Source organism: Glycine max, chromosome 1 (genome assembly GCF_000004515.6).
Source record: "Glycine max cultivar Williams 82 chromosome 1, Glycine_max_v4.0, whole genome shotgun sequence".
NCBI classification, from domain to species: domain Eukaryota; kingdom Viridiplantae; phylum Streptophyta; class Magnoliopsida; order Fabales; family Fabaceae; genus Glycine; species Glycine max.
Genome location: NC_016088.4, coordinates 47,107,500 through 47,167,178, shown reverse-complemented (window position 1 = coordinate 47,167,178; position 59,679 = coordinate 47,107,500). Strand labels below are relative to the sequence as shown.

General features: G+C 28.5%; 1 protein-coding gene across 2 annotated transcripts; it reads left to right on the top strand.

Moving 5' to 3' along the window:
* Nucleotides 1-21,839: 21,839 nt before the first annotated feature.
* LOC100801785 (scarecrow-like protein 6) lies at nt 21,840-25,066 on the top strand. Of its 2 annotated transcripts, XM_041012094.1 has the most exons (2): nt 21,840-22,807; nt 22,853-25,066. In XM_041012094.1, exons 1-2 carry the CDS (start codon nt 22,557-22,559, stop codon nt 24,768-24,770), a joined length of 2,169 nt encoding a protein of 722 aa, XP_040868028.1. In that variant the 5' UTR covers nt 21,840-22,556; the 3' UTR covers nt 24,771-25,066. The 2 variants fall into 2 exon arrangements, with proteins under 2 accessions (XP_040868028.1, XP_003516440.1); XM_003516392.5 differs by having other exon boundaries at nt 21,842-25,066.
* Nucleotides 25,067-59,679: the final 34,613 nt, after the last annotated feature.

The window sequence follows — 59,679 nt, the reverse complement described above, 5'->3', positions numbered from 1 at the left end:
GTCATTATTATACTTTATACATAGGAGATATATAATGGCTATTTTAATAAATTTAAATCAAATAACTACTTCTTACACACAATATTAGAAACTCTCTCGTTTCTTACATCACTATATTAATGAAAGGTGTTATCCAAATAATATATTGCTCTACCTTCTTTTTCTCTCTACATAATCCAACAAATTAAAATGGAATATCCATTTATTCAGGACCTCAACACATATTGCAATACTTCGATTTTCCAAGTTCGAGTAGTTCCCATGTAAAATTTTATACTGCATAAATGATGAACATCTAATCTTATTGAAAAAAGATAATACTAGATGAAAAGGAAAAGATTTCTTTTCAATCTTTATACATCATTCACATAATTATATCATTAATCATGTTAATTTTTCTAATATATTTTACTCTGTAAATATTAAAATAACACACCAACAAAATTCATGTCATTTACAATTTATTTTTTCCCATTAATACACTAAAAATAATTTTCCAAACAAATAATTAATTCATTTTTCTTATAATATTTAATGCTAATATATACTTTTATCCTCATGTAGTTACACTTATGATCACATCATTCATAATATGCTAGCAATGTCTATTTCTTAAACTTTGACAAGTTTTCTATGTATAATTCACAAATATTTTAATTTATAAAATAAAAATTTGAAAAATAATAGTTTACATATGATTTGTATAAATAATATTGTTTGGGCAAATATATGTTAATTTTGTATTATAATTTCAAAAAATATCTTACATTTTTGTTTTTATAATTTAATATAATATTTCCTTTTTAAAAAAAAATATTTCCAACATCTTTAAATTATATCACATACAAATATTAATTTACAAATTAATAATTTGTAAAATTGATATAACTTCAAAAACATATATTTTTTAGCATAATTCAAGAAAAAAATTACAATTATTTATTTTTATAATTTAATAGTTTAATGTTAAATATTCTTAACATATTTAAATTGTATCATACAATTATTTATATACCTGCGGAATACGAGAGCCAATATCTATGTAGCAAATAAAAAGAGAGAAAACTTCAAAATAAAATTAATAAAGCAATATTCATATTATTAAATGGTTTCTTAATCTCTTATAGGCTTGACAATAATTATTATTAGATGCCTAATTAACAAGCCACATTTGTATACAAGGTAAAATTCTGATAACCACAATCATAAATTTATTGGATAAAAATTTAAAAAAAAATTATTTATCAATTCCTCCGATCGAAAGAAAGCTTTCCTGGTAAACTCCAAAATGTGAAAACAATTATTTTGTCCTTTAATGCCGAGCTCGTGAATCATTTGGGTACTTAAATTAAACCAGACTAATTCGTCATCTTCTATTCTTGAAGAATATATAGTTTTTCTTGCCCACTCCAATAGGACAATAAAGGCGAGATGGGGCCCAACAATAAAAAGTGCATTCCATGATTCCTTTACACACAGAATTCACCAAAAATTGATATGTGAAAAATAAGTGTCTCAACATAATATGATATTAAAGCAATAGATCCATTTAACACTACAAGCACCATCTAGAGAATTAATCAAGAGAGTCATCTAGTGAATTAATGACTGTTTTAATATCATCCATGTCTGAGGGCATTGGTGTTGTAAAGAACACTCATTGCTTAAGTCAAATGACACCAAACATTTTCCGGTTGCACTTTCACCCTGCTAACGACACAATACATCCATATATACTTGGGAACCTTCCATTTCATGATAACATTTAGGTATGTCAACATCAAGTTTCTTCCAAGAGTTACTTCTTAGACTATATATCTCCCACACCAGGTCAAGAGATGTATCTTCCCACGACACACTAAGATCATCAAGATCATGATCATTTAGTGCAAAAAATGTTACATGTTGAATCACCTTATAATCATCTCCAACATAATCATAACCAAATCCTTGAAGTTTGACCACAGGGTCTCAATAAGATGGTATAGACTCAACATGTCTGGGAGGAATAACATTGAATTCCTCGGTGATTAGGTTCCACAATACAATTGTTGTCCCTCGCATGAGAAAAAGAGTTCCATTAATACTGTTAGAACTCATAATTGGGACATAACTAGGATTCTCTTGAAATGGGGTGGCCAATCTAACATGACTCTCTTCTCAAATCTCTCACCAGAAAGCAAATACAATGAGGAATCAAATTCACCCATCGTAGAAAATGGTGCAAGGTGTTGTAGGATGGCAGATGTATCATCGTAATGTGAATAATTATTAGATAAAAAATTGTTGCGGTGCATGATCATGAAATGAGAATTTTCAAACAAAAGGCTCCATGATTTGCGTACACATCCAGATCTCTTCAAAGATTTTAGAGGCAATTTTGACCGAACAAAGAAGGCAAGATCATCAAGAATATTTTTGTTACTTATCTTTGCCTTTTTATTTGTTACGGCCATTGCCATAGATTTCTCCTCCATTGAAGGACTTTTGACAATAAAACTGAAACAACGAGATTGAGAAAACTGGTGAAGTCAAATCTACTCAACTGTAGATGCAAGTATGGAAAATAGTCTCGCCTATAGAATTTATATAATTTTTTATTATAAATTATATCTTGATTTAACTGAAAAGTAATTGTCAAATTTTTGGTTCAAAACAAGTTAAGATTATGTATAAAGACTTTTTTTTGTAATATCTTTATATTTTTATTTAAAGGCTTCTTCAATCTTGTCAACTTGCATTTAGATTCTACATATCCTCATGTATCATGTAACTTTTAGTATTTTGTTAATCACTAATTTATTTTTTATTTTGTTAACTTTTACTAACTTGTCTTTGAATTTTTATACTCATTAATTTGACTACAAATTATGTTTAGTCAATATAGTGTTTATTGTTATGGGCGGTCAATTTTTATTGTAATATATCAGTGATGATATTTCTTAAATATAACATATTCAATAAATGTAAAATATTTTTTAACATATTGAAATTTTTTATCACTTTTTAAAATAATTAGTTGATAAAATGTATTTTAAAAAATTTATGTATATGCTAATGCAATATTAACAAACTGATAAATATATAATATTTTTTTCATTTTTATCATTAATAATTTGACTACATATTATATTAAATAAATATATCATTTAATATTATTGGGTAGGCAATTTTACTTATACTATGTTAATTTATATATTTATTAAATATAATATTTTTTTGAATTTAATTAGTGTAATATGTGTTTTGTAAACCTAATACTTTTTGGACAGTCAATTTTACTTATAATATATTAATTTAGGTATTTATCAAATATAATATATATTTCCTGAATTTAATAAATGTAATACATGTTTTGTAAACCTATGATTTTTGGGCCAGTCAAATTTATCTATAATAGTATTAATTTAGATATTTATTAAATATAATATATTTAATGAATTTAATAAGTGTATTATATATTTTGCAAACCTATGACTTTTTCGACAGTCAATTTTACTTATTATAATTAATTTAGATATTTATAATATTATATTTATTGACTTTAATAAATGTAATATATGTTTAGTAAACCTATGACTTTTCATATGAATTTATACGTGTGTGTGTTTGTTTCTAAAATTGTTGTGCAGTTCATTATCCAGAATGTGGGTATGGAGCATCCTTATAGGGCGTTAGTATGCTCAATACGTGTGTTTATTGGAAAGGGATTGGGAGGTGCAAGTTCATCATGTTTATCGTGAGATGAACTCTGTTGCAAAAATATACTTTAACGAGAACGTGTCTCTCAATTAGGCATTCTTCATATTCTATATTTTCTCTCATTTGAATGTGTATTTTACACACTTTTCCCACAAGTAGGAAAATAAATTTTCCTTAGTTGTCTTACTTGCATATTTCTTGTAATCCACTCTCTTTTATCTCTATTTTTAAATTGAATGACACTATTTTTCTAAAATAATTTTTTAATAGCTAAAAGTAACTTTATATCACAATTTAAATTATTTATTGTAAATTTAAAATAAAATTTATAATACTCAAATTTATTTACTTAGTGTGAATTTTAATTATAACTAGTATGGTTTTTGGGTTGTAATATCTCCATTTTAAATTTTATTGCGAAAAAATTGATAAAAATATGTTTACAAATTTAATGATATTAGTCAAAAATAGCTTATAAACAAATTAAAAAGCTTATATATTATTAAAATGTCTTACCAACTCACATTCAATAAACAAAAGTTTATACAAAGTCCCACATCACACGCCAAGAAAGCATGCATCCATTCATACAAAAGCAACAAGTAACGATCAACAAGTCAAACTATAAATAATGGGTACATATCTAAATTAAGGAGGGACACCCCTTACTTTGAAAAGACTATATGGAGAAAAAACGTGAGAGAAAATTTTCTTATCTTTGATTTTCAGCATACTGTAAGCACTCATTCTCTCCAATGGAGCAGCTCTCTTGGGTGCTTGAGATATGTCTCATAAAAAAACTTACATCATTATATTTTATTAATAATTTATTGCTATTAAGTTATAATTATTTTTTTTATGAATTAGTTAATTAATTTTTGAAAAATTAAGAATTTTTTAACTATTATTATGTAAAATATTTTTATAATAAAAAATAAAATAAAATTATATTTTATTTAAAATGATTAAAATAGTTAATCTCACGCAAATAGCACAATATAGATACAATAATTAAAATAATAAAATTTAGATAATTAAAATATTATCATCCAACAAATACCAACATAATTAAATTGAGAAATAATAATATAATAATAAAAAGTTCATTTTAAATTTAATAGGCTAAAGCACCGGTGCTTCACCAAGCAACGTGTGCTTCTTCACCTCCTATTTGTACAATGTTGCATCGCCACTTGCTAGGTAAGCATGGTTCCTTCACAAGATGGGTTGCTTCCACAACAACTTCACTTAAGAGTGTGTTCCTAACATTTTTCATCATATAATAAAAAGATATGAGATATGGTGCACCAAATTTGTGGGGAGAATTTGAAAATGGAGATGTAGAGACTTTAGAAATAAGTGAGTATGAAATACACATGCCTTCATGGCTCATTTGTTCATAACTTAATGACCAATGGATGAAAATGATGTATTATTGGCACTACCACTATCAGAAGTGCTATTTAAACTACCCACGCAAGTGAATTTTCATTCTATTCCAAAATTACTCTTCTCATAGAAACACGATTTTGTTAAACAAGTCTATAATAAAATCATATTTCAGTTGCATACATGAGCTAAAAAAATAAAATAACAGAAATACTATTTTGTTGTACATTGTACAACAACAAAATTATATTTTCATTATTGACTCAACATCCCTAATACCATAACAATAACACAAATTCACCACCCCAATAACACAAACCTAATCATCAAACCCACCATCCTGAACCCATTGACAACAAAACAAATTCAACAACAACAATAAAACCTGCAACAAAATCCAAAAAAGAGAAACAAGGGGTGCGCAGTGTTGCGCAGATCTTGACAGTCCGAGGTGGGGTCCGTGGATCTCGCGGCTACAATATCTAACCTTTATGTCGATGTTGGTGGATGCTCGGATCTAAACGAGGGAAGGTGATGATGTCGGGGTTGGTGGATGCTTGGATCTGGATGGAAGAGGATGGCATGACAGGGATAAACAATGAAAGTGGAGTCACGTGCAATGTTGGAGGACATGGTGGGTTTGCACAATGATGTTGGAGGATGGGTGTAAGGAAGGTGAAAGGGAAAAAGGAGGAGTGGGGGATAAACATGGGTATAGATGTCTTTTTTATCCCATCTGGTAGTGCCAACAGTCATATTATTTGTGATGACACTTTGTAGATGGACCAAAGTTTAAGGACCTCTATAAATCAATCAATTGGGCTTCAAAAGAAAAAATGGCCCAAGCTAATATAAGATCAATCAATTGGGCTTCAACCATCATAAAAGTGAGGTTATTTACTACAAAGTTTGTCCTTTTTTTTTCAAATACTAATGAGAATGAGGATCTAATATTAGATCCCATACATACTATCCAAATATCGTATTACTAGTCAACCCTAATAAATTAGTGCAAAGTTTGTCCAATCAAAAGGAAAGGATTTTTTCAAATTTAAGAAATATTGCTAAACTTAGCAAGCAAATTGTTTGTAAATCTTGTTGAAGAGACCACAAAGCACATGGATCAATTGACATGAAGTTATTTCCCGTCCAACTTAACTAGAAATTTTGAGTTTGAGTCCTAAATAAGCAGTTGCATTAAATACTGTCATCCATAGTGATCCTACCCAGCTCTTACCTCTAGTGAAGGATTTTTGTGGTCTAAAACAAAAAATAAAATGTGTGGAAGAGAATGCTTGGCCTATTATAAAACTGATTTTTCCTATATATAATTATTATTTACACCTCCCATCTTTACTAACATGCTTCTTTTTTTTCTTTTTCAAAAAGTTATATTTTTTTTAAAAATTACTTTCAAAATATTAAATTTTTAACATTCTTGAAAGTACTTTCAAAAATAAATTTTCAAAATTAAAAAACCCTAAACCCTAAAGAAAAAAATGAGACACCAATTGCCTTTAAGTTGCTCTGAGTTTGCTATGTGTTAATATACTCACTTTCTTGATTAATTTAAAACAAATCTTAGCAAGAAAATAAAGGCAATTTGGTGTCCCATTTTTTTTCCTTAAAATTGGCTTCTGAAAAGTATTTTTCACAATGTTAAAATTTTTAACACTTTAGGAAAGTACTTTTTGGAATATTAAAATTTTTACACTTTTGGGAAGTACTTTTCAGAATGTGTTAAAATTTTAACATCATGAAAATATTTTTTTCGAAAAAATATATTTTTGAGAAAAAAAAATATAAAAGAGGCATATTAATTAAACTGGGAGGTGTAAATAACAAATTGTCTTTTCCTTTAAAATGAAAACTGACTTGTGGCCCAAGCTCACAAAGCCGCAAAGAGTAAAGAACCTTTGATCCGTTATAAAAATGGGGCCATTAGTGCAAAGGTTTGTTGTCCCGTAACTACGAAAAGCACTTTGCTGCTAAACTTAACAAACAAAACAAATTGTGAAAAACAAACATAATATTATCATAATTATTATCTTTTTAGTCCCTAATTTTTTTAAAAAAATTAATTTTAATTTTTAATTTTTTTAATTGATTAACTGACACTTCTTAATTTTTTCCATTTTTACTTTTAGTCTCTTGACTTTTTATTTTGCCTTTACTATAGTCTGGTGATAGGGACAAAGTTAAGATGAAAACAATTAAGAGATTAAAATCAGTCACAAAAATTCAGAAATTAAAATTAGAAATACTAGAAGGTTTAGAAACTAAAAAGATAGTAAATTACCTTGTAAGTTACATTCCCTAGTAATGTATTCTAATATCAATATTAGAAATCTCATTGATTAGCGTAAACTACTTAATATGATATTTAGGGTGAATTTATTTAAATTTAAAAAAGTAATTGTTAAAAAAAATATTTATTTCAACAAATAAATTTAAACAAATATTAAGTCATGAGATTCGTCAAATGACTAATTTTTAATGTTAAACTCCCTTCTTGTATTTAAATTTTATAATTGATACTTTTATTGAGAGTCGAACTAAAAAAAAGACTAACTATATGCTAGATTAAGGTTTAAAGTGATCACATTAAATATAATAAAATATTTGAATCGGTACTTAACCAATAATGTTCTCCCACCTAATATACAGGACTTTTGGATTAAGTTATTTTCTTATGCTAAAGTCCTAACAATCATCACTATTAAAATATTAGAAAAATGTTACATTTGCTAGAAGGGTAATTTATGTGTAATGGTTTGAGTGTACATCATTTATGTCTTGCATAAACTATTTACCGAGACAAATTTTATTGTATCCAACCAAATGTGTGAATTAATTAATGTAAGATTGTTTTAATTTAATTATTAATTTTGAGTTTAAGATTGTGTCTTATGAATATATTTGCCGTCAAAAACTAAAATCTATTGTACCTACATATTTAAAAGGGTACCGATACCTTCCTTGAATAGATTAATAAATTATAAATACATGCATATTTAATGTTCACATTATGTTTAATAGATGTTATCCATTTAAGGTCTTGTTACTTTTTAGTTGCTAAATGTCCCAAGGTTATTTTTGTTGCCCATTCTATTTACACTTTTCATGATTAATATGGAATTTTAAAAAATATTGAAATATACCTTGATTTTGCCATCATAAAATTTGAAAGGTGTCGATACCCTAAAAAAATTGAAGGTACCGAAGCAGTCATCTTTTACTTTAGTGAAAACTGGTGAAAAAATAAGTCGAAAATTTGAAAGATGACTTTAATTTATATATAACCTAAATTTAGTTTATGGCCTGGTAAAAAATTAATTTATTTTATTTTCCTTTCTTATTTTCTTATCTTATGTGTTTTTGTAGAAATTTATTCATACAAGACATAAGTTTAATTCAATAAAATTTGATCAAGATATGCCAAATTCTTTACTATGTTGGAGAGTCATTTAATCTATACACTCCAAGTTGTTCTCTATTTAATCTCTAAATAAAGGCTCCTTATCACTTTCTCACACCATGCATGTCATGAACTTCATAATATTCTACGATTTGAGTCTCCTGCATCTTATGGGATTACATCACAACCAAATTAATAAACCACATGTAGAGGCTTTAGGTAAGTACACTTTCCATATATCATCGCTATTGATTTAAACATTGACCTAAGTCTTAAGCATTGCGTCTTTGTAAAAACTCATATTTTCACGCTCGTGTTTAAACCAATAGACTCTGCCCCTTTGTTTGGTTCAACAGATATTGAGAAGGAAGCCAGAGAGGAAAACATAGTTTGATGTTGTTTGGTTAAATAGAGAAATAAAAAAGAGTAAAAATATTTGTGTGAAATCCACTAAAAAGTATCTCCTTTAAGTGAAAAGAAAAGAGAGGGATGAGAGATAATAAAAAAAAATGAGGGTCACCAAAAATTATAATGTTAACTTTGTTATTTCTTTTCTAGCCCACAAAATCTAGATATGTTAAGAATAAATATATCTTTATAAGAAAAACTCGTTTTTTCCTCCTTTAATTAACATTTCTGTCCAATACAAAAAAACATTGACCGGTAAAGAAAAACGTTTCTATTCAATCAAACCAGTGAAAAAAACTCAATTTTGTATTGCTAAATTTTGTCACAACTTTACTATATAATACTATATAAAATCTACAAATTAGAAAATGTTTATTATTTTTCCCCAATAAAGTATGGCCCATTAGATGTGATTTTTGTGAGTTTGGAAAATTTTAAAAATAACAAATTAATTTTTAGTTTATAAAATTTAGTTTTACTTTTTTTGTTGGTTTCATAATAAACTCCTTTTAAAAGTTTTTTATCCTATTAAAATTGGTTTATAAGTATTTTGTGTGATAATTACTATGATAATGACAATAATAATAATAATAATAATTACAGTGTTAGTAACAATGATAATGACAATAATAATGATATTGATTGTGATAGTAGTAATGATAATAACCATAATAACATCGATAATAATAATGATAGCAAATCAGATGTGATGATAAAAGTGAAATTAATCATGATCAAATGTATGAAATATGTGTTTTTTTAAATTAAAAACAAAGTCTAAAGAGATTTTTTTCTTTATTTTAAAAATGAATTAAAAATCATTTTAATTTAAATTTTATCAAACATATTTTTGTTGTAAATATTACATTTTAAAACCAAAAATAAAAAAACTCACAACTATATCTCAAGTGTACCCTTAATTTTTAACTTTTGAAATAGATCTCCAGTACAAAAAAAAAAAAGCTTTAGAGATACATCTTTTCACGAAGTAATTGGAAATTATTTTTAATTTTTAATGATGACAAGTTAACTTGACAGGAAAATCTAGTGAGTAATGCCCCAGGTTATGACTTATGGCGAGGTCATCACGTTGTTATAGAAATCCTTGATAAGCCCAACTTGTTTCCAAAGATATAGACAATAAACACCAACTTTCAGGATGCATGCATCCTCTCTTATCTCTTAATCTAAATTTATTTTACTTAATTTATCAACCCATTAGTCGTCTATCATCTTCTATTATACAAAGATTTCAGTACACCTTTCATCTACGCGTTGCACTTGACACCTTCGTCATTCTAATCTACACTTTCCTATAAAAAAGAAATTGCAATAAAAAAGTGTGGAAACACCAAAGGAAGCCAAATAAAAAATTGCAAGACATGTAATAATGTCAAAGACACAATTATATCAGACAAACCTTCATTAAATAAAATTCAAATATTAAAATCTCAATTGTTTTCTATAAACTTAAAAGAATGTGTGTTGACAGTCATATACTAAATGAGGACTATTTTATTATTACCATTGTATATATACGCTTGCGTCACAGACTAATAATATTGTCCTTCTGACAAACATAAATTAATATGATTTATAATTGCCTGAGAATATCCATCCATAATTTTATTTATAAAAATTTAATTATATAAATTAAAAATTGAATATAATTTTAGTAAATCTTACTTAAAATATAATTTATTAATAAAAAAACTGTTATGTTTAGAATGACTTCTCTTTCTATATATATATATATATTTTTACAAAAATTGAATTATTCGTATAGATATTTGCATTATAGTATAATATATTATATTAATATTTGATTTATTAATAATATATTGATATTTTATATCAATATAATTGCTTGTTAGTAAAATATATCATTATTGTTAGTTTAACTAATAATATTTATATTGACAACTTAGTTTCTCCTAAAGGAAAGTTATATCTTTTCAATGTCAAATTGTTAATATATGTTACACTATTAGTACATGACAATTTTTTAGTTAAATTTGTTGGTGCCATTTTCCTTCATTAATTCACCTTGCCCTAATAATATCTATGAAGCGGTTGCTACCAAATCATCCCGTGATCTAAAAGTGGCGGTCTCTGCGTCACGGAGACACCGATTAGTCCATTTTCTAGTCGAAACCTTCTTTCACCATCACATGTGGTCCAACAAATGCAACTGATTTTTTTTTTCCTTTTTATTTTCATCGTAACATGCTTGCTTTCTCCATTTTCAGAAGCAAAGAAAAAAAAAACCCAAAAGAATAAGGGAAATGGAAAATCCTGATGTCGAACCGAAAAAATAAAATAATAAAGTTATGATCACGTTATAGGGGAAGGTACTAATTATCTTGAAAGGCTATATATAATCTATGTATAAATATATTAAAAAGTGTTGTTGAGGTCGGCTATGGATATTAGAGATGATGGATTTTATTATGCATATCGATGACTTGCACGTTGCCCTCTAATCAAAGGGATGTCAACTTAAAGATTTCTAATATATAAAATATAAATTCATGCAATAAAATGACGTTTACGGGTTTAATTAAAATATTGCCATTATATTGAATGTGTAGAAGTGGGCCTTTTTTTTTTATGAAATTTGCTTGAGGTGTGAGGTGTCTTGAGAAGAGAGAAAAGAACATAACAGAAACACATATGCACCCTTTAGCCAACAAACAAAGAAAAAGAAAAAAAAAAAAAGAAAATGAGGAGAGAGAGAAGGAAAAATATTTCAAAGCAATGAATTAAAAATTCAAGCAGGGAAAGAGTGGGAAGCAAAGGGTTTTAGGCAACTTTACACTTCATCTGGGAGAAGTTAGAAGGAGGAGTTGTTATTGTTATGTAATGTTATCAGGCTTCACATGGGGGAACGTAGATTATATAAATTAAAATTACTATAAGGCTTGACTCTGACATGTCCAAATCATAGTTTCCATAAAGAATTCACAAGAAACCTAAGCATGTCTCCCTTCTTTCAGGCCACATTGAAATGTGAGCAATTTCAATTTTGTCTAAGACAACCGAAGTACTCAATTTTTTTTTTCTTTTAATTTAAGCTCCTATCATGCCATAGAGTTTTCCATTATTGTTGCTCCACCCTTCAAAGTTCAAACATCTTCATGTTCATGTTCAATTATTCATGGGGGAAGTACATTGGATGGAAAGTGATGGACATTGACTGTGCAATTGGGGTTTGGCCCTTTGCACTTATAGACAAAATCCCTTTGAGCTCCCAATGGAGTGTGGTGAAAATTATGCCCCATGCATGATGAGAGAGTAACTTACTTGGACAAGAGAACACGTCAAATAAGGCTGTGAGGTAAGGGTGTTGAAGCATGATAGTGGAAAAAAAAGTGTGTAAAAACAACTGAACAAAGCAAAAGTTCAGAAAGTATGCCTCACTTGTAAAGGAATTGGTTTTCTATCTCCCGCAATATTATTTTCAGATATTAACTAACTACTACATGATGGTGTTTCTTTCAAGTAATATAAAACAAAACCATTATATAGAAACCTTGACAATTAAGTCAGTCACTCTCCTTTGTGGAAAACCATTGTTTAATTAGGGTCCTCCATTCATTGTTTCCATAATCTATTATTGGTTACCTAATTATTATTCTACTTTTTTTTGGTGAAAAATTATTATTCTACTTAAATAAAAGTAAAAACAAACTTATTTGTGAAAAATGCTGCATCAGTGAATTACATATTTTTTTTATTTGTCTTTTGCTACGGTGCTTGAGATTTTTTTATATGATTAACATGAATGTTGTACCAATTCTTCTTAAACATATCATGTTCACAACATTAATTATGCATTAGTTCAAGATTTTTTTTCATCAAGTCGTACTAAACTTAATAAGATATAATAAATTTAGATTTTAATTTCTATGTGAGTGTACACCAATAAAAAATCATAGTAGGAATGATTTTTAAAATTATTATTATAAAAATCAAACAAATTTATTATACATATTAATTTGTAATTAAATAACAATGTAATTTTTTTTTTACATTGTCATAGATAGACTATTTTTTTCATAAGTATGTATCATTTAATTAACTATATTATTGTAACTATTTAAAGTTATAAAACTCAAAGAGAAAAATCAATAAATAACTTCTTTATACCCTCTTTCTCTGTATATATATATAATATGTACATATACATTTTAAAAAAAAAATTATAAAACCAGCTTACGTTATCTTATTGTAACTAATGTTGCATAAAATGTCTCTTATGGCAAATATTTAAGTAGTTTGCCAGGACTCAGGGAGGGAGCAACGTCCAACTGATTCATTTGCATGTGATTTACGGATAGCAACATCTCTCAGCTGGTTAGAGCTAATCACCTTCCACATGTCATCACTTTACAAAGGGAATGCTTTTGATTTAGTGGACGATACCAGTATCACACAAATTTGGTTAAATGTAAATTAGTAACAATTTTTAAAAACTATTTTTGCATTGCACGAAATATATATTTAATGTACGCCGTGAACAACACAAATAATATAACATATTTTTAACAATATATTTTGAGCACACATATGCATAGGTGAAAAATCATGAAATGCACATCAATAAATATATAGTTGATCGGGATCAAATTGAATTTGAATTTCTTAAGATTTCAGATTTAAAATTTATTGATGAAAAAAATATGATTGAAATGAGAGATACCATCAAACTCACAAGTTTGATTATAAGGGGAATCAAGTTTGATTATAAGGGGAATCAATTTCATGTGACAATAAAAACATTCAAAATTTTAATTACATTAAGTTGTTTCTCCAAAACATTAATTAAAAATATATTTAAACAGAAGATAAATTAGACATTCTTTTTAAAAATTCAAGATTACAAATGTCGATCAGTTTCGTATGTAATAAAGATCTTTCATTAATTTATAATAAACATTTGTATTTATGCACCTTAATCATATTTTTAGGAATTTTTTTATTAATTATGTTCTAACAAATGGATTTTGTTACTCACTGTTATAGCCAATATTTTTAAATCAATATAAAAGAAAGACTATTAAAATTTTGTAAATGTAATTATTTATAGTTTTTAAAATAACAATAATGGAAGATACTAGTAAAAAGAAAAATAAATGATATTCATATAGTTTATCTAAAATGAGAAAGAATATAATTATCTTAGTAAAAAGACTATAAAAGAGAATTAAAATATTTATCTAAAAATAAATAAGTGTCATTATTTTCACAATAAAAAATATAGAGAATAAAATATTTTTTTAAAATAATACTTGGATATTTTTATATAATTATAGAAATAATCATCCTAATATTGGGGAACTAATTTCTCTCATAAAAAAAAGGGAAAAAAATCTGGTGGTGTTGGCCACCCAAGCTTTAAAGTAATTCCATCTTTGAACACTACTAAAAATGCCAGTCAAATTTTAGAAAGAAAATTAATTATAAAAAAAATCATGAATAGTACATATCAGTGTTACAGCGACCAAAAAAAATCATCAAATGTGCTCCTTATATATCAATACCAAAAGTAGGTATTTACTGTTTTTTTCTGGCGGTTACAATAAACAGTAAAAAATATTATAATTTTTTTGTATGCATTTAAATTGTTACAATTTGATACATTATATAACGGTGTTAGATTTTAAAAAATTGCTACAATATTTTAAACACTCTTATGCTTTATTACTTTTTATACGTGTTCATCCTCCAATTTGTAAACCGATGTTAGTTTGAGTTTCTACCTTCAACCAATATATTATAAAAAATACTTTTATTTCCCTAATGCTGACCTTTGTGGTTGTTTTCTTACCTTTTGGCAACAACTTCATCATATTGATTTTTTCAAAACTCATTCAATTCTAAAATTTCAACTTATCCAACCATTATAGAATATAAAATTTATTTTGTTGAAAGAGGTAAAACCTACTCCTACAATCTCTATCTAGGAATCATACTTTGACTTTCGATTGAGAATTTCTGGGTGAAAATAAAAAAAAAAAAAGCTAATAAAATTTTAGTTTCTTCCAAAAAGTTAACAATCTATTTAGATGTAATATTTTGTATTAATTTATACGTATCTATGAGTAAAATAATATTTAGTATGTAATAAAATCATGTGTCTATTTTTTAATGAAATATATTTATAATACTTGTATATAAAGTGTTCCTATAATATTTTTTTTCCTTGGCTCATAATATATCAAGACTTAGCCCAATTTTTCATCCAGAACCTATAATAAGGTATGGACCTTTCTTCTATCTATGTGTTCTGCCTTCAAAATCCTAGCCACAATCTTTGATTTTCATCAATTGAAGATGAGATTTTGAATCTTCAAGCAAAAACTCACTCTCGTCTCAATATCACCCACAATCCTAAGCTCTTTCATTCTATATTCATGGAAAGAAGCGCCCAATGATTTCCTATTCCTATCACTTAATCATCACTCAACTTCAGGTTCTATTATCTCTTTTCATTTTTTTTTCTCAATTCAAGTTCTTATTTTTCTCAAAGTTATTTGAACTCATCCATTATTTTTTTTTAATTTATTGAATTTGAATTAGTTTTGAGGTTTGACGCATTTCCAATTATAACGTTCAATTTCACCAGGGATTCATGTTTTTTTTAATTAAGAAAATCATGGAAATGAAATATAGAATAGGCTTAACCAGTTGTTGCAACCATTTTTAATGTTACAGAGTAACTCGGTTAAGTTTCATGTGTTGTGAGCCTTGTTTGATCAATACATTGATCTTTTGAATACTGAAGTTAACGACGAATAGTTTTTAGAATTTGAATAATTCTAGTTATTTTAATTATAGTTTTTCTATTTTTTAACAACTTTTTTTATCTGGTGAATATATTTTGAGCATTGAGGATCCAGCTATGCTTTAGCTGCACATAGTTATGATTTTTTTCTATATTTTTAATGACTTTTATTCGTGAATATGTGTTTGGGCAGTGAGGATCAAACTATGCTTTAGTTGCACAAATAAGACCCGTTAGAGACCTGAATTAAGCTTTTGGACTTTCGAGAAGCTTTTACTTTTTCCTACAAGGGAGATATTGATTTTATATTCTTATGAAACTGAAACATTTGATTACATGTGTGAAAGCATATGCTTTGTTGCTTGTAAGAGTGTTGCATTCCAGTTGTGATGAAGGTGGTTCACGATAGGTAATCAATTGGTTTACAATGTTAATAACTTTTTTTGTTTTAAAACTTTCCTTTTATTTGGGTGTTTGATGCTAATTTAAATGGGAAAAGTAATGTCAGTAATCAACTATCTTTTTCCATCTTTGGCTAGTTTAAAACTCATTGGAATTATGGTGTTGTTAATTAGGTAAAGTGCCAGGAAATAAAAACTTAATGAATGTTACTCCTATAAATTTGTTTGTGACTAGAGAAGTCGATTTAAGTTTTGGAGGCAAAGTAAGACTTTCAAGGGATGTTATATGAATTGCCATTTTATTATGTGTGGAAACCTAAAAAATTTTGTTTGCAAATATCTCAATATTGTAGATCCTTTGTGTGCTAACAACAACTTGGTGTGAAACATCAATAAAGATAATTTATTTTTAAATATAGGTTACATATCTTAATTTTTTTTCCTGTTACTATTATTTCTTTTTTATTTTTCTATTGCTTTGAGATGACATGATTATACTCTCTACTTGGGATGGATTAGGATTGGTTAAGTGTTCTATTACACTCATTTTTGCCACTTTGTGTGGGTTTCATGCTTCATGTAAGTAATTAACTACTCATAATTGTATTTTACTAATTGGTGTGTCTTATTTTATATTAAGGTTATAATACCACGAATGACAAGTGTGACCTTCATGATATCACACTATAATATTACGGCTATAATATCAAGGATGCCAAGTGTCACAACTCATGCATTTGGTTTTTGTAGCCTTAATAGTCTTAATAGAAAACATGACATGTAAATCAATAAGAGACAATTATGACTAGTTAATTACTTTTACCCAAAGGGAGAATATTAAAACCCACAAAAGGGTGGCAACTATGAGAATAATAGAATCATAACCAATCCTAATCCATCCCAAGCAGAGTGTAATACCATGTTAGTTAAATGTAACAAGAAAAATAAATAAGTAATAATAATAACAGGAAAAATAATTAGAATAACTAATTATGTATGTAAAAGTAAAATTACCCTGAGTATAATGCTTCGCCCAAAGTTATCGTTAGCACGAAAAGGATCTACAATTTTGAGGTATTTTGCAAACAAAAGGTTTATTTGAGTTATTGACTATTGGGCATAACACCATAGTAGGAATCACAAGCATTAAGAAATTGTTCATTAAGTAATTGCTATGATGTCATGCTTAGCATCCAAGAACTTAGAGAAACCTTTTGTTTACAAATACCTTAATATTGTGATCCTTTGCATGCTAACAACAACTTGAGGCAAAATATCAATAAGGATAATTTAATTTTTAAATATAGGTTACATATTTAATTCTTTTCCTCTGTTACTATTATTTCTTTTTTATTTTTCTATTGTTTTGAGTTGACATGGTTATACGCTCTACTTGGGATGAATTAAGATTGATTAAGGGTTTTATTATGCTCATCTTTGTCACTTTTGTATCGGCTTCATGTTTAATGCAAGCAATTAACTACTCATAATTATCTTTTATTGATTGGTGTGCCTTATTTTCTTTATCGCATTAATATCACATATGCCAAATGTGACCTCCATGATATTAAAATATAATATTCATGCAATAATATCAAGGATGTCAAGTGTCACAACCCATACATTTGGTTGTTGTAGCCTTAATAGTCTTAATAGAAAACACAACATGCCAATCAATACAAGACCGTTATGACCAGTTAATTACTTACACCAAAGATGAAGAATAAAGCCCATAAAAGGATGACAACAGTAAGAATAATAGAACCATAATCAATCCTAATCCATCCCAAGCAGAGTGTAATACCATGTCATCTAAATGTAATAGAAAAATAAAGAAGTAATAATAGTAACAAAGGAAAAATAATTAAGATAACTAATTATATTTAATAGTTAAATTACCCTTACGGATGCTTCGTCCCAAGTTGTTGTTAGCACGCAAAAGATCTACAATATTGAGGTATTTGCAAACAAAAGATTTCTTTGAGTTATATGTTGTTAAGTATAACATTGTAGTAAGACTCACAAGCATTAAGAATTTGTTTATTAAGCATATGCTATGGTGTCATGCTTAGAAACCAAGAACTTAGTGAAAAAATTTGTTTACAAATACCTCGATATTGTAGATCCCCTTCCCCTTCTAAAACCTGGGTTGGAATATTTAGGGGTTTTGATTATTATAGAAAGCAAGTCTGGAGCCCTTGCACTAGCATGCTAAGCACGAGAGAGTGCGCTTAGCCTGAGGGTTCTGTGTGATTAGCACCACATGATCGTGCTAACCACGAGACTCTTAAAATAATATAATAAGTTTAGCTCATTTTCATTCATATAACTAATTTCATTATATTATAAGTGATTGCTTGGAGATAATATATGATTGTTGTGGAGTCTTCTTTGATATATTTAGTAAAAAAAATCATCTAATAACTTTGATATATTTAATATTAATTAAAACAGTTTGTTGTAGTTGTTTTGAGATAAACATTTGATGAATTTCACCCAATATAGTACAAGTAACCAATACTTTTATAGTTTTCTCTCTTGTTTAGAGTTAACTCCAAATAGTAAAGAAGTCATCTTGTAATGTTTAGTTGAGAAAAGTATTTTCTAGCACTTTCTTAAAATAGTTTTTATGATTAATTAAATTTTTTAAGAAATTATAAATTATTTTAGATTTCACTTCTTATTTAATGAATCTCCCTTATCATCAAAATAAGCATATTAAAAAATATATTATTAGCACTTCCTGCTTTTTTTTATTAGGATCCCACAATACTTATAGTTATATCTTACAATTGTATTAATTATTAGGTATAGCCATAAAATAAGATGATGACTAACCTTCTAGGCATGCATATTGGTGATTGAATAATTTCAAAATTAGTGGAATTCAATTGTACTATTTCTCATCATTTTCACTCTTCTTTATATCTCTTTCTTCATCTCTTTTCTATATCTCTTCAATCAAATATATCTATTTTTGTTTTATTTCTCATATTTCTATCTTTTATTTTTATTTTTATCTATTCTATTTTTCTCTTCTATACCAAACACAACAGCCTAATATTGGAGCACTGACTGACTTGTGTTGAAATGAATTTTATATACATCCATCCTTTCACTTATTAAAACTTGAAGGCAATAAGGAAATTGAAACTTAACTGCAAAGAAGAAAAATCAAAATTCCTGATCCCTAAAACTTAATATCAGTTGTTAAGCTAATCCCTCGCACAAATACATATTCCACAATACTCAATAACGTACAATGTTTGACTCTTTAAAATTGTTTTTAGTAAGCCAATATCAATTGTGCAAACTCTGCAATTGCCCTAGTTATAAAGATTTAAAAAACACTTAATGAAACTTGAAGATTATAGTTAAGTCTCGAGTTAAACAATTAAGGATTGGATGAAAGTCAAAACAAATGGCCAAATCAGTGTCACAGTGTGTATCTCATCTTACAATACATATATATTTTTTTGCTTTTACTCAATACATATTCAATTTACTTTGCAGATTGCAGTATTAAAAATAATGTCTTTCTGGTTGTGTCCCATTATATTTATCGGAGACGAGCCCGTTATTGTCAATTTGTAATAATCATGATTTATATTTGTTTTACCTTTAAATCATATTATTTAGAAATGTTTATTATAAATTATACATTATAAATTTTAGTTGTGTAAAATAAATATTTATTCTATGTAATACAATACTAAAATACGAGTTGTAATATATATAACTTAAATGAGTGACCAAAGTTATATATATTATTAATAAATAAACACTATAAATATAAATTATTTCCTTTGATCCTTTATATAAGATGCCATTAACTAATTCATAAGAATTAAAGAAAATAATTTTATCAATAACATTAAATTTGTACGATTTTTTTCAAAATTTTCCTTAACATTAATGATTCACACCACTAATATTTAATGTCCTAATGGAGTAATACACAATAAATACAATTTACTATATATATATATATATTGGATATTAATAAATATATCCTGATATACATTAATCTAAATAAATTTTTATTTAATACTATAATAAATTCTTATTAATAAATATAAATTAAGAAATATAAAATTCTTGATAATATATATAAGTATAGATTTATTAAAATTAATATAATAGTATTAAATATTAAAAAATTAAAACCTAAATATTATTAAACACTAATAATTAATAAATGTATAATAGTAATGCTATTAATACACACATGTACTAATAAATAAATACTAGTAATATTAAAATTAATAACTTAATATTAATAAATATTAGAAAACAAAATTTGCAGAAAATTTAGTCAAAAATAAAATAAGTTTAAACGACGTCTACATAACCGCAGTGAATGTAATATAAAAAAATAAGCTAAATTATAATTTTATTTTTTAAATTTACCATTTCATCATCTATTTTTAAATCAAAACATTTAGTTTTTATATTTTTTAAAATAGATAGTTTTAGTTCTTCTAATCATCCAAAGTTAAATAATAACTTTAATGACTGACGTGATGATTATAAAGAATATTAATATGATATTTATGTGACAAAAATTAAATAAAATAAAAAATAAAAAAATCTTAACAAATGTTGAACCCTTTACATTTTATTAAAAGATAAAGATAATAAGACTTCTAAAATACTTACTTTATCTGGTTAACCTCATAAACATAATTTTATATATATCATTAGTTAATAGTTATTAATGGTAAAAATTTATAAATTTAAAAAATAATTAATATATAGATATTTTTAATTTTGTTTTATATCATTTTATATATTTTATTTTGAATAGTTTACATATTTTTTTTATATTTTAAAATTTATAATTTTATTTTGAAATACAAATTATTTTTACTATAATTATATAAATTAATATAATTTCACCAATTAATATGTAAATTATACAAATTAAGTAAATTTATTTTAATATGAAAATTATTTTATTCTAATTATATAAACTAATATTTATTTTTTTAGGAAAATTACATGTTAATATTTTTATTTTGACAGTAAAATTTATTTATTAAATAATTTTTTTAATACCAATTATATAATTGAAAAACTACATAAATTAATATGCAAGTTATTTATATAAATTATTTTATGTAATTTATAATAATTATTTAAATTTATTTTTATATATAAATAATACAAAATTTTATTTTAATTATAAAAAGTAATAAAAATTTATTTTTTAGATTATTTAAATATTATTAATTTATTTTATAATAAAAATAAATACATGTAAAATTAAATATTAAATATATTTAAATATTAAATATTTTATTTTAATTTATAAATTTTGATCATTTAAAAAAATAAAAAATTCTTCATTAATAATATATATAAAATAGTGTTTATAAAATTAACTGAAGTAAGAGTTCAACTCCTATTTCTGTATTATAATCATTTTCATGTTTAGTGTAAATTACACCGGAAGATGATAAATCATTTACATTACTATAGAAATTAATATATTATTGCTATTTAATTGACTTGAATGGAAAAATAAAATTAATTAAGTAAAGTGTGTAAGTATGATACTTTTTTTATTCCTTATATTTAATTTCTATAAATAAAAAATTTGAATTAGTCATTCTTGGTGAGAAAAATTTTCGTACAATGTCACGAGCTTTTATTGCATTAAATTAGAAATATTAGTTAACATAGGAAACTGAAGTTCACGCGCGAGATGTTGGAGTGGTTGGAATCAAGGGTGGCGACAGCAACCCTACCAACCAGAGGGGAAAACTACGTATGCAGACAAGCTGAGCAAAAATAAATTAAAAATAGTAATAAAAATATCAAAAATAAAAAATAATGAAAAGTAGAAACAGTGAGAGAGAGAGAGAGAGAGAGCGCACTTTACCACTTTTATACGCTGCACGCATCTACCTTACAAAACACAAGCAACAAAGAGTGTTCCACACAGAAAACACAAAGAAGAATCACATTCATTCATTCATTCCATGGCTTTTTTCTTCTTCCCTCATCACACCTTCTTCAACTGTTTCAATCTCAACACGCCACAGAATTAACCTCAGAGAGAGGAGGAGAAGAATAGAAAAACAAGCTTTTATTTTTAGAGGGTGCCCAAGTTGTTCTTTTGTTTTGTTTTTTTCCTGCTGCAGCACTCTGTGTTTGTTCAGTGTTCCTCAGAGATTTGTATTGTCCCCAAAACAAAAAAAATTCAGCCTTTTCAGCCCTTCCAGCCCGAAATTTATTGTTTTTTGTGCTTGTTCTTCATTTGGGGTGGTTTAAATTTGCTTAATCTGTAAAAAAAAATCTCTGGATTTGTGGGAAAAAAAATCGTGCTTTCAAATCAGTTATTGTGGGGGAACAAAGGTGGTACCTTTTGAAAAACTGGAGTCTTTTGGGTGGTTGGTTTTGTGGTCACCAATACTATTGTTCTTCCCCCCCTTGGCAACTTTCTTAGATGAAGGCCATGCCCTTGCCTTTTGAGGAATTTCAAGGGAAGGGAGTGTTGGATTTCTCTTCTGCCTCAGATTTATTTTCAGTGCTTTTGCATCATCCACAACCAAAGTGGACCACAGACAAAGCGGACTATTGCTATGTGGGCAGCAGCACTGAGCCCACCTCAGTTCTTGACTCCAGAAGAAGCCCTAGCCCTCCCACTTCCTCCTCCACAATGTCCTCTTCTCTTGGCAGCAGCAGCAACAACAGCACCAGCAAGGGTGGTGGTGGTAGTGGCACTTCAGCCAACACCACCACCAACCCAACACCACCCTCAGGCAACAACAACAACAACCCTCCTCAGGAATCCAGCCCTGAGAAATGTGGCATCAGGATGGAGGACTGGGAGGGTCAAGATCAATCCATTCTGAGGCTCATCATGGGGGATGTTGAAGACCCTTCTGCTGGATTGAGCAAGCTCCTTCAAAGCACTGCCTGTGGCTCTCAAAGTGTTGATTTCAATGCTGGCTTTGGTGTTGTTGATCAACAAGGGTTGAATATGAATATGAATATGGTGAGTAGTGGTAATATTGACCAAAATTACCCTGCTGGTTTCCCTTTCATTGCTGAGAATATTGATGGCCAGAATGCCAAGGCTGGTTCTGGGACTGGCCAGGTTTCAGAATCTGTTGTTTTCTCTGGCAACAATCCCCTCATGGTGTCAACATCTGTGTCCCCTGGTGTGTTCACTTCTCAGCAGCAGCAGGAGTTTGGAGTGGTGGATGAGAAGCCTCAGGTTATTAATCCACAGTTTATGTTGAACCAGAACCAAGTTCAGTTCTCAGAGAATCCTTCTTTCTTTGTGCCATTGATGTACCCCCAGGTGCAGGTGCAGGAGCAACAGGTTTTCTCTCCTCCGCATCAATCGAAACGCCCTCTCTTTGACACGATTGGTCACAATTTTCAGGCTCCAAGGTTGCCCCTTTTGGATTCAGGGCAAGAGGTGTTTGGTAGGAGGCAGCAAACACAGCTGCCATTGTTTCCTCACCATATGCAACAACAACAACAACAACAACAATCAATGGGTTTGCCATCTGCTAAACAGCAGAAGGTGAGTTCCACCGGAGACGATGCAAGCCACCAGTTTCAACAGGCTATATTTGATCAGTTGTACAAAACTGCTGAGCTCATAGAAGCTGGTAATCCGGTTCATGCGCAAGGGATATTGGCGCGGCTCAATCACCAGCTCTCCCCTATAGGTAAGCCTTTTCAGAGGGCTGCTTTCTACATGAAGGAGGCTTTGATGTCACTGCTTCATTCAAATGCTCACAGTTTCATGGCTTTTTCGCCAATTAGTTTCATATTCAAAATCGGAGCTTATAAGTCCTTTTCTGAGATATCACCTGTACTTCAGTTTGCCAATTTTACTTGCAACCAAGCCCTCATTGAAGCTGTGGAAAGGTTTGACCGAATTCATGTTATTGATTTTGATATTGGGTTTGGAGTACAGTGGTCATCTTTTATGCAAGAGCTTGCCTTGAGGAGTAGTGGGGCACCTTCACTCAAGGTCACTGCCATTGTGTCACCCTCCACTTGTGATGAGGTTGAGCTCAATTTCACTAGAGAGAATTTGATCCAATACGCCAAGGACATCAACGTGTCATTCGAGTTAAATGTTTTTAGTATTGAATCATTGAACTCTGCTTCATGTCCACTGCTTGGTCAATTCTTTGATAACGAGGCAATTGCTGTGAATATGCCGGTTTCAAGCTTCACAAACTATCCATCGTTGTTCCCTTCTGTTCTTCATTTTGTGAAGCAGCTCAGGCCAAAGGTCGTGGTCACTTTGGACAGAATTTGTGATCGAATTGATGTACCACTTCCCACCAATGTAGTTCATGTTCTCCAATGTTATTCGGCCTTGCTCGAATCTCTGGATGCGGTGAATGTGAATCTTGATGCCCTCCAAAAGATTGAGAGGCATTTCATCCAACCAGCCATCAAGAAAATTATACTTGGCCACCACCATTCTCAAGAAAAATTACCCCCATGGAGGAACCTCTTCATACAATCTGGATTCTCTCCATTCACATTTAGCAACTTCACAGAAGCTCAAGCTGAGTGTCTAGTTCAGAGGGCACCTGTGAGGGGATTTCATGTGGAGAGAAAGCCTTCATCACTTGTTCTATGCTGGCAAAGGAAAGAACTCATCTCAGTTTCTACTTGGAGATGCTGAGGAGCAGCAGCAGAAGCTAATTACCTTATATTTTTAAAGGTGCATGGTAACTTACATTGCAGTTTATGTAATTGTTTGTGTAATTTTTAGGCTTATTGATGAGATCCACACCCAAATGTTTTCTTAACTACATGGGTTGGAATCTATCATTCTATAGTTCTATTACTAGTACGTCACTTTGAACATGGGTAGTAATTATGCCTTTCCCCATTCCCATCATCTAAGATGAGTAACTGTTTCTTTGTTATCTTCTAGACAAAGCAAACTGCTTAGTAAGAAAGGAACAATTTAGCCAAGAATGCAGCCTCTATTTTCTTCTTCTTGGTTTATTATATTCTTTCTTAATTAATGTATGATGACCTGAATTTGGGATACGTGATTTTAATATGCAGCATGAAAATCTTGTGCCAATTCAATTATCCAAATATTAGTTTTTGCGTGGTTTGAGTGAAAAGCTGGAAAGATTATAATTGGTTCATTTGTAGTCTTTAAGGAAAGACACCCAAAACAAACTCATGTATAGTACTTTTGTTTGTAATTTAAGAATATAATTCGTTGTTTGAGTGTTGATTTATAATAAGAATTTACCAATGTGTTTGAAAATTAAAATGTTGGCAGACAAAAGACATACAACACTTTTTGAATCTGGCCATGTTTTGATACAAGTCCTCGTGCAGTGGATTCATACTTTCATACGCGAAAAACGTTTTCTTAAACTACCCTCAAAATACAACCTATAAGGAACCCATTTATTGCAGTTGCGTTGACTCCTTATTTTTTTGTTATAAATTAGAACATGAAATGAATGATCAGAAAATGTTGAATTTTCCCTTGTCCACCACACAGGAAAATTTGGTGATGTCAACGTAGCAATGATGTTTCATTAGAGCGACCTAACTCTGCACGTTACGCCATACAATTGGGCGTTACTTGTAGGTCTGTTTTTCAAGGCATAATAATGACATAGCAGTTAATAAAAGTCTAATACAAGCAAATTGGATATATAAGAGTCAGCTCTTAAATTTGAGTAATTTTTACTAACATGGTGGTGGGAAATGAAGCTGAGTTTGGTATATTTAAGTGTGTATTTGGATTACTGGAACAATTGGAAACAGAGGTTGGAGAAGCAACAACACCCATACTTCTGGGATAAAGTGATTTTGGACTTCATGTTGCTCGGAGAAACAAATAAGTGCCAAGTGAAGTTTCAATTTTGAGTCTTATGTATGAAAATAGTCCGTAGGTGGTTAGTTAGGTTTTCAACTTAAATGATATATAATTTTTAATTTTGAATAAAAATTTACTAACATAGTCTAAATGAATTTGATTTGATATTTTTAAGTAAGGTCTCAATTTCATGTCTTATGTATGAAAAATCAAAACAGTTGAGAGGAAAAATCTTTTATAGGTGGTCAATTAATCATTAACAAAATTATTGGTGTACTTTATGTAAATATGATGTGATCCAAATTTTGAATATATATATATAGGTATTTAACAATTTGATGAAGAGATGGCAATGCAATGGTAGATTATTCTATCGCGTTCCTTCAATATAATGTTTGTTCAAGTATATTTTGACCGCAAGCTAAAGAAATAACACAGCCTTGGATAAATTTTCCCTTGAAAAAATTTCCTTCCTTAAAATCATTGTTTGGACAGCTGTTGGACTTTGCTAACTAAACCACTCGACATATTTTAAACAACTTAATTTATATAAGTTTGTTTATTTTTTAAATAGTTAAAGGAAGAGAAAAGTTGGTCGATGGATGATTGAGCTTCTGACGTAAACATCATAATGAATTTTTGAAGATTTCAGCGAATTATAATTATTGCCAACGCTTAATTTATCATGAGATAAATGATATTATTATGTATGCCGGTAAAGGTTTTAAGGAGACACTTGTCTTCTTTGTTTTTGCCATGAGACTGATATTTTTAGTTATTTTTTATTTGTGATAATGAAAGACATGCAGTCTATAATAATTCATGCATTTGTTCAATTAAAAGTTAGATTATCTTGCTTGTTTTTAGTTATTAATGATTAATGAATAATATCTCATTATTTATCATATTTAATTAAATAAAAATAAAAAATGATTGTAAAATATTTTTATATTTGAATTAAATTAATATGAAGAGAAATATTAGCAATAGTTAAGAAGTATTAGGACCCATACAAAGAGGATATTAAAGAAATCTTTAATTTAATAAATATAAATTCAAGTGTAAGGATTTAAATCATTAATAAATTTATTTTGATTAACTAGCTAGTACGAAAAGTTATACACTTGATTTCAATTATTCTGTGGTTTAGAAGGAAAAAAATATTTGTGCTTTTATATTAAAATTAAATATCCTTCTGATCAAATATTATTATTGGAAAAAAAAATTATATCTCGACTTTATTTGATAGTAAAAAAAATAGAGCATAAAAAATAAAAATAGAACATTAGAAATTTGACAACTACAGGGTAACTAGATCTTCTAGGAGTTTTCTTTTTTAAGGAGTTAAGATGAAATTAAACCTTATTAACGAATGTGTTAAAAACTACTACATACATGCCAAAGAGTATTTAATTCACGTTATAAAAAAAAGAGCATTTAATATACTTTATTAAATACTTTTAATCATTCAAAACGATTAGTATTAAATTTTTATATTTTAATATACAAAATGATTTTTAATTAAACACTTTAAATTTTTATTTTATTAATAGGTGACTTCAAAGAAGCATATTTAAAGTATTAAGTGTTAAAGCAATCTAACATAATTAGTTGAGTTGAATAATGTATATAAGTTGTGGTAAATATTTTGATATCTTAGTTCCTATTTTAAATAAAAGAATAGCATTGTCTAATAAACACACACCATCAATGTTGTAAGGGACGAACCTATATGTATATGAGGAAAGTTTTCTTCATCTTAAATTTTATATTCTGTATTTCTAATTTTATATGTTTGAATTCCTGACTTATTTTTCATGTGAGGAAATAAATAAATGAACTTTCTTATTTTAATAAAATTATAAGTGTTTATCTTAAAATTTTATATGTATATCTCTTATTTTTATGTGTTTGAACTCTTTATCTCTCTTTTTTTTTTAACTCTTTATGTTATTAGATTAATTTTTAAAAATAAATAATTAGATTCGCCCCTTAATGTTGTAATCACTGTTTACCATGTTAACTATCACGATTGGTAGAATGCCACACCATTTGTTCAGCAACTTGAGGAGCTAGAAGATGCCTTGCCTCCGCTGCTTTCCAAAGCCGAGTATTCTGACCTATCTATGCAAGGAACCACGTCCTGAATGAAGACCTGAATAATACCTAAATAAACATTGCTAGCTTTAGTAGATGACACAACCGATAAACATTGCACTATTCATTGGATCCATTTTTGGGACAACCATATCTAGCAATTGCTTTGCTGAGAATTTCTCCTTTACTAGGCTTTGCTCATATTAATTTTGAAAGTCATGACTGAATATGATATAAATGCGTACATTTGTAAGTAGCTGCAGTGTTGCAGAAATTACCTGCCACAAAATAGGAGATTCACAATATAAAACATTTTATACATTTATCTAATCATAAATTATTATTTATATAATTATTATAAAAATTAATAAATTTATCACACATAATATTTATTTTATAATTAAATAATTATATAAAATTATTTTATATTGTCAATATATAATCTTTTTTCTCTTATAAAATTTAATTTCCCACTTAATATTCACATATATGTTATTTTATTTTTTTAATATGTGACAAAATATATTAAACTTATAATACATTGTATGTAAGATTTATTTTTTTTCCATGCTTGCAAATATGTTTTTATTTTAGTCTATGTAGTTTTTTTTTTTAAAAAAAATTCAATCCTGTATTATTTTTTCATTTGTAGTCCTTGTAAAAAAATTTCCATTTTTGTCTTTATAATTTTTTTTTCATTTTTTCCCTCATGACTATAATGATATGATACTTTTTGTTGTTAGGACATTGACGATATGATACTATGGTGGCGTCTTTTTTTTAACATGGTGTGTCTTATCATCAACATGAAGTTAACAATTTAAGATTTTTTAAACTTTGATAGCAAAGACTAAAAGTAAAAAGTTTAGAACTTATAGGAACAATTTTGAAAATAAAAATAGAGAGACGAAAAATAAAATAAAAATATTAATTATATATACAAAAAACTAAAACCTAAATTTGATCTCAAAGCCATTTGGTAGCTAGAAGAATGAAATTGAACTCCTTTCATATCTTTGTTGCTTCGTTGGCATATCCATAGTATAGTACATGTAAAATAAGAGAAACAAAGGAAGGTCGAGTGAAAATTGAATTAGAATATACAACGGGATATTCATTTATATAGATAGATAACACTTCATTAAAAAAATACGGATAACAATAATTCCACATAATTATAGGAGATTATCCCTATATAAGATCCTATAAAATCAATTTACAATAAATGACATTTATTTCTTATTCTCAACACTCTCCCTCAATCTATAGCTTACTAAGCTGAGTGCATGTTACAAATGAAGTAAACCCAAGAGAAATGAAAGGTGGCATGGCCGTGTGGTTGTGGCCAATGAAGACCCATAATGATGATGGGGACCAATGTGACACTTGTTGGAGATGCGTAACGCCCCGTGTGCATGAACTTCACGTGTCAAAAAAAGGCCATGTGTGGGGTCATGTGTGGCAGTGCTTTGAGTTGGTTGTGCACGTGGATTGCATGGCGATCTTCAACAATGAGTGACAATAGTCAAAGATGAGCTCCAACGAAAAGGCATAAGGAAGTCTATCACACAAGGGCAAAACAGTCGTGTGATACTATTCATCGTGAAGAAGGGTTGCACATAAAAGGAAATTAAAAGGGAACCATCAAAGCAACACAAAATGATCCCAAACTTTATGGATAACATCAAAGTGGAGGGGCAACATCACCGGTGGAAGCACAACCGGAACAGTGGCCAAATGCGCCAAAATAATGGAGTACAAAAATGGTGTTTGTTATTTTCGAAGGGAAACAATTTTCGTTATTCCCTCAAGCAAGCTTTGGTACCATTTAAAATAGAAACAAGGGGAGGCTAAGTGAAAATCCTATTAGAATACATGGGATGCTCATTTATATATAGACGGATAACAATAATTACACATAATCAGAGAAAATTAAATTTCTTCTAAATGAGATCATACCAAATCAACTTATAATAAATGACATTTATTTCTGATTCTCAACCATGCATATTCAACCATTTCTAAAATATACTCCATCCATTCCTAATTATAAGGACATTTAAACTAATTTACATCTCTTAAGTAATTAATTTAGTTAATGATATTAAATATATTAATTAATTATACCATCATTCCAAAATTAACTTTTTCTTATTTCTTTATTCACTTAATTATTTCTCATTAACATTTGAAGAGAGAATAATTAAGTAAAGATATATAAGAAAAAAAATAATTAATATATCTAAAAATTAAGAAAAACTCTTATAAAAATACACAAACAAATCTTTAAAAAATATCTTATAATTGGATACACAAAGAATACCTAAAAATTGACCCATCTCATCCTTCCTTAGTATAGTCCTCAGCCCCTCACCTTCTTATCAAATTTAGACCATGTAAAACATTGGCCAAAGAAGTCAAAATTCATTAAAGTAAGGTTTCGTAAATGATTTGTGGAGGAATTGAAGACGACTCTGCCGCATCGTTATTCTGCTTGTGATAATGCCTCGTTGAAATCTCACCAAATCGACCAATCATCAATTATGGTTGCTCGTAAAACATGGCCCTAGTCATGAAAAGAATAAGAAATTGACTCATCATAAGGAAGTATGAACTATGAACTATATATCGTCAATCAAGGAATGATGACGTTGGGTGCCTTTAACAATTACTGACATTGCAGGTTGAAATTTACTAAACATATAACCTTTGTAAAATAAGAGGATCAACGTGTAAAAAGTAATGTGGGTTTAAATATAAATATACAAATCAAAAGTCATTAGTATAAGTGATTCAGTATAGTACTTATATTATTTAATTAAGGAGTGGGGTTTAATCTTTTGAGCATAGAGTTATGACTAATAGGTTCAAAGCAACACTTTAAAAATGGAAAACTTGGTAGAAAAAAGAGTGGTTGGATGTAAAAAGTAGAAATCCCAAATACTTTATTGTTAAAAAAAAAACTATAAATGTAAATAATAATACTTTTTAGAAGACGTTTTTTGTTTTTATTTTATATTTTTTTACCTTTAATAATAAAAAATATCATTATATTTTTACTTTATTTTTATTTTCAAAAGTTTATATACTAAATAGTAAAAGCAACATTTTATTATTTTTATACTTTCTTGTCTATTTTTTTTATAAAAAAATTTAAAATTATAAAATGTCACCCAAAAAATTAGAAATAAAGTAAAACAATGATATTTTTAATTAAAAAAGAAATAAAACTAAAAACTAAAAACTAAAATAATTTTCTCAAACTAAACATTCTAGTTTATGTTGGAATACTTCAATCTTTAATTTTTATTCTTTAGGTGGAAGGTAAAAATTCACAAGTTTATAATTTAGGACAATTCACCAAAAGTCCTAAGTTCTACAACATGTTTGATTATTAAGGATTAGATAAAATACATGGATTTGTAATTGGTTTCTGAGCTGAGCGTTCTTTAACATTTAAAGATCTTTGCGGCTATTCATCATAATCACGAACAATGACATTATGGTTCTTCTTCAACGGGAGCATCTTTATTCCTCAATGGGACCTTCATAACTCTTCAAGTGGGGAGAAGAGAAATTATATGTGACGACTCGGTATATTGGGAACCATAGTCTTCTTATAGTGTGTCAACCTAATAGTGTTTACATTTCCCTAATGGGCCAACACAAACATATGCTCATTTAAGTCCATATCATCTTATTTAATAGTCTAACAAGCTCACTTTGTAACAACCCGCTTCGTCGCTATGATATCACTAACTCTAAAATGTGACATTTCAATTTTAAGTGAAAGCTCCATTAATTTGATTATGAAAACAAGAATAAATTTTTCGCGATATACATTCACCAAACAACACACAAATACGTGAATATATATACACACACACACGCACACACACATCATTCACATGTCAGAACATAATTCAGTTTTTACATGTATCTAAACCTAGGATTTACATGCCCAATCAAAAAGAGTCAAGGAACCAACTAAGGAAGAGTTGATAACAAAATACAACTCTATCCCAAAATAAATTCTAACGTTATGACGTCGACTTAGGGACTCCAACAAAAGACTTCCCTCCAAGACACCTATTGTTGTCCATCTACTTCCACAAACGAACGAAAGTTCGAGATCATCACAGACACCAACCACAAGGTACAAAAATTGCAAGGGTGAGTTTATTATAAAAGATCAATAAACACCAGATGACAATGATTAGCAAAAAAACAACAATCACGATCATTCTTAATAATCTATCAGTTCAACATATACTTAACAAACTAGTCATCAACATTTCCACAATTCAAATCAATTATGCTCAGAATGATGCATGCACCTGACTCAACTCTAAAATACAATGTGGCGTCATTCATAAGAAAATAGCCTAAGCATGCCCACATGACACTCTCACTTAGGAAAATTAGGTAGCAAGTGTTGATGTCACCTTATCGTGCACAGGCAAACCCCCCCTTTGGTGATCGACATGAGTCTCAAACAAGTTCCAAACCGAGTGATATGCCCCCAAGTACCAACATTTTTCCTCATGAAAAACCACAGGTACTTACTGACAAAGTTCATACTATTCCCACGCAATTATGAAGTATGAAATATGGACACCATCAATGCACTGACTGTTGATAGTTAAAAATTCTAAGCAATTTCCATCCTCTCCAGGGACACTTGAAATTTTTAAACCAATCTCCTTCCCTCTCTAGGGATATCCAATAGGTTATTGCATCCTCCATGTACATACACAACATACATCCATCATGATGACATTATCAACATCAACATCATCTTATCTCAATGTCATCATCAACATCAATGTCATCTCATCTCAATGTCATCATCAACATCAACAATCATCTCATCTCAATATCATCAACATCACAAGCAATCGTATTCCACACACACACTCACACACACACACACAAATTCATGCCCGGGATTCACATTCTCCAGGTCTTCAAACAACACAAATCTCATACAATAACAATCTATAATACCACGAGATTGATATTTTAGGAAAAATTCTAAATTAAAGAGAAGAACTATAGTATACAAAACAAACTCTTATGCTCATTTAAAATTTAATAAAGAAGTAAATAGAAGAACAAATATAAAATTTTGGACACGGTGCCCTCTATAATTAAGAATTTTCCCAAAAATTCCAATCATTACAACAACAACATCATTCTCAATTTCATTCATCAATATCAAATATATTGCATCCCATTAGTTTAAAACGCCGTTTTTCTTGAAAACCAGCACGCAACAAGGACATACATGCATCCCCATAATTGGGTTCTCTGACCCCAACTATGGTATCAAGAGCTATAAACTAACAATAAACTCCCCCTCACCTATCTATATTCTCTTGTTAGTTCCTCGCGACGTTGTTTTGAGATCTCTTAGGTTCATGTCCGTTCATCTAAACGCAAAGCTCTATATACCAAATCATAGGCAATTTAGTATAGATTTCAAAGACAAGATTAACATTAACTTTCAGGGTCAAATACCCATTCAATTTAAAAAAGGGATAAATGGGTGTTTTGAGGTCCACATCAAAGAGACTTCATTTTGAAATTCCGAACACACCAATATGATCGGGGTTCGACAAAGGTCACAAAAACAAAATCTATTTTATATATAAAAAAACTTTTACAGCGTCTCATTTTCAAGGGTTTTTCAAAGGAAGTGCAAAAACATCCAATAATTGTACCCAACTCACAAGAGATGCAAAGATAGGTTCAACTAACTAGGAGAAGGCTTAGAAATCACAGTTACCTCAAAGAAACTATGAAGGGAGGCTCGAGAGCTTAGTTCTCTACCGAATCGTCGAGTTGGTTTTAGAGGATTTCACTCTTATTAAAGTGTTCCTCTCCGTGTAGTGGTTCGATGTCAAGCAACAATGGCTCATGGCGGTTACCGGTGGTCGTGGGTAGTGGAGGAGGAGGTTTGGGGTGTTGGGTTTGGGGGAGAATAGGGGAGAAAAACACATGTTTTTACGTTGCTGAACGTATTTGTAACTTGCAAGACTTGATTAGGCGAAATTTTGCTTGCCTGGGCGAGCTTGCCCAACTCAGACTCGTTTGGGCGAGTTCTGGGCAAATCCTTGCTTAAACATATTTCACTCCTTCTGTGAAAAGGTCATATCTCAATGTCCAAATGTTATTTCGTAAATCCCGACGGTCAAAACGTGAAGACATGGGTTGCAAGACTACATTCCAAATTTAAAAGCGATCCAACGGTTAACGAATTCTTTTATCATGGTTTTATTAATCAGGTTTTGGGTTAATCTCGGAATCACACAGTTCCAACGCAAATAAATCAAACTCCACATAACCTAACATCCATATCAAGCAGTTGCACAAGGATAATTCACACAACACTTCAACTAATCCAAATTAATCAATTAATTAAATAATACAAAAAATACATCAAACATCTATTTCAGTTATTGAAATTTCAAGGTGTTACACACTGAATTTGATCACATAAAATAAAATTCACTAATAATAAATAACTAATATAACTGTCTTATAATATTAGCTCACATTAATTATTGGAATAGAAAATTCTAACAATCTCTCACTTGGTCTACATATTATAACAATTATATAAAAAATCCTCAGGGGTGCATCCGAACGCTCTTTACCTTTAGACTTCCATCTTAACAACTTTGTTCATCCAATGTTTCAATAATGGAATCACTATGGCTTTTGTCACTACAACAAATGTGACTAGACCCTAATGATCACCACACCAATACACTCAATAACATAGGTCAATATGGATAAGCAATGTAGAAATTGCATGCAATGTGATCTTAAGCATGCCTATTTCCAATTGGTCCAACATAAGTCCTTAGCGAGATCAATCTTAAGTCCTTAAGTACAATTTAAATATTGCACTTAAATAAACAAGTTTCATGATAAACTTATAAACTATAATATTTATTTATATAGAAAATCAAATACATGAAATCGGAATCCAAACATAACACATAAAGACTCCCATTAGACCAAGGCAACAACAAAAAAACACAATACGAGCAACATATATGCTCATGTGTCAACCATAAATTAGTGGGTCAACTAACATATTGTCTTTTCGTATATGCTCTACAAATATCTTTATTTTTCTTAATTCTTTCTTTAACAATCATATATTTTATGTCAATAACCTTTGACCTGATTGAACTCCTATTGTTGTTCGAGTATAACACTACTAAATTATTGTCACAATAAATACTAAATAGCTTCTTAATGTTTGTAACAACAAGAAAGCCAATGACAAAATTTATCAATCATATCATATGGTTTGATGCCTCAAAACAAGATATTAACTCTACCATCATGGTTAAAGATGTATCCTAATGTGGAGTCTCTTCAATTTAGGCATCCTACAAAATGGAAGTTAGAATACCTTATGACCTCTAAACTTTAAACTTTCGATATGTAAGCATGTAGTTTCTTGTTATCTTCAAATAGTGCATTTCATGCTTTACTACTTTCTAGTGTTGCATACCATGATTACTCTCATATCTCTCTAGGACTCCCACTAAAAAACTATGTTAGGACGAAAACAACCTTAAGCAACATAAGACTTCCCACAACTAAAACATAAGGAATCATTTTCATCTATTCTTTTTCTAAGATTATTAATGGGACACTGTTTGAGACTAACTTGTCTCCTTTAGCAACATATGTATTTTCTGGTATACTATCTTTCATGTTGAATATATCAAAAACTATATTATGATTAGAAAGATATCATCAACATATTATACCTAAAAGACAATTTTACTTCCATTGAACTTTTGGTATATGCAATTATCAACCAAATTTGTCTCAAAACCATAAAAGGTAATAACTTGATGAAATTTATAATACCATTGACGAGAAGCTTATTTAAAGTCAAAGATAGATTCTTTTAGTTTGCACACCATAAACTTTGAATCACCTTAACAAAGTTTTCTAGTTTAACCATATTGTTTCATCAATGTTTCCATTTAGAAACATAGTTTTTACATCCATCTAATGAAACTCTAAATCAAAATGAGTTATCAATGTCATTATAGTCTTAAAAGAATCTTTCTATAAAACCGGAAAAAAGTCTTTTTATAATCAATGTTTTCCTTTTAAGTAGAGTCTTTGGCAACAAGATGAGCTTTATATATCTCAACATTACCCTTTAAATTCCTTTAAATTATAGATATCCATTTACAACTCATGGGGTTTGCACCTTAAGGTAATTTGATGATATTCAAGAACTCATTGTCAACCATTGATTTTATCATACATTTAATAGCATTAATCCACTTCTTTAAGGGTTAGAACATTGTATGACTTGACTCAAGTTGATTAGATATTCCTCAGTCAACCTAATGTCATATTTATGTTCTTAAAGAAATGCACCATAATAGTCCAAAGTTGTAGTTCTCATTTTTCTAATAGATCTTTTAAATGACACTTCTTGAGGTTCTTGAGTTTGAAATATAAGTGGTGCTAAAAGAGGAATCTTAGTGTTGTCTTATCCTTGAAAGATGTCAGGAATAACATCATTATTAATTACTAGATATGTTTCTTGAACCATGGTAAATACAAAGATTTATCCATTATCAATAATAGGTTATTCTTTAAGGATAACACTTCTTATGTTTCTTTTCCCTCTAAACTCAACTTCCCCAAGGAATTTTGCATTTTTGTTTCAAAGAAGGATCCTTTTGTGGGATTATAAAACATACACTTACAAGAGCGTTCAATATAACCAACAAAGTAGTAACTATATCTTTAAGTCTAGCTTACCTTAATGTGTCCTATAAGGCCTTGCTTCGGCTAGACATTCCTATATGTGCATGTGCCTAATGATCAGCTTATTCCCAGTCCATAACTCATGAGGGGTTTTAGCGACTACTTTGATTGATACCTTGTTAAGGATATAAAATGTGATCTTAAATGTCTTTTCCCAAAGTGACTCTGGTAGAAAAGAATCATACTTCTTATCATATCCTTAAGAGTCTAGTTTCGTCATTCTGCAACTTTGTTCATGTTAGGTTTGTTCAACATTTTATATTACAGAACAATTTCACACTTAATGAAGAAAGAGAAAAAAGTGAAGAGTTGTAGACGTTGTTCACCTTGTATGTCATATTTACCGCATTATTCACCATCACAGTCAGATTTGACAACCTTAATTTTCTTTTCTAATTGAAGTTCAACTTCAACTTTGAAAGACTTGAAAACATTTAAAGACCAAGACTTCTCATCAATTAAAGAAAAAGTAATCATCTTTGAACATAATAAAATACATTTTTCCATTCCTTGAATCCATAGGGAAAGGATCCTAAATATTTGTATGAATTATTTCTAAGACATCCTTAGCTCTTTCGGCACCTAAATTCCTTTTGTTTATTTGTTTTCCCTTAATATACTCAATAAAAATTTAAAAGTCTGACAAATCTGAGGGTCCAAGAATTTCCTCCAACACAAGCTTCTGAGTTCTCTATATAGAGATGTGGCCTAAGCGCCTATGCTATAAAGTGACGAAATTCTCACTTAATTTATGTTTCATACAATGTGAATCCTTCACAACATTTAATTATAGGAACACTCAATATCAATTAAAGATTCATAACCAACATCATTTGAATCACAAGAGAGATTAAGTTTACTATTTCCAAATGGGCAAGAATATCTAGATTTGTCCAAAATAGAAATAGAAATTAAATTTCGTCTAACAGATGATGCAACATATGTCTTAACCAAATCCAAATAATAAGTGTTTAAAAGCAACCTAAAAGTTCTTATAACTTCAACAACAACTTTACTTTTGTTGTCCCATATAGATTATTCTTTCAACATCACTTGGCAAATGAATCCACAAGCAACCTTGCAAAAACATACTTATGTGAGTAATAGCACCAAAATCTACCCACCAAATGTCCTTGGGTACAAAAACTAAATTAACTTTAGAACAAACAAAATGAGAAGTTTATCCTTCTTCACACATCAAACAATGTACTTAGGACACTTTTACTTCATATATTCCACCTTTTTACAAAAGTAACAAGTAAATTTCTTATCTTCCTCTCATGTTTCTACTCTAATTGAGAAAAAATTTATGCAATATCCTCGATTCTCTTCCTTTTCTTATAAAAAAACATAGTTTGATCTAGTATCATGATAAATAAAGCATCATTAGCATTTTTTGTAATTAAAAAAACTTCAAATTCCATGCAATTGAGAAAATTCTCAATTAACTCCTTTTAAAAGGACAAGTTTTGGATTCCAAAAAATATGAGTAGTGAAAAAAGAGTCGTAGCAACAACTACTAATGCGACAACAATAAACACACAATGCACAATTTATATTTATGGTAAATTTAAAGACCTAAACAAGATATCTAGCACACCATTAATCCTCAACTTTTGATGGAAAGGACTAAATGCAAATGGTACTTTCAATGCAATGATTAAACACCGGTGATAAGTCCTATCAAACAATGGTTGTCTTTGGACATTCCATTGTTCACATGAGAAACTAATTCGATGATAAATTCTGTCAAATAATGATTGTCTTTGGACACTTCATAATTCACATGAAAAACCAATCCTTATAATTACCACATATTTACCATCACAAACATGTAATTATCTGACCAAATAGTGTCTTTCTTTAGGCCGAACACAATTCACAAGAATAATTTAACGCAACATTTATGTAAATTCAATCAGATTAACCTACGCAACAGAGATTTACTTTGACAACATGTTATTTCAATTAGTCCAACCAAAAATACCAGACAATTTAATTTAAATTGGAGGTCTTAAATTTACACATTTTACACATAAGCGTATAAAACTAAAAATTATATGTGAACATTATTGTTTAATGATCATATAATCACTAAACAAGCCTCAGGTGAAAAAAAAAAGTATTTCCAAAATAATTTTCAATTTCACAACGCTTTGTATATTATATATAATCACAAAAGATTAATTCAAAATTATCATAATAAAATTGCATCATAATTATATATAATCAACCCACCAGATTCAATGCAATTTTTTTAAAAAAATATATGATGAATTAAATATCTCATTATATCCAAAATCCGAATGACTTTAGCGGTTGATTTTAAAAAATAGAATAAAATGCAATCATATTAATTTCTAAACCATCTGCACATATGGATATTGTGATATATACTAATATAGTATCCAAATCAATTTTTAATATATTGACCTTGTATCAGCCATAAGCCATATAGTTGCTTAGTCATTGACAAATATATTCCTAATATATAACATGTTTACAAATAACAAGCAAGTTATAATATATATATATATATATATATATATATATATATATATATATATATATATATATATATATATATATAAAAAGACGTGCAAATATTTTAAATAACGGACCAATCACAAGATACCTAGCCACTACAAGAAAAATTGCTATTTCTGACGGAATATAAATATTTTGTCGTAAATGTATGAATTACCAACGGAATTTATCAACAAACACATTTTCCATCAAAAATTATTAATTATCGACGGATTTTACCCATGGATTTATTTCTGTCAGAAATTAACGCCATCAAACATGCCATCGTACAATTGATGCCTTGCCCGTGCAGTTGTTGGTTCGTGCTTTTTTTTTTGTTCAATTTTTACATTTACTTATTCATGAAATGGATTCAGTGTCTGAGTCTCCTTCATTGTCTGAAGATGCGTGTGGAACAACGAGTCTATGATTTTAGGAGTAGGTTCTATTGGGGGGGTTTTGTTTTTGTAATTATTTTTAATCTCGTATTTGTTTTTTATGTTAATCCTTTTGCCCGTTCTCCTGAATATGCCAAGATTAATTTTTGTTCAAGATTAATGATGATTGTAGTGGTTTTTCAATACCTATTTCTAATGACATAATTTTTTGTCTTTTTCAATGAAATCCATAGCTTTATGAATAATGATTGAAAGCTACTTTTTTATTTTGTTCTGTTTTTAGTGGTTTCTTAACCCCATCATGTATGTTGTTACTTGTGTTATTGGCGTGGCTATTTTGGGGCTTTTGAGGCTTCATCATTTTGGGGAAAATGATATTTTTGAGTTTGGTTTAATGATAGAATGTTTTGTGCGTTTGTGGTTTTGAGACTGACTCATATTGCCCACTATCTATTTGTTGAACAATAATGTTATATCTACACAAGGATTTCTCTTGGTAATTGAGATGTTAATGAACATAAAACATTAAGCAAGATAAATGAGGCGAACTAATAATTTACATGTAAGTAACCATGTGTAAATATAATATTACTACTTGTTTAAATGATCATTGTGAGTGGTAAGCCATAGCAATTGTTTACTTTGGTTATTAATGCAAGCGTTCTTTCTCCAGTCTGGAAGGGATTATGACCTGTTAATGGGCTTCTTGGTATAGTTTGTCAAAATAAGCTCTTTCTAGTTTATTTCAATAATTTTTATGGCCAAATTTATAAGTTATCATGTAATAAGAGCTTACTGAATGAGTGCTTAACTAAATTGTTTACCCATATACACCCTTTGTTCATGCAATGTTTGCTTTCTTGAATGTCATCTCTGTCCTGCATTTTGCAGTTGTTGATAGTTTTTATATTATACATCATTTTCCACCATGGTTATCAACATTCTTTTTTCAATAATTTTCAATAATTATACATCATTTTCCAGTTGTTGATAGTTTTTAGTTTATTTCAATAATTTTCATTGGTGAAGACATTGTTGGGTTAGTTCAATAATGGTTGACGTGGGCTAAAATGAAATCGATTTCAAAAGAGAAGAGTGTGCCTATTGCCTAGTTTGGTTAGCCAAGTTTAATTTTAACTTGATTTGATTTTTTGATGTCTTTTCTTGTCTAATTTGTCAAATACTAGAACTTCTAGTTACCAACCATACTATTCTTCGGTATCTTTGATGGTTTTGGGATATATAAGTACCTATAGGGTTGTTTTGGTGAATTTTCTATTAGAAATCACTGACAGACTTAAATTGTCTGATATATCCAACCAAAAAGGTAAAATGCATGGCTCCCTAACCTCTTAATTTCCTATTAATCACATATGACTATAATGTTCATGTTTTTAGAAATTCAAAATGTTTACAGATAGAAATAGAAACACATAATGTAGTGCGAAACTATTACTCCAATGTTTCTTAGGATATGCTAGGCATAGAGGTTTAGAAAATTAAAAAGAAATAATCGATAAGCCGCAAGGTTTCAATGACTTTAATACTGATTTTGATTTTAATTAATGTATATGAAGTATATGGTTGTGAACTCAAAGGGATACTAAAAGTAAATAAAATATGACCTTAAACACAAAAGGTTCAAATCTGATTTTTTTTTAAGGATTAAGCTAGTTTTAGGTGTCTAATGTGCAAGTGAAGTTCTTCGCATGTAGTTTATACTAATACTTACATGCGTCCCAAAACAAGATTTCAAAATGTTTAGAAGTAAGGTATAATGCAGACCAGAAGATTAGTAACATGGCTGATTGGTTTCTTAAGTTGGAATGTACTTACAAAAGATAGTGAGATGATTAAGTTAATAAAAGAATGTAAGGGTGAGAGAAAATTAGTATGTGACCCTTTGAAGTTAATGCATGTTTCATGCATATTAAGGAAAGAAAACTTTAAGACAAGACAAGATGAATGAGAGTGTAAACTTTTATGATTTTATTGGTCTACAAGAATCTTTTCAAGTTATGCTCCATAACAAAAGAGAAGAATAATAAAAAAAAGGTTACTTTTACATATTACTAGTTTTTAAGGAATAGTGTCAGTTTGTCCTTCATTTAGGTTCTTTTGTTCACCGATAGATGTAGTGGGATTTTATTGTATAGTTTTCTTGGGCTTAAGTTATTTTAGCTTCATATGCTAAGTAGAAACTTTGTGTAAATTCACACATAAACATACCAAACTAAGTTATGCTAGGAAATATGTATGTTTTGTGTCTCTTTCTTTTTTTTTTTTTAACAATTCGAAGTGCACACTAAGCCCGGACTTGCACACTAAGCCCAATCAAAATAATTAGAATTCCACAGATATCATTGGGCTTGGTGTGCCTGTCTGGCTTAGCAAGAATTGCAGGTGAAATTTTTCCTGCAAATTTTGCTTAGTGACCAATGCACGCTTAGCGAGATTGTGTGGCTCGCTTAGCCTATAACTGTGCTCTTGGCCCAAACAGAGATATTACAAAGTAGAAATATTTTTGGGCTTAGCACAATATGCAGGCTTAGTTAGTTGGCCGCACACGCTTAGCCCAAATACGAGATTGTACAAACAAAAGATTCTTTGGGCTTAGCACAACGTGCAAGCTTCATGCAACTATCAAAAGAACATATGCGCGCTTAGTGCGCACATTCGCGTTGATTGGATGGCCAAAATCAGACAACATCCATCGGTATGTTTTCGACGAATATTTACTGACGGTCTCTTTTCGACGGATATTTACTGACCGACTACAAAATTTCGTCAATTAAAATTTCCTATGAGCATTTTATCAATGGATTTTGGTCCGTTAGAAATACTGAAATACCGACGGATTTTCGAGGTTAACAATGGATTTGTGTCATCAAAAATACCTTTTTTGGTAGTGAACACATCATTAACTCACAAGATCAAATATTGTCAATTAGTTCTGTCAAATAATAGTCTTTCTTTGGATCGACCATTATTCATATGAAAATACTTTATAATTGTCACATATTTATCATCATATGTATGTTATTATTTGGTCAAATTGTGTCTTCCTTTGGGCCAAACACAATTCCCACAAACAATCTCATACAAATATCAATGTAATTTAAATCAAATCAATTTTCACAATAGGAATTACTTTGGTATTATATTGTGTCAATCAATTTAATTAAAAAATTACCAAACATACAAATAATTAGGGAGAATTCATAACTACTAAATTTGCACCCAATCATGATAACAATAAATCTAAAAATATTAATCATTACAAGTAAATATCATATCCTTAAATTATATATAACACTATCATTGATTTATACTTAAATTATGACAAATAAATATCACATTCATAAATAATGTTATTGCAGATGCATATGTTGTATGAAGCTTTTGATGATACCAAAAAGATGAAAGTTATTCAACATTGATCCAAGTCAAGATCAAGAAATTAAGAGAAATGATTAACAATTAGTCCTTTATATGTTAAAAGAATCTCTTAAAAGAGATTGCAAAGGTTTGGCCTTAAGTTAATCTTTCAAAACACCTTACAAAGTTTTTAAGTAAAATTCAATTTTGAAAAATATATTTTTCTCTCTGGTAATCGATTATCAAAGGTTGTAATTGATTACTAGAAGCAAAAATAGTTTTAAACAATTTTTAGAAAAGATTTGAATTTGAATTTTAAATGTAATCGATTACCAGAGGCAAAACTATTTTAAAACAACTTTCAGAAAGTTTTGAATTTAAATTTTTAATTTGTAATCGATTACAACAATTGTGTAATCGATTACCAGTCACGAAAATTTGAAATTCAAAACTGAAGAGTTATAACTCCTCAAAATTAACTTTGTAATCGATTACCAGTGAGAAAATTTTGAAAATAACTCTGAAAAATCACAACTGTTCACAAGTTTTTGAAAGACCACTAAAGGTCTATAAATATGTGACTTGTGTTCGAAATTCTTTAGAGTTTTTCAAAACATTCAGTGTCCTATCCTCTCACAAGAAAACCTTTGACCAAACATTTCCAAAATCATTAAGGATTCTTATAAGTTTTTCAACTTGTATCATTCTTCTCTAAAAGAGAGAAACTTTCTTTTGTACTTCAAAGTGATCAATTGTTAATCAAGAGACAGTGGATCTCTAGATTTGTAAAGTTCTCTGAACACAAGGAAGGGTATCCCTGGGTGATTCAGAATTTGTAAAAGGATTTACAAGTTAGTGGAAATCTCAAGTGGGTTACTTGAGGATTGGATGTAGACACGAGGCGTGGTCGAACCAGTATAAAACTGAGTTTGTAATTCTCTCTTCCTTAAACTCCTTTAATTTATTGCATTTTAATTTTACTTTGCATATCTCAAAGAAGTATCAATTGAATTGTTCTTTACTTCTTTTCTGTTAAGTCTGCCTATTCCATTTAAAGAGAGAATTAAAATTTATTAGGAGAAATTTTTTAAACTTAATTCACCCTCCCTCTTAAGTTATTGAGACCACTTGTTTAACAATTATCATGCTATATCAAATTCATTATAGCATCATCGATTTATGTATCAAGGAAGTGCAAGACATAGATTCATCCAAAAAAAATTGTCATGTATGTAACATCAAGATAATAACATCCAAGGATTTCCAATGACACATAATGCTTTATATAAAAGTATAAGTCTCTAACTTTGTATTGAACATAATCAATTTTATATAAAAAAAACTTTAAGGAATTCTCTACAACACAATCCATATATTAAAATAATAAAAAACTAGAATCCTAACAATCAAATAGTGAAGACATGCTTTGATACCACTTATTGGAATATCTTTAATCTTTATTTTTTATGCGAAAGCTAAAAATTCATAGGTCTATAATTTAGGACAATTTGCCAAAAACTCTAGGATTCACAACATATTTGATCATTAAGGATTAAATAAAATACTCGAATTCGTAGTTGGTTTTTGATCTAAGTGTTCTGTATCATTTGTTGTAAGATCTTTGTGACTATCCATCATGATCAAGAATAGTGACATTATGGTTCTTTCTCAACTAGAGTCTTTTTATTCCTCAATGGGACTTTTGCAACTCTTCACATGAAGAGAAGTGAAATTATGTGTGATGACTCGGTATATTGAGAATCATAGTTTTCTTATACTATGTCAACCTAATAAGATTCTCATTATCTTCTAATAAGTTAACACTAATATTTGTTTATTTAAGTCAATGCCATCTTATTTAATAGTCTAAAAAACTTACTTAATTTAATCATATAAAATAAAATTCACTAATAACAAATAATTAATATAATTATCTTATAATATTAACTCACATTAATTATTGAAATAAAAACTTCCAATAGTTTAGTCCTAGTCCTTAAAAGAATACTCGACGCAAGTTGGTTCCTACTACCGACTTTGTGCTTTAAGTTTGAAACCATAACTTTCTTCTCGTAGGGAATGTTCACAAATAGTCAAATTAGTTCCCATCTCCTAATGCATGAAATCCAGCTTTCATCGTATATGATTTTAGAGTTTTGGCTGGGAATACTGATTTTCATTCTAAGCATAGTATAAAGCTAGCTTTTAGAATCAATCCTCGAACATAGAATATGTGATCAATTAATAAATGATTCAAAAACATGCATATGTAGTCACATCGTTTTCTGCAAAGCTCAACCCATGCGAGAAAATTAATTTATTAAAATTTTGAACTCTCTTGAAACGTGAATTATTTTTAAGCCGTCATGATAATCTTTATCCTAATCTTTAATAGGGATAGTTTGTGACTTTGTGGCCTAATCTTCTAATTAAGGAATGATGACGTTCATCCTTGAGTTAATTTATTGATCTGATGTCCTACATATATAACTTCTCACCATGTACAACACGCCCAACTTCTCCCATGAGAACCCAAAATCATGAAAGTGTCTCATATCGTAAAAGAAAAAAAAGCTTATCAATTATCATTCGACAACAACCTAGAACTAGGTCATACCCTATGCCTTTGCTTTTAAAAATGACTAGAAGTAGAAGGGCAATGTGCTGTAGAAACGTAAAGGGCAAGCTCCAGGTGCCATGGAGGTGGTTAGTGAGAGCCTTTTAGTCTTCATTAAAAGAGCACTGTTTTTGTGCCTAGTGAAGGAAGATGTTGGGATGGTTTGGGAGCTTGGTGGAGGTAAAGTAGCTGTAGGGAAGAAGGACAAAGAGAAATATAAAAAAAATAGTTCAAGTTTTAAAAATCAAATCAAGTTAATTATTTTTTTAGACATCAAATTGGATCTTTATTTGACATTTTAATAAACATTTCATAGGATAAAAAAATGCTTACTATTTTATCCCCTAAACTTTCTTTGAATTTATGCTTTTTGTACTTAATCTAAATTTTAACCAATTAAATTTTTAATATTTGTTATCAAATAACAACATTAGCTACCATGATTATGCATAATTTCTTTTATAAACTAATTTTAATCTCTCATTTTACTGTTCAAAACATTTAATAAGGAACTAAACATATATTTTATTAAAAAAAAATTATGTGATTATCTCGTCAAATTTTTTAATAATATCACAAGTTTATAATTGTTATTGTGTCACAAATTAATATTGTTACTTGATGAAAGGACTAAAAGTGATAAAAAAAAGTTCTACGGATTAAAATTTAGATTTGAGACTAAAAGTAAAAATTCAAAAAAAAAAAAGATTAATAAGATAGTAAACCCAAAAACTAATGTAGGGTTCTTTTTGTTAAAGAAAAAAAAACTACATTATTATTTTTTATTTGCTACCTTATAAATTTTTATTTATTTTTTTAAAAGAAAAAATAATGTAGTTTTATCTCAACAAGTTAAATATTTCGTAAATACTTTAAATAAGCGAAATAAATAAAGATCTGTTGTAGAAATAAACATTTTTATTCAAAAATGAAACTGAGTCTTTACTCTAATTTTTTGAAAGTATACTGTAGAACACGTTGCCAAGCATCTCAGCCATAGGTTTTCACGTTACAACTGTAAATCTTGTCCGTCCAAATCTGCCTCGATATTTTCGAACCTCTAAAAAGCTTTCATTATGTCGTGTCGTCAGATTCAGCTTCGAAAGACAGGCCAATGTTGCATATGGTTATTAAATTACCATAGTGTTCCTATTTTCGTCTCGCTTAACTCGAGGGAACAGCAAAGACGGTAAGGGTAGATATGGAAACAAAAATTATGAAGAAACTGCGAGCCCAGTTCACCTTTTCTCTGTCTCGTTGGTCTCCGTAAAAAGAAAATTCAGATATAAAAAGGAAAATAGCTCTCAAAGCTACAGCGTAACTCGCGTTTGGAGAGCGTGGGGGTACTTGCTTTCAAGCTAAAAACCCAATTTTACAATGAGTAGCATATGGTAATTTTCTTTTTGTTGTGATTTTTTTTAAGCGGAAATGCTTGACTAATTGTTATTAGAAACATAACTGCCTATAAGGTAAATATATTTTTTAATAAAATTTATTTCATATCCAAAAATAAGTCAGGATTTTAAACATAAATCACTTAATTAAAAAATATAAAACATCTAATTATTATTGATTGTGATTTAATTTTATAATTGTTATAGAAAACACCTTTATTAAAATCACAAATCACAGGTAATTTAATTAGTAAGATTAAAAGATAAATGAGTGACTTAAATTATTCCAGTGTCATGTTTACAAATTAGTGATTAAAAGTCAATTAGGCATTTGTATAGGTCCATTAATAAAAAAAAAAGTATTGATACTATATATATTTGTTGAGGGGTATACAATTATAGGCACTAGCTGAATAAATTGATGGTGATAAAAATGCAAAAACACAAATAAGATTATATTCATTATAAAATTTTCGCACTTAAAATTATCTTCACTACTTTATTTTTAATTTTTTCTCTTTTTTTCCTTGTAACATAAATGTTTGTATGAGTACAAAATGTTTAATTATAATTTTTTTGTTGGGATCTTTAAGTGTGTGGATCAATTAACGTATGGGTTTTCCATCTTAACAAGTGCTCTCGAATACTTGGATATATAATTATGTTAAATACTTTAGGAAGTGTTTCGTCCCTCACAGTGATCTTATCTGACTCGAATAAAATTGTCTCTAATAAAATATACATGTGATTTAGAGAAAAAAAATTATTGGGCAAAATGTTCAATTATAATAACTAATTAATATACAAATTAAAAGTCAAATGACTTATTTGTTTTTATTCTAAATATGCATGGCACCTCATGAAAAATTATTATTATCAACGACTTTTAATCTAAAACTATCCTACAATCACTACTAGAATAAAGATTTTCAACGGTTCCAAAACACATTCAATAATGGTTTCAGAATCGTCTTTGAAGTCACTGTCATGGAAAGTGTTCACTTTCCATAACGGTTATCGAACTGTCTTAGTTTTGAAGATTTCTACGTTGGTTCCATAGTAAACTGTCTTAGATAATTTTAATTATTATTTTAAAAATGTTAAAACGTTAGTATTCTAAGACAGCTTTCAGCGAAATCTGTCTTAGAATGTCACATTTCTAAGAGGGTTTTTGCTAGATTCTAAGATGGTTTTCATTCAAAATTGTCTTAGAATATATGTTTCTAAGACGGTTCTCTAAATAACCATCTTAGAATGTCTCTTTAAAAAAATTTAATTTTTTTTATGTATATCAAATGTTCATGTTACAAAAACAAGAGAGAAAAAGAACCTTGAAGCTAATGTGACGGTGTGAGTGTCGTTCATGGATTGATTTCCATTGGCAAATGTTTCTTTGAGGAAAGATAATCTTCTAAGCTCCATCTCCATGTAAATGAAGTTAGTTGGTCACCCCTGAATCCCTGAATAAAAGAAAGAAGTATTGCACGAATAGCAAATACAAGTAACAGTTGTAACAAATATGTTGTGTGGACTTATTATCCTTGGTTGCTACGAGTATCAACATGAATATCTAGACACAATTGAGATTCAACATTCTTCTAATATTTATTAATGACAAGCAACAATTTAACACAATAAATATCGAAAAGGAATTAATATCAAGAATGGCCAGAGTAAAGCTACCTACTTATGAAGCAATAAACACTTTTAATAAAACATAATTCATAATTGAATTAGTAACGGGTTAATATTGCATAATGGAAGAAGCATTTGAACAATTGCAGTTAGTTCAAAGAAAATAATAAATATGCAATTTTTTTAGCTTAAAATTTAAGAAATAAGAAAGGATTTGAAATGATTCATTTTCACCTGAATTCTCTAATGCGTAAATTAAAAGGATAAGTCCTTCATGACTCTGATATTGAATCATCATCTTCCTAGGTGTCCATCCTTTACTGCATATTACAACAATTTATTAATGTCAAACTGAATAATAAGGAGAGGAAACCAAATTTAGAGGCATAATTTTCTTATATAAGTTCACTAATTAAGATAAAAATTACTTTTCTAGATTTCTTATATAAGCTAGTCAGTTCTTGCATAGAAAATACAAAGTTAACCTTGTAGCCTGACAAGTCGTGAAGTCATAAACAATGAAGATATGATTAATTAATCAACCATAAAATAAGAGGCAGACATCCATATGACTTATAGTTGAATTAAAGGGAAATTAGAGGGTCCTGGCCTATGAAAACTAGTATGGTTTCCATGTTGATCCAAAGGAGAGACACAAGAATAGAAACCAATATGAGAGAGAATATAGTAGTGTATGTTTGCATCCCAATTCTTTGATATTGTTGAGCTCCATAAGCCTGTCCACAAATTGTTTCTAGTCCACTAGCCATTCTCATCTATCAACATATGCAAATTATCAATGCACCAAGTTACAAGGAAAGGAAATAATGGTAATTTTTAGCAGCATAACATGCTTGAAATAGTTTATAAAGAAGATAAACTAATCACTAAATGCAAGAATTTAGTAATATCACCATTTCCAGGAAAAACATTTAGTAATAACATGATAAGGATCTTATTTTGTTTGCCTTCTAGAATGAGTGAATTGGAACCTTGCCAATAATTTAATATCACGGGTTTTTTAATGTGTGCAATGGTAGCAACAAGGTTAGAACCCAAAACCCGATCCTTAAGAACTTAAACCAGTTCAATGAACAAATCAATTTTTAGGTTAAACAATAGGGTAAAGAAAACAACTGAAACCAATCACAACAAACAACACAGCCATGGAACTTCCATGCCCCATTTCGACACTTCTCACCTCAAATAAGTTAAAATCATAAATCTCTTTAGCAAACAAAAAGAAATGTAGTTCAAAAACACATTAAAACAAAACAACTTTCATTCTTTAATTTCTTTCATCTTCTTTATAATTGTAGTTGTGAATCTTCAAGTGTAACTAAGAAAGTAAAGTTCCATGCTTATTTTCTCAACTTTTATCAAACCCTAAAAAAGAGAAAACAAATCGATTAATTCAAAATGTTATGAAATGAAACAATTAAAACGGAGAAGAAGCTTATAGAAATTCAATACCTTTGCATATCGAGGTGAACAAGCTCTTTGATAGTCAACTCAAGAGCAAATCAATCATATGTGGATTTCGCATACAATGCAAAGGAGAAGATGAAGGACCCTGTGGGTTGATGAAGGATAGGGCAGAGAATGCGATAGAGAAGACAAAAGACTATGCTTACAACACAAAAGAGAGTGCCAAGGATGTGGTGGGAACGGTGGCGGACAAGAGTAGGAAGGGGACTGAGAGGATGAAGGAGAAGACAAAGGAGGTGGCAGTGTCAACGGGGAGACACTGAAGAACATGGCGGAGAAGGGGAAGCAAGGCGTGCAAGGGGCATGGGAGACGACGATAAAGCTTTGAGACTAAGATGAAGAATTTCACAAAAATTATTTAAACCTAGGCACAACAAACCCACAACAGTTTTAGAAAAATCGTCATTGACCAATGAGTCTCAATGACGATTTTTCAAAAATTGTCATAGACTAGCTAATGTTAATGAGTCCCAACGACACTTTTTCCAAAACTGTCGTAGTTTCACTAATCTTAACAATGATTCTTCCAAAAATTATCGTTAACAACTTCACTTAATTACAAAAATGTCACCACTTTTTTTTAAAGACAATTTTTATAACCATCATAGATTTGCCGTCCTGGAATGCATGTTTTTTAATAATGAATTGGAAATTAAGCGATAATATATTCATTGGTGAATATCATTAACAATGACAAAAGCAACTCACTAGCGGTCAATAATACTAGAGGATAAATTATATGTATATGAGATAGACAAAATAATAGAATTTACATATAATATTCGGTAAATATTGTCCATAATTTATAGGAGCAAACACTATCTTTACTTGAAGGACTATGTGATATCTCAACATTGATCAAGAGTATTATATGAACAATATAACCACTATAAAGGATGAATAAAAAGTATGTGACCTCTAAAAGAGTTTTTTTTGGTAATATTTGAAACTAAAGTTACCAATGTCATAAATATGTCTTTTTCTCCTGTCTATAAACGCTACACACACCTGAAGGTACTATGCAAAGTGTTATTTGAGACCGTGTGAGTTGACTCGTACTCACTTCACCAAATAACTTAAATGGTTAATAGTTGATATGAACTATATCCCCCCAATTTGAAGAGACTCGCAGAAGCCTTATTCTTTGTCACTCGATAAAGCATCTTTTTAACATTATGTTTCTCCTACTTGTGGTAGAGGTCATCCTAGACAAAATTGTATATCCAATGACAACAATAGCCACTTTATTGGACATTATTAATAAAGTCAAATAAGCCTTTAGTGCTTTTTATATGAGGAATCTTTGAATATCCCTCTTATCTTGTATTTATAGAGACACATAATTTTGAATCTAATTAAATAATTAGTGTGCGCGCACACACACTTTTATGTATACATACCCACACAAAAACTTAAATTAAATTAAAAAAATAATTTGAATGTTTTAAACACAATGAAAAATATTAACCTATAGATAAGAAATATTAGGAGGAATGACACCTAAGACTAATACATATCTTGAGATTGTAATGTAATCACACGTGTAATAACCTAAACATCTTTCTTAGTTGAAACCTATTAACTAGACAGGCCTTTTTCTTAGTCAAAACCTAAAAATACCCAAAATAAGTTAATTATATAAGACAACGCATAAAATTTAATGTAATAATAACGATAAAAATTTAAGTAAATATTTCTTATCATCTACCAATAAAAAAAATCTATTATGTATTAAAAAAAAATTTAATTATATGAGATAATGTCGCGTGACAATCTCATATTTATTTCTTTCAAAATTATTAAGATGATTATTGATTTTAAGTACTGTAATCATTAATAAAATATTATAATTAATTAACATTAATTATTTTGAAGATAGTATATCTGAATATTTGCTCTAAATTTTTGTCTTAATTTTAAGTACATTTTTAAGGTAAAAATATTAGATATATGAAGGTTAACATAATTAAAATGTAGATAGTTTGAGATACACTATCTTATATAGTACGAAAATTAAAATGTAGACAATTTGACATATATTCCAGTCGGTTAAGATTTATTATAGTACAAAAATATTACATGCCAAATATTCATATACACTATCTTATATGAAATATTTTTATAATAAACATTATAATTATTATATTATATTAAATACTAGTTTAAGAATATCGGAATTATAAAATATCCGCAATAATATTTTAGTAATAAACATGATAATCATAATTATTACAACTTCGACAATCTTATAATAATTGTAAGATTTTAAATATAATTTGAATAATATCTTTATATATACTCGTGTGGATGACAATTTCTCATCATCAAGTCTTTTTATTTTTCATTTGCGCTATACACTTCATTTTCTCTCATTTCTTATTTTTTAGTAATAACGACGGAATTAATACAAGCAAGAAACACTGATATATAAGTAAGTTCATATCTCTCTTTTCTTTCTTTGTTATGTTTTCATCTCATATTTCATACTCATATATACTTGATGTTTTTTTTATTTCTTTCTTTGACATACCTTGCATGTTCAATTATTTTATCCTTTTTTTTCCTCACATTTTAGCCTTCAAGAAGGGTGAAACGTCAAAGACAAATAAGAGAAGAATTTGTGGGGAAATCTATATTATTTACTAATTTTTTAAAATTCTGTTTTTTTTAAATGTGTTACACTATTTTTTTTCATACGTAACTTAGTCTTTCTTTTTCATTGCTTTTCTATTTGTGAAAAGTTTTAATATTTTATAATTTATATTTGTTTTTTTATTTATTAGGCATTTGATTGTTTTTTTTTGTCTAATAGGTATTAACATATATGGACATTTGGAAAATGTATCATCATATTTTTTTACTAGTTTGATTTCTATATTTCTTATTTAATATTTTGAATTGTGAATTGAGTTATGTAGTAAAAACTATTAATTGTCAAGTGTTAAGATATTATCTAACATGAATGATTATGTGATACAACATAAAGATGAATCTTATATTGATGTATGATAAGAAAGACAATGCAATGAAAAACATAATTGAGTCTTCGAATAAGAGTAAAATATGAAAAATTAAAATAAAAATGTATTATATACCTTATTTTCTTTATTAAAAGTATTTCTATTTTTTAAATACCTTTTTTTATTTTATTTCATTTTCATTTTCTTTTAAGTTAAGCTTATAAATATTATTATTACTTAAATGTTTTTATTTTTTCCAATAAATAAAATTTCATATTTACTTTTTAACACTTTTTTTACAATTCATATTGATACGACAGGTTAAAAAAGGAATTTCATAAAAGAAATAGAATGGTAGAAATAGAATTATACTATACAAAAAATATAACCCTATTTTTTAGATTTTAAATTGAACATTACCTCCATGTTCATTTTTTTTCTCTAAAATATATTTATTATTTATTAAAAATGAAGATTTTATTTCTAGGGTAATAATATAATGTAGATATAAAATTAATTAATGTAATCAATATTGTTATAATGTATATCGTTTATATTTTTATAGCTTTATTTTTTATCTTCTTCCTCTCTAATGTAATGTTTATTTTTTATTTACGTTTTATAATTTTATTCCATGACAAGAAACAATAAATATAAAATATAAATGACATATTTATATAATATCAATATAAGAATTCGCAATTTTTAGACTTTTCAATTATTTTAATGCATGGAGTCATGATAAAAAATTAATATCAAATATAAATGTTATTAATCTTTTATCATAATTCCATGCATTAAAATATTTAAACTAAATAATTATTAATATATTACAAATTCAAAATAATATAAAACATACTCCTATAAATTATAAAATATGAATTTAATACTCTTGACCCATTTAAGACATACAGGACACTAAACTAAATCTGTTCAACCTCAATAGTATATATCTCTTTGTCACAATGTTACTATTTTGCTCTATATTCTCATAACCATGAGGATGCTCATCGATACCGGTATTATATAGGGTGGGTTTGATAATTGAATGTGGGAGGGTGACAATAATATGTTGGAACATTGTGTCTCATGTTATGTTTGTTACAAAGTACTGCGTTAGTAATTAATTATGTAATAAATAATATTTATTTATTTTTCATTCCTACTTCAATTTTATTGTCGTTACTATTTGAAGTATATTCCTAAAATTATTTTCCTTTCTGATTTTATAATGTTAATGTATTGATTGACAAAATGAAATATTATTAAGACTTTCCTCCACTTTTCTCTGCCTATCATTCAGTCTTTCTCCACTACCTTATTCATTATTCATTAGAGGTGAAATAATAGGTTGGTCTAACTTGCTTAACAAGCTAACACAAATATGCTTTTGAAAATAAGGGTGTGGGTTTTTAATTTTGACAATGAATTAAATTTGAGTCATTTTAACTCTTTTCAACCGTGGTATGATCTAGGGTTAATCCCCCAAAAGTCTATGTGAACTAGGATTTCCTTGAATTTGAGTCTCATTTTAAAAGCTCAAATTGAATTTTTGTCATTGTGACTCAACCTACTTCAAAATCATGATTGACCCAACTTGAACCTTCTAGATGAAATATAGAACTTCAATTTAAGTTTTAAGCATGAATAAATATAGAACCCAATTACCCCATTCCAATCATGTCCTTATTGAGTTTGGCCTACAAAAGTTTGCAATAATCAAACTTTCATTACGCTTGAGCCTCATTATAAAAGCCTAAACTGAATCTGGACATTTTTTGCCAACTTGCTATATAGCCCATGACACGCATCAAGTCTACAACCTAAAGCCACTCAATGAAATGTAGGGAATAAAGTTTAAATTTTGAGCATGAATTGAATATGGATTCTTTTAAACCGATCTAATCGTAGCTCAATTAAACTCTTGGGTTTGCTTTGAGCTCTAGAAATATCCAATATGCGTGTTCCCTAATATAAACAAGACCATGCAAAGACATGTCAATGATGTCATAGAATCATCCATCCCTTCTTTAACTTTTTTTTCCTATGCGCGAACCTCTTATTCGAAGATATTGAGTAAAGCCAAAAGTACAATGCAACACGTACAGTAGAAAATCCAGCTAATCTATTCTCTGATCCCAACCCATTTTGCATATAAGTTAGACAAAAACTCGTCAAATGTTTACACGTTTGACCCGCTTGTCTCTGAACAAAATGGACATTGTTCTAACGCTATTGTGCTTCTAGGAGTATAAGCTGATACGTGTCATTCTCAAGTTCACCTAAATCAATTTAAATAATTTGAATTGAATAATTTTTTATATTTGGATCATACTCAAATTGAACTAATCAAACCTAGTGAGTTTTGCAAATTATAATATATGAATTTGCTAACCCAACCTAATGACCCATTAATTTGTATTAAATAATTATTATTAATAATATATAGAATATATAATATATATTTAAATTTTTTAAAAAAATCAAATACTATTATTTTTTATCACCTAAACTTATCGACCTAAATTAAATAAGCATCAATGCATCCTTAATCTTCAGGATCAAAATCAAAATCATAAATGTTTTATTGATTGAAGTCACTTCAGATTAACTTCTACATATATTTCAAATCTGTTTACAAAAAATAGGTCTCATAATGTCTTACTGGTTTGGTAGAAAAAAGTGTTTAAAATTCATACTCACCATGTTTATTGAAACTCTTTATCTTAAATATGATATGCTTAATTTTTCATCTCCCATGAATAGATAGATAGATAGATAGATATACACATAAGAGTCAGTGGAATGGGCAGTAACAACATTACAAGATTTTCTTTTTAATAAACAATCTAACAAGAAACAATTGTGTCTATTTCATTTAAAATTTAGCATATAAAAAATATTGCATTTTAAAAAAGAACATACATATTAAACGTTTTGACCCGTTGATTTAACACAACCCAAACTGTTTACAAATGAGTTTATTTGGGTTGGATTTCATTTTTCCCCCATAGAAAACGATCCAAACTAACTCATTCAAATTTTATTAATCACACATTTAATCAAATTCAATCCAAATTAACCCGCTTATACTCGCTCTGTGATTCAATCCAAATCGACCCGCTTACACCCGCTTTGATTCGTTTGCATGCCTTTCTATGTTTGGAAACATGGTCCATGATAATTACTGTGGTATATTAACATTGCTTTTGATTTTTCCAAACTCCCAAGATGATCTTATCAAAGAAATCATATGAATGATGGTATTTTGCCACTGTGGAAATCTTAGCAGATTAAAAATAATTCTAGATACTAGGGCATGGCTTGGGACAATATCAAGTCTAATTAAAATGAATATGCTTCTAAACATGTTTAATTTTTCAAGTGTTAGATATTTTTCAGTTTCTCCATTCATTTAACTAATTAGTGCTGCCGGGGGATATAATTTGGAAGATTTTTTTGGGCAAAATTTTCATTATGACCTAATCCATAGATCTTAACCAATCTTGAAATGGATAATTGAACTCTAAGCTTAATCGTCATGCATGTAGGCTACTATATCACAGTTACTTTAATAATTACAATAATAATGATAATAATATTTATTATTGGACAGCAACTCTCACATCCTCTCTTAGATAATTTGCATTGCTTCTCTATTCTAATTTTTTTTATCAAATAGTTAACTTCAAAATGAAGTAATGTATTTTCTGTTAGACGTGGAAGAAGAAATTAACTTTCTTATCATTATTTTTATATGCCTAGATATTTTAGTGTTAGCTTTGTTTGTTAACGATATTTCAGTGTTAGTTTGGCAAAAATACTCAAGCCTCGTAGTCTTAGGACGTGATTGGATCAACCTTAAATAAAATTGATTTTTAATAATATTAATTTTATAAAATTAATTTTAAAGTGAAATGATTTATGTTTGGATATTTTTATTTTAGAATCAAATTAAAAGTAAAATTTAATAAAAAAGTTTCTAATCTAATATAAAAATTACTTAAAATTACTTTAATTTAAAATTAAATCAAGATCCAGAATTAATTTTAAAATTTTATACAACATCAGAAAAGTAAAAGTTTATCTAATAACTTATAAGTTTATCTAAAATCAATTTTTAACTTATAATCAATTTTAAAATGTTAATCTTTGGGTGTCGTTTTATATATTTGGGCATGCCAATTCCTGTAATGCATTGAACTCCAAATTGTATAGGAATGATATTTTAATGCATTGCCGTAGTGAACGCACATGGGCCTAGTATGGATGGGGCCCACATGAAAATAGTTTAATATCCTCTTTCTGTGGCGTAGGAGAAGCCTTTCTCATAACCGCGCTTTCATCATAATATATTTAATGATTGATGTCAAGTTGCATGAGGTAGATGTTTGGCTGCTACTTCTAATTTAATGGATAAATAATTATTTTTATTTTTCAATGTATAAATTATTAATAAATTTATTTTTAAAATATTAAAATTTTAAATGTAATAAATTTATTCTATTGTTAACTTTCATTTATTATTGTCAATAAAATAGTCTATCTAGCACATAGGAACGAATTTGTTACAAAAATAATTGACAACGTGATCGTACCAAATAAATTGAACGAAAATGTCAATAAGTTATCATTATTGGACCTAAATGTCAATATTTTTTTGTTAGACAAAAATATCAATAATTTTTTGGACGAAAATGTTAGTAATTGTTTTTAGAAGAAAATGTTAGTATGTTTCTATTGGACAAAAATGTTAATAAATTATTATTATTGAATCAAAATGTCAATAATTTTCTATTATATCAAAATGTCAGTAATTTTTTATTAAACATAAATGTCGGTCATTTATTGTTGAACTTAAATATCAGTATATTTCTATTAGACTAATTTATTAGACCTCAAATGTTTATTAGCAAAACAAATATATTAATATGATTATATAAACATTAAAAAAATTAAAAAAATACGATTCAATATTAAACATTAAATAAGAGACTCCTTCTAATAAAATTCTAATTATCGTCATCGAATACTTTTCTTTAGATATTTTATATTATTGCAAATTTTGAAACAAATTATACATGTGCAAATATTAAAACTAAATATCTATAAAAAAACATTATTTTTTAATAAAACAATATATATATATATATATATATATATATATATATATATATATATATATATTATTCCAAATGAAAGTATAATAAAATTAAGATGAAATAAATTTATAAAGTAATTATATATTAAATTCATCTTTAAATTTTGCAATTTTTTAATTATCAATTTAGTTTACTTGAAATAAATGAGCATTCTAAATGATAATAAACGTAAATTTGTGAAAATTATTTGTTTTTTTCCTATTTTTTTGGCAAATTTTTTATGCACAAGTATAGTTTCTTCCTTAAAAAATAACCTTACAATCTCATTTAAAATATAGTCACAATTAAGATTTTTTATTCCTTCCCAAATTTGTTAAGTGTATATCATATTAGTTTCACGAATTCAAGTTAAATGAGTCACACCTTTTGAGTTATAACAAAGAATGATAATAATAATTTTCGTCCAACAAATTAGTCTAAAAGAAACATATTGATATTTAGGTCTAACAAAAAATTATTGACATTTATGTCTAATAAAGAAATTATTGATATTTTAATACAATGAAAAATTGCTGACATTTTGATTCAATAATGATAATTTAATGACCTTTTTGTCCATACTGACATTTTCATTCAATAAAAATACTGATATTTAGGTTTAATAATGATAACTTATTAACATTTTTGTCCTATTTATTCAAAATAACCACGTTACCAATGTGATAAATTCGTCCCTTTGTATTATGTAGGATATTTTATTAATGGTAACAAATGAAACGATAAGATAATTTTATTGCATTTTTTATACTTGAATTAAATTTTAAATTTTAATTTTTCCAAAACGAATTTATCAACGATTTATAGATTTAGAGATAAAAATAACTATCTATCTTAATTTATTTTGTAACTATTTTCTTAAATATTTTAAGAAAGAAAGAAGCCCAAACACGTCACCTCCATGGACAACAGAGACTTTGACGTCTCACAAATAGAGAGGTCATTAAATTATTATACAGACTTAAATAATAAATAAGATGTTTTTTTTTCAGAAAAAAGATTTGTTTTTATTATTATTTGTTAACTTTTTACTCCTTTGATTTTTTACCGCATCATCTACACCAGTTCGTAACATGACTGATTCAATGATTTTTCAATCAAATTCTGCGAATAGATCCAAGTTCTATAATCATTGTTGCTTGCCCAGGAACAACATTATATTCTTAGAAAACATATTTTTATTTATATCATTGATTTTTAATGCATGAAATAGTATTTGTGTTGGGAACAATGTACACTAGCATCTTGTAGTCTATTATATTATCTTAGTACA

What these genes read in the sequence shown, in the direction of transcription:
- LOC100801785 (XM_003516392.5), top strand. Translation starts at nt 22,557, where the DNA reads ATGAAGGCCATGCCCTTGCCTTTTGAGGAATTTCAAGGGAAGGGAGTG.